The 71,360-nt window shown below is 47.6% G+C and overlaps 2 protein-coding genes, 1 long non-coding RNA gene and 1 pseudogene across 4 annotated transcripts in view; 3 read left to right on the top strand and 1 right to left on the bottom strand.

Annotated features, from left to right (window-relative positions):
• The window catches only part of LOC140455099 (uncharacterized), a 13,126-nt gene extending 5,928 nt beyond the window's left edge, over positions 1–7,198 (top strand). Inside the window, exons 4-7 of the mRNA XM_072549762.1 lie at positions 1,924–1,976; positions 3,370–3,394; positions 4,793–4,853; positions 7,017–7,198. Coding sequence (XP_072405863.1) covers positions 1,924–1,976; positions 3,370–3,394; positions 4,793–4,853; positions 7,017–7,115 — 238 coding nt within the window. The 3' untranslated portion in view covers positions 7,116–7,198. The remainder of the gene's footprint in view (positions 1–1,923; positions 1,977–3,369; positions 3,395–4,792; positions 4,854–7,016) is intronic.
• Positions 7,199–24,159: 16,961 nt separating this feature from the next.
• LOC140455229 (uncharacterized) lies at positions 24,160–61,080 on the top strand. Of its 2 annotated transcripts, none has more exons than XR_011952801.1 (2): positions 24,160–24,268; positions 60,611–61,080. It is a non-coding gene; the product is annotated as an uncharacterized lncRNA (long non-coding RNA). The 2 variants fall into 2 exon arrangements; XR_011952800.1 differs by lacking the exon at positions 24,160–24,268 and adding an exon at positions 58,330–58,355.
• On the bottom strand, positions 39,726–49,586 carry LOC140454993 (lymphotoxin-beta-like). The gene is made up of 4 exons (XM_072549668.1): positions 49,292–49,586; positions 44,708–44,744; positions 42,701–42,769; positions 39,726–40,165 (listed from the first exon to the last, which is right to left on the bottom strand). Exons 1-4 carry the CDS (start codon positions 49,442–49,444, stop codon positions 39,729–39,731), a joined length of 696 nt encoding a protein of 231 aa, XP_072405769.1. The 5' UTR covers positions 49,445–49,586; the 3' UTR covers positions 39,726–39,728.
• An 8,326-nt stretch (positions 61,081–69,406) lies between the features above and the next one.
• Positions 69,407–69,560, top strand: LOC140455816 (U1 spliceosomal RNA; annotated as a pseudogene).
• The last annotated feature ends 1,800 nt before the right edge of the window (positions 69,561–71,360 follow it).

Raw genomic sequence — 71,360 nt, 5'->3', positions numbered from 1 at the left:
TATCTCGGTTTTTTTTATAAGACAAATCTCCATAAAACACCATACACTCACCCTACCCACTTGTTGTCACATAATTACAAAGCAAATAAGATTTTTAAAAGTCTTGAAATTGATCCCTTATCTGATCATGCTGTAAAGTTGTCACTGATCTCTCTCTCTCTCTCTCTCTCTCAGCTACAGTGTATAATTCTGCAATGTGACCTCCTGAGGGTTACTGTAAAAACAGCTCTGCTTGCTGGCCTCTGCAGCACTTTGCAGTTCTTCAGTCTCTGACCTTAGCATGTTGTTGCTTTCATGAAACTCTCTCCCATTCTCCATTTCTTTCTGGTTTGTTAAAAGTATTGCTATTTGTTTGTTTTAGTTGCCATAAACTTCAATCCTACTGTAAGATGATGTCAGGGCCCATAGTCTTAGCAGGTTCTGGTGCCTCCAACTCATTCTTGATCAAATGTTCTTTGAATTGGCTGAAGACGAACCATGCGTTCAGCTCTGCCTCATTGAGGGGGATGTTCATGGAGCCTCCTTTTTCTAGTGAATTGTTTGATTTGTTCCACACTGGATGCAGTAGAACTGCAGAAATTAGATCTGATCTGTGGGTTAGAAAATTGATTAGTGCTCTCGCTGCTTCCAAGGTTTTGACTTTCTGAACCTGGTGAAACGACCAACAGGACTATCACCACCTCTGTATGCTGTGCTGCTCCTGGACTGCACACCTGCGCTCTCCATTAAACTACAGTTGATCCCCTGACTGGATGGTAAAGGTTGAGTGGGGGATATGCCAGGCCATGAGGCTACAGATCGTGCTGGAGTGCAATTCTACTGGTGTTGGCCCCCAGCACCTCATGGATACCCAATCTCAAGTTGCAGATCTGTTTGAAGTCTCTCCCATTAGCACAGTGGTAGTGCTACACAATGCGGACGTTATTCTCAATGTGAAGGTAGACTTTGCCTCCAAGGATTGTGCAACAGTCTCTGTAATGATACTGTAATGGAGAGGTGTCTGTAGCTGGCAGGTTGGTAGAGGTCGTCAGGTATGTTTTTCCCTTTTTGGTTCCCTCCCGATCTGCTGCAGACCTAGTCTAGCAGCTAGTCCTTTAGGACCTGACCAGCTCGATCAGTGGTACTGCTGCTGAACTACTTCTGGTGGTGGACATTGAAACCCCCCCACCCTCTTTGCTTCCTCCAAGGGAGTACAGCTTGATCAGCTGGAGGTTTCCTTGCTTGGGATTAACCTGACGTTATGAGGACCAGGGTCAATGCTGAATACTCCCAGGGCAGCTCCCTCCTGACTCTGTACACCACCTCTGCTGGGTTTGTCCTGATAGGACAGAACATCATCAGCTATAGTGGTGTCTGGATGCTTTGCGTAAGCTGTGATATTGGCTGCTGCCTTTTTTGGTTTTGTTTTTAGGTAGCTTATTGTCCTTGCGGCACCAGCCTCCAGTAGGTGAAGAAGATTCTGTGGTTTTGACTCTTTTGGGGGGGGGGGGGGGTCTTTGTCTGTCTGTCTGTCTGTCCCTCCCTCCCTGAATGGACGTCTAATGAATCAGATGGGTTTTTACAACAGCTTCAGTTCTTAAACTTTCAATTCCAGATTTTATTAAATTGAAATCCCTCTTCTAGGGTGAAGCTTGAACCCAGGGCATTGCTTGTCTGTTATTCCAGTAACAGTCCCACTACCACTTCCATACATCCCCCACAAAATCTTTATTAAATCCTCTCTGGTAACAAACCTATCCTATTATACACTCCCTTTTTTCCCCCAAGAGGACTAATAAGGATACGGAGCAAACAGGACGTGGTAAATGTTGTAATGTCAGTGGAATTTCCAAGTCAAAATAACTTCTCATTCTGGTCAACTTGGTACATAACTGGTACTTAACATTCCTAGAGTTGCCTCTAACTTTATGTCCTCCTCTCCAGAAATCAAGTGAAGAACTCTGCAATGCAGACTTCCCCTTCCCAAGAACATTCAGGTAATTGCTTCCATTGGGTGAAGCAGGAGAAAGTCCTGCTTTTGGAACAAAATACAAGATGAGCCTGCCCGGAGGTTGCATGTGGGTGAATAATTGCTTTTAACACTGCGTTAATGTTTCGCCGAGTCTGTTGTTTCTTAAAGTAATCTCCTTTCCAAGAACTTTCCTACCTGCGATCTCGGTAACTCTTCTGAAATTCAGTCTGCTATTCCTGCATTTAAAGGGGCAGTATGGTGACCAATGTTAAATTCCAGTGTTAACTTGATCAAATTGAGTAGCTCAAGTGCTTAGTGGAGTTATTTTGCAACTTGCTGACTCTCATTTGAGAGAGAAAGCACATTGGGTTGGTATGATTTTTAATGTGTTAAAGAGCAGTGATTTTAAAAACTTCCAAATATCTATGCTGCTTCTCCCAAAAAGAGTAGCTATGAAGGGCTACAATTCAGGTCTGACCTGAGAATTAGATTGATACACAGCCTGATTCCTGATAATCCAGTCCTAGCCCTATGAACAGGTCAGAATCTCTGGGTCTTGTTCTGAGGGATTTGCATCTGGGGTGATTCCACTCTAAGCTTCCCTCAGCTGTAGAGCTGTACTCCCATTATGACAGTTCGAACTGAGCCCAGGACTATCAAAGGGAGGCAAAATTCCCCCTCCCTATTACCCTCTAACCTTTTAAAGGTCCTGCCAGTCCCTTTGACAGTTGCTGGTAAAGGGTAAGCAGGGTGCTAATGGGTGAAAAGCTATCAGATTGCAAGGTGATCAATGCAGTATCTGTATTGGGGATGGGGAGGGGAAAGTTTCCTGAGTAAGCTGGTTGGGTGAGTGGATTGGTGTGTTCCCTCCAACTGGAAGCGATGGAGTGTTCCTGGGATGTGCTGTCAGCTGAATACTCTGGAGTCAGGCAGGCACGTGTATAGATTCTGTAGAACCTTCCAGTATCTATTTTTGAGTAGAGACTTTAGAAGGCTCCAGGCAGCTGACCTGCCCAGTAGAGTTTTCCCAAGCAATTTCACTCCATGGAGCATGATGGGAATTTCACAAGCTCCCCACACAACTAAAATTCCAGTCTTTCACTATCTTGGGCTTTACCAAGACCGTGTTCTGTCCTTCACTTGTAAAGTGGGAAATACCATAGTCTGTTTCTTCAAAGCTAATGGTTTTGATAAAAGTTCTCATGAATTCAGACTTTCAACCTATTTTGGGATTCAGAATCTTGGTTGACCCATGCTCTGGGTCAGATCCTGCTGCTGAATCAGCCCAATTTCTCTCTCTCCTCAATCACCTCCCCACCCTGTGCAGTAAGAACTAGGTGATCAGAGTGGGGGACATCAGCTCAACAGAAAAAACTGGCCAACTGAGTTGACTGAATTTTTTCTTTTTACTTTTATAGGTTGTTACTTCCCTTCCTACAGCAGGTAATTCTGACCTAAGATTCCATTACTAGATGTTTTAATGAAGGTACCATTTTCTGGCATTTGACTAAGTCACAGGGATACTGTCATTGTCTTAGTCTGTGTAAAATGATTGTTAATTGTCTGGGTGTACAGCATTGTTTTCCAATAAACATCCAGTAACCATTTTTTCTGCCTCTATGGACCTGCCTCTCCCTTTAGACTATTCAGAAAAGGTGGTATAGGCAAGGTGCTGGGTTTGGGGCCCACTCCCTACAGAGACAGGATCACGTTTCTTACCAAAGAACCAGGGAAGACTAGTGCTTTCAACTGAGGATCACCACCTCTCTGGTCAGGGGAGAGACCGAAAAGGAGACACCCTTCATGGTAATCTCAGCCAGTGTAGGAATTAAACCTGGCTTTGTACCAAACTGGTCAAAGAGACACTTGAACAGGCACTGTGTTGGGAGATGGATACCTGTGATGTGGTCCTCTGTAAATCTGTTGTCTGAAAACATCCATGAACTATTTCTCTTCCTTCAACCTCCTGCTAGGTGGATGATGGTCCCATTCAAACCTCTATAGTCTAGCCATTGTTTAAATCTCACCATTCCAAGTTAAACTTCTGTATGGATTTCAAATTTAAATGTTGAAAGGCCTTGGTGTATAAAAACATCCAGGAAGAGTTCCAACATTGTCTTGTGGTTAGTCTGCTGTCCATCCAGAGTCACTCACTGTGCTGTAATATCAACCTTGTAACTATTTTTAAACAGGTAAAACACCAAACCCATGGCGTTGATCTGGCTTGCCAGAACTGCACACCTCTGTGCTGCATGTACCTGCCCCCACCCCCACACCCCATCATTTAACTTACAACACAAATGTCTATTTTCAAAGGACGCCCAATTCCATGCTTCCAGAGGAGGCTCTGGTTTACTGTGGGTTTACTGACTGGGCATTTTCTGCTGCTTGGTCAGTGTGCCGGGTCAATGCACTTGACCTTGTGCTGGCCTGGCTCATTAATCCATAAGCTGTACTACTAAAAAAAAATCTCTTACTGATGCCTGGTGTTATATGAAAACTGCAGTCATGTTATCTTTTCTCTACCGCCACCCCCCCCCTTCTGTTTTTTGACTTTCTAGTTTTCCTCCAAATGTGGTGATTCTTAGCAGGAATTAGATTTTTGTTTATCTAAGTGATCTTGCACAATCCAACCCTGCTACAAGGCACTGCAGTGACCTGTTAGAACACAGGCCATTCATCCCGTAAGGTTGTTCCACTTGATTAATCAAGTAATCTAATGACAACTCTGTAGACCTGCCTCTGGCTCATTTGGCTAGGTTATGGAATGTAACTGCTTAATGAAGATGTCGAGGAAGCTACATGTGTTAACGTGCTCTCCTCTTGCATCTGTGATTCCAGGTCAAAGCGAACAACATTCAGCCGATACTCTCCACAGGAGGATAAGGGCTACGCAACAAAGGTGACCACCGTCCTGGAAGAATTTGGGTTGGGAACTCCTGACTTGTAGACAGCCCCAAGTGTGCTTGCTAGTGCACAGCAAGCTTCCCATTAGGCTATAACCCCCACTGCCCCTTATTTTGGGGGTTACTTCTGTGGTGGCCTCTCTGCAATATCCACTCAAGGATGCTCAACTGAGGTCTGCTGCCTCTCCCTAAATGCTGAATGGAGATAAGAGTAGAGAAACTTCCATTAATCTCTTCTGCTTGCACCTGCCAACCAGGGAAGATAAAGGTTGGGCTCTTTGCCAGTGGGACACTTGATCTTGCTCTAACCTGTTTAGGAATGTATGGCCCACCTCCTGGGCCAGGAGACTCTGGTTCAAGCTTTTCCTCCTCCAGAGGGAGGGACACTACCACTGTGTGCCACAAGAGCCTTCATGGGACCAAGTTGCTCATTTTGAGAAGTCTCTTTTGAAAGTGGGTACTTCACTCTTGAGATACAAAGCAGCGATTTGTATGCACCCAGAAAATGATGTCTAATTGTCTGAGAATGGCTTTGAAGTTTAGTCTAGACACCATCCATCTCCATTCGGTTGCCTTAATATGCAAGTGAGACTTAAATTTAGTAACTGATCTTTTTAGATGATAGTAACTGAGGATTTTAAATTCACATGCCCATTTAAGTTAGCCATGGTTTTTTTTAAAGAAGCCCCTGTTAAATGATGTTTTTCATTCTGTTTTAGACTCTCTTCCTAGAAAGCCTGACTGTTGACAATCATTGAGATGGAATTGAAATACTGTTTGTTGAGAGTATTATCTCTCCATGCTTCAGGCTCACTGCCTTTATTCCTGAGGAAGGGCTTTGCCCGAAATGTCGATTTCGCTGCTCGTTGGATGCTGCCTGAACTGCTGTGTTCTTCCAGCACCACTAATCCAGTAGTTAACAATCATGGTCAATATTCCTGACACTATCTGGGTGTGGGTCGAAGTGAGATGAGAAGCATTGGGTGTAGTCTAGTTTTGATTTTGGCAAGGGCTTTCATTATGACAGGGGCACTATTTTACTAGTGAATTCATTGAAGAAGGTCACTATTTTTAAGCTAGTTCTGGCCCCCTATTGACCCATTGTTCTATGGGACTGACTTTAACTCCATTCTACACTACCATTTGAAACTCTGGTGATTTTTGGGTGAAGGAATTTGTAATACTCTTTTCATACAGTATGGAAAGAAGCCCTTTAGTCCAAATCCTACTTTCCATTACTTGCTCACAGACTTGTAGCATCTTACACTTCAAATGCTTGTAGCTTAAAGTTGAAATTGGTAGTCCCCAGACTTCCCTCTATTGGATAAAGGGTGAGTATTTGGCCTGGGTTCAAGTCCCACCTTGCTCCAGAGAAGTTGGTAATCTCCTGGTATTATCACAACTTGTAATGCCCTGGACACCAGAGTTCCAACTACCATGGCAGGATTTGAATTAAAACAAACAAATCCAGAATTGAGTCCAATGATCACAAAACTATTACTAAGATGGGATTTTCCCATCAAAACTGTCCTTTTGGGAAAGAAATCTGCTATCCTTGCTTAATCTGACCTCTGACTCCAGACCCACAGCCATGTGACTGACCTCTATAACAAAGGATGGGCAAAAATACTGGCCTAACCAGTGACCCACCCTTCCCATGAACACAAAAGACAAACTGTCTGGCTTGATTTTTAACTAACACTTTTTTTTAAAACTAGTTTGTACTGAGTGCTACTTTTTAAATAGCATTGAGGGTTTCCAGGTGGTCAGTTTTCATGAAATGTGAAACCAGCAAGGAAAGTTATTTAGCATTAAATACAAAATCCAAACATTCTCAACGGGGACACTAGTTACTATCTGTCCACTATTTCTCCGGAGTCTCGTCTCTTCCAGATGGCTGTGTAGCCGTTCAGATTTTTAATGTTGCCCCTCAAACATGCTCTAGTTAGCAACTGGCTGTCTGTTTCTCAGGAATCTAGCTCCTGAGTCAGCAGACGTTGCCTATTAAGTGGCTTTTTAAGCTTGCAGTGCTAATTGGAAATCTGTAACCTGTTGGTAATCCTGAGGGGTGAGGGCAGTGGAAAGCTACCCAATGTAGTGCACTGACTGCTGACCACGGTTTGTTTTTAATCTCTATCATTTGAATTGTGTGTTTCCAGGTGGAGAAACTGTTGCTGAAAATCGCTAATGGTGATATGACTGTGGACCAAGCTTTTAGGTCAGGGAGACCAAAGGTGCTACACTCTCCCAAGTGCTGAGGCTTAGTTGCTGCTTGGTCTCTGGAAAATGTTTTTTGTTTTTAAATGAGCAATTCTTGACCTTGAGTGCAAGAGTTACTACATGGTGGATTAAATAAAGGCATTCTCTTACATTTGTGCTGAGCATGTGACCTTGTTTTTTTTATTGTCTACCAGCTGAGGATACTGTGCAGGTGAGTCCTCCTGAACCCCTGCCTTTACTTGGAGCCCTCTACACTAGGGAGACAAGCTGCCGACTTGCGGAACGTTTCAGGGAACACCTCTGGGACGCCTGCACCAACCAACCCAACCACCCCGTGGCTCAACACTTTAACTCCCCCTCCCACTCTGCCAAGGGCATGCAGGTCCTTGGCCACCTCCATCGCCAGACCCTGACCCTGGAGGAAGAGCGCCTCATCTTCTGCCTAGGAACCCTCCAACCGCACGGGATGAATGCAGATTTTTCCAGCTTCCTCATTTCCGCTTTCCCCTCCTCTTTCTCCCCCACCCCCCCTCCTCCTCACCACCCTCATCCCTGAAGAAGGGCTTATGCCCAAAATGTCAATTCTCCTCGGATGCTGCCTGGCCTGCTGTATTTTTCCAGCACCATGTTTTTCAATTCTGGTCTCCAGCATCTTCAAACCTCACTTTCCTTTCTCCCCCTAGCCCTCTGCAACCATGGAGACTTTAGAATTCTTTACAGTATTCTACTATAGTAGCTCAGCCATTTGGCCCAATTGATCTTTGCTTGCATTTTTGCCCCATGTAAATATCCTCCAATATCCTCATTTAAGATTCTCTGAAATGTTTGTTTGTGGCTTTCCTCCCACAGTCCAAAGATGTGCAGTGTTGATGGATTGGTGATGGAAAATTCAGGGGCATGCATAGGAAGGGGAGTCTCGTTGGTTCTCTGTTGGACTCAATGGGCCTAATGACCTGCTCCAAGGGGGTTTTTGGTTTTTTCCAGGAGGTGGGAATCACTGGCCAGGCCAGCATCTCTTGCCTGGTTTTTCCTTGAGTTTGCTGAGCTGCCCTCAACAGCTGGAGTGTTTTGGCAATGGGGTTGCATATGACTAGTGGTAGCTTTCCAAGTTGGTGGTGAGAGGGCAGCTTGCAGATGGTGCTCTTTCCCTAGAACAGCCTTTTTTTTAAACAGGGGCAAGGTTAGGGAGATGCTATAAGATGAATCTTGTTTGCTGGAAGATACATTGAAATATTTGAAAGCATATGCCAATAGACTTTGGTTGCTTCCTGGCTGTTATCAGATGTTTGAACATCTCTTGCAGCTTCTCTGTGGCTGTAACTGCATTAGGTTCCATTACCCTGAGGTATGTTTATGATTTGCATGGACACTGCACCACAGTGCTTTTTCACCATCTCTGGTTCACATTGCTTTAATCTGCTTCATTGTTGTATCTGTTTATCCATGGATGTGCTCCTGCCCTTGTGTTTGAGAAGATGTTTCCATTCCTTATGGAACTATGGGCTATATCTTGCCACCTCAACCAGGCAATACACATTAATGAATATTGCTACCTTTTTTTTTTGCTTCAAGCTGATATTTCAGGCTGTGGTTGGGCTTTGAGGCACACGACTGGGGAAGCTGGAGATGCTCAGTGAGATCATCTCAAAGTTTGAGAAGATTTGTAGCTCGGGTGCTCATTGTTGTGGTTCTGTTCACTGAGCTGGGAATTTGTGTTGCAGACGTTTTGTCCCCTGTCTAGGTGACATCCTCAGTGCTTGGGAGCCTCCTGTGAAGTGCTTCTGTGATGTTTCCTCCGGCATTTATACTGGTTTGTATCTGTCGCTTCCGGTTGTCAGTTCCAGGTGTCCACTGCAGTGGTCAGTATATTGGATCCAATATAATGTGCTTGTTGTTTGAATCTGTGGATGAGTGCCATGCCTCTAGGAATTCCCTGGCTGTTCTGTTTGGCTTGTCCTGTAATAGTAGTGTTGTCCCAGTTGAACTCATGTTGCTTGTCATCTGTGTGTGTGGCTACTAAGGACGGCTGGTCGTGTTTCGTGGCTAGTTGGTGTTCATGGATACGGATCGTTAGCTGTCTTCCTGTTTGTCCTATGTAATGTTTTGTGCAGTAGTGTACAAAATCCCATGCAAGGACTGTACAAAACACTACATAGGACAAACAGGAAGACAGCTAACGATCCACACCCATGAACACCAACTAGCCATGAAATGACATGACCAGCTATCCTTATGTTGCTTGTCATCTGTGTGGCTACTGAGTTCAACTGGGACAACACTACTATAGGATAAACCAAACAGAACAGCCAGGGAATTCCTAGAGGCATGGCACTCATCCACAGATTCAATCAACAAGCACATTGACCTGGACCCAATATACCAGCCACTGCAATGGACAACTGGAACTGACAACCAGAAGCTGCAGATTCAAACCACTACAAATGCCAGAGGGAGCCTCCTGTGAAGCTTCCAAGTACTGAGGGTGTCACCTAGACAGGGGCCGAAATGTCTGCAACACAAATTCCCAGCTCGGCGAACAGAACTATAATGAGGTCATGTTAATTTGGTTTAAGTAGCTAATACTCAACACTCCTTTCCAGGCTGTGTGAGACAGTAATGGGCCTGATCTTCCCTACACTACTGTGGGAATTGAACGCCTCTGTTAGACTGATACAGCATTGTTGAGTTGCATACACTAAAGAGGTGCAGATGTAGACCATTTGTCACCTTGAATCTGCTTGAGCCTTAAGATTTTAACTCTTTTGGTTGTTTTGAATTCTACACTTTCCCAACTATCTTTTTAAAACCTATGATTTTTCTGTCTAGCAGCAATCTATGACCCAATTGAGTGACTTTCACAGTTGACCAATCATGGGTGGGGGTGGGGTCTTAAATAGCTCCGTATTGTTCAGGCCATTTCGTCCTTTCCATATTGAAATTGTTCAGGACTCTACGAAGTCTCAGTGGCAGCATAACCAAGCTTTTGAAAAAAAAACTTTCATTGGATTTTAGAACTCTATTTTCTCCCTATAGCTACTGCTAGTCCTGCTGAGTTTCTTCAGTATCTGTTGAACCAATCCTTCCCAGGGCAAACCACTTGTAAACTTTCTCTAATGGGTTTGTTTCCTTCCTTTTTAAATGAGACTAAAGCTGCCCACTCTATTACAATGTGGTCTCACCGCCACATCCCAATGGAACTTGCTCATAAAACAAGAGAACTGTGGACACTGGCAGTGTGAAACTAAGGCAGAAACTCAGCAGGTCTGTTTGCATCTGTGGAGAGAAACCAGTTAGGATGAGTCTAGTGACCCTTCACTGTGACATTTTATAAAGTATAACATCCCATTAGCTGTGTTGTGGAAGGACATCCTGGCATTGGAGCATGTCCAGTGCAGATTCACGCAGATGATCCCTGGAATGGTAGGTCTAACATATGATGACCGACTCAGGATCCTGGGATTGTATTCATTGGAGTTTTGAAGGTTGTGGGGAGATTTAATAGAAACATACAAAATAATACGTGGCTTAGAAAAAGTGGCTGCTGGGGAGTTGTTGCCATTAGGTGGGGATACTAGGACCCGTGGGCACAGCCTTAGAGTTAGAGGGGGTCAATTTAGAATGGGAATGAGGTGACATTTCTCCAGCCAGAGAATAGGGGCCTGTGGAGTTCATTGCCATGGAGCGCAGAGGAGGCTGGGATTAAAATCAAGGCAGAGATTGAATTCTTAATCTTTAAAACATACAGGGAGAGTGCGGGTAAGTGGCATTGAAATGCCCATCAGCCATGATTAAATGGTGGAATGGTCTCAATGGGCCGAATGGCCTTACTTCTACTTCTATATCTTATGGTCCTATGTTGATTCTGAGGTGTACGTGTATATTGGCCCCTGCAGTGACACACCTATATTCCTAGCTGTCTTTGTCATCACTAATTAGCAAGGATTGGTTGAGGAAATATTCCATTTGCTGACAGTGTAACAGTAGCATTGTAACTCTCGGCAGCAGTGTCTGAGTGACTCCGAGACCGAAAGCTTTCTTCTCCTGCTGTGCTTCAGTCAGCCTGCACCTGACCAGCTGAGAAACAGTTGGGGCAGATTCTCGACTCCTTCATTTCAAAGCCATCTTAGCCTAGCCTGATTGACCAAACATTTTGCTAACTGCTTTTAACATCACCTTTTCAATAAGAATGGGAAAGTGGATGATTTTTCACCGGCCACTCTTTACTCACAGTATTGATAGCTTGAGGCTAGGAATTTGTCCCCACACAATGATGCCTTTTTATTGACTGCCTTACCACACACTATACCAACCGTTCCCCTCAGTGAGTCAACACTTCCCCCTGCGAATGCAGTCTGCTGCTTTGAATAACTTTGGTTTCAGTGAGGAGAGAGCTGCCAAACAAAGAACTGCAGGTGCTGAAATCAAAAGAGAAACTCAGCAGATCTGACGGCCTGTGTGGGAAGAAAGCAGCGTTGCTGTTTCGAGATGGTTGTCAGCTTTTTGTTCCTCTTCCTGCTCACTGCGTGATCTCACTCACTCAGAGACACACACACACAGTGTGTGTTTGGCCCACTGCTTTCAGAGCAGCAGGCTCTCACTCCGCCAAGGGATTGCGGTGCAGGCCCATGCCCTGGTTTCTCCACTTGGTTCCTATAGTGGAAGGCAGACCCACTCTCTCTCCATCGGTCACCCGTTCCAGTCAGCGACTGCTGCAGTTGAGGTGCTGCGAAAGCTCTGCGCTCTGCAGGCTGTTCCTCGTTCAGTTTTAACCAGAACAACATTTAACCTGCAAGGCGGAAACCACGGTTGTCACTTGGCCTTTATTCCGAACAACTGTTGACATTCATACAATACCAGCAACGTTTATTGTAAACGCATCTGTGATGGTAAACACTTGTAATCTAAGTCAAATCTTCATTCTAAGCTCATTGTTCTAACCTCCGCCCTTGACAATGTTAGGTCAAGCTTCCCATGATTCTTTGTGTTTTGGTATGTTAGCTTCTAAACGCACCCGAACAGTTCTGCAGCCCTAACCACTTTGCCCTGGATCTAGCCACCTCTCCTCAGTCATGGTACAATAGTGGCAAATAACAATTGTGTGCATAGCTTTTTTTCCTATATTTGCAAAAGGAAGGATGTGCCTTTTGATATTTTCCTGATCGACGTATTTAGGAACATAATATCCCACCTCTGGAGCAGTTTGGACATAAACCCAGGTTTCCTGGCTCAGAGGCAGGGACACTGCTACTGCACCACATGAACCCCATGTAAGTACACTCGATGTTTTTGATGAACCTGTTCAGGGATGGTATTCCCTACCTTTGAAGTAGATGGGACTTGAACCAAGGTCTCCTGGCTCAGAGCTGGGGACACTACCAAAAGAGTCCCTCAAGAATCTCCTTCATGCAGTAATAATTCATCCAGCAACTGCCCATGCTCAGCAGGCCAGGTGGTTTCCATGGAAGGCTTCATGGCCATCATCAAAATGGACCTCCCATTTCTGATTACCAACATCTGGAGTAAACGCTATCGCGTTTTTAAAAAAAGAAAACAAAATGAACTTAAGGTGACCTGCCAGATTGACCCAAGTATCCCGGAAACCTCAGTAAACAATGTGCCTGAGCTAAAGTGAGCAAGCCTTCACAATGACCGAAACCAGTGACTCAGATCTGTATCTCCTGTTTGTTTCACACGTCTCTAGAAGTTTCACACATTGGGATGAACATAGAACCCAGAAGATTACAGCACAGTACAGGCCCTTCACCCCTCGATGCTGCACCGACCTGTGGAACCAATCTGAAGCCCATTTAACCAACACTATTCCATATGTGTAGGTGACATATGGGTGGTACAGTGGCTCAGTGGTTAGCACTGCTGCCTCACAGCGTCAGAGACCCGGGTTCAATTCCCACATCAGGCAACTGTCTGTGCGGAGTTTGCACGTTCTCCCCGTGTCTGCGTGGGTTTCCTCCGGGTGCTCCGGTTCCCTCCCACAGTCCAAAGATGTGCAGGTTAGGTGAATCGGCCATGCAAAATTGCCCGTAGTGTTAGGTGGATTCGTCAGGGGTAAATATGGGAGGGGTGGGTTTCTCTTCGGAGGGTCAGTGTGGATTTGTTGGGCTGAAGGCCTTAAAGCTGGTGAGTCTATTACTGTTGCAGGCAGTGCGTCCCTGCTATTCTGAGTAAAGAAACTATCTCTGACATCTGTCCTATATCTATTACCCCTCCGTTTAAAGCTATGCCTCCTCGGCAAAAGGATCTTACTGTCCATTTTACCTAACCTTCTGATTATCTAATACGTCTCAATTAAGTAACCTCTCAACCTTTTTCTTGCCTCAAAATCCCTCAGCCTTTCCTCATAAGACCATCCCTCCATACCAGGCACCATCCTGGTAAATCTCCTCTGAACCCTTTCCAAAGCTTCCACATCCTTCCTATAATGTGGTGACCAGAACTGTATACCATTTTCCAAGTGCGAATGCACCAGAGTTTTGTACAGCTGCAGCATGACCTCATGGCTCCAAATCTCAATCCCTCAACCAATAAAAGCTAACACACCCTCTGCCTTCTTAACAACTCTATCAACCTGGGTGGCAAATTTCAAGGATCTATGTCTAGGGACACCGATATCTCTCTGCTTATCCACACCACCAAGAATCTTACCATTAGCCCAGTAGTTTTTATTCCTGTTGCTCCTTCCAAATTGAATCACCTCACACTTTTACGCATTAAACTCCATTTGCCACCTCTCAGCCCAGCTCTGCAGCTTATCAATGTCTCTCTGTAACCTGCAACATCCTTTGCCACTATCCACAACACCACCAATGTTAGTGTGCCCTCATCCTTCTGCGTCCTCATCCAGGTCATTTATAAAGATGACGAACAGCAGTGGACCCAACACCGACCCTTGCGGTACACCACTGGTAACTGGACTCCAGGATGAACATTTCCCATCAACCACCACCCTCTGTCTTCTTTCAGCTAGTCTGTTTCTGATCCAAACCACTAAATCACCCTCAATCCTATGCGTCTGTATTTTGTGCACCGTGAGGAACCTTATCAAATGCTTTACTGAAATTCATATACACCACATCAACCGCTTTACCCTCATCCCACCTGTTTGGTAATCAGCTCAAGGAACTCAATAAATTTTGCGAGTTCTATGATAAATCCCATCCGACCCAGAGGACTTATCGATTTTCCCACTTTCCGGAATTGCTAACACCTCTTTCTTGTGAAAGTCAATCCCATCCAGTCTAGTCACCTGTATCTCAATATTCTCCTCGACAACATTATCTTTTTCCAGTGTGAATAATGACGAAAAATATTCATTTTGCGCTTCCTCTATCTCCTCAGACTCTGTGCACAATTTCCCACTACTATCCTTGATTGGCCCTAATCTTTCTGTAGTCATTCTTTTATTCCTGATATATCTATAGGAAGCTTTCAGGTTTTCCTTGATCATACCTGCCAATGACTTCTCATGTCCCATCCTGGTTCTTCCTAGCTCTCTATTTAGGTCTTTCCTGGCTAACCTGTAACTCTCAAGTGCCATACCTGAGCCATCATATCTCATCCTAATGTAGGCCTTCTTCTTCCTCTTGACAAGAGATTCAAGTTCTTTAGTAAACCACTGCTCCTTCAGTTGACCACTTCCTCCCTGTCTGAAAGGTACATACATATGAAGGATACACAGTAGCTGACCTTTGAATAAGCTCCACATTTCAATCATAGATTCATAGAGATGCACAGCATGGAAGCAGACCCTTTGGTCCAACACCTCCATGCTGACCAGGTATCCTAACCTAATCTAGTCTTTTCTGAACCCTTTCAAGTTTCACAACATCCTTTCACTAGGAAGAAGACCAGAATTTGCAATATTCCAACAGTGGCCTAACCAACATACTGTACAGCTGCAACATGACCTCCCAACTCCTGTACTCAATACTCTGACCAATAAAGGAAAGCATACCAAACGCCTTCTTCAATATCCTATCTACCTGTGACTCCACTTTCAAGGAGCTATGAACCTGCACTCCAAGGTCTCTTTGTTCAGCAACACTCCCTAGGGCCTTACCATTCAGTGTATAAGTCCTGCTAAGATTTGCTTTCCCAAAATGCAGCACCTCGCATTTATCTAAATTAAACTCCATCTGCCACTTCTCAGCCCATTGGCCCATCTGATCAAGATCTTGTTGTAATCTGAGGTAACCATCTTCACTGTCCACTACACCTCCAATTTTGGTGTCATCTGCAAACTTACTAGTCGTGCCCAACCCCTACAGTTTCCTTCCCCATCCTGTGCATCCTAAATCTTGCCGAATCACATCATAATTACCTTTACCCCAGCAATAACTCTCGCCCTGCGTTGTATACCTATCCCTTTTATCGCTAAAGTAAACATCATAGAATTATAGTCACTATCACCAAAGCGCTCACTTACCTCCAAATTTAACACCTTGAGAACTTTATAAACTAAAGGACCTTTATAAACTTTAAGAGTTTAACAAACTTTGAAAACTTTATAAACTTTGGGAACTTTCTAAGCTTTGAGAACTATATAAACTTTGCAAATGTTGTATTCCTTGGGAACTTTATAACTTTGCTAGCTTCATAAATGTTGAGTACTTTATAAACTTTGGGAAATTTATAACCTTTGAAAACTTTAGAAACTTTGAGAACTTCAGAAACTTTATTAACTTTATTAATTTTAACCTGGGGAGCTTTACAAATCTTGGGAACTCTATAACCTCTATATTCAGTTTGATTAGAAACATTGAAGCCAGACACATCAATACACAACAGAGCAACATTTCAGGACATTATTGTTGTGGGCAGAAGTGAGAAAAGAACCAAAACAGGAATTATTGGAGAAACTCAGCAGGTCAGGCAGCATCTATGGAGGGAAAGCAGAGTTGACATTTCAGGTCTTCTCACTGAAGAGAGGATTAATAACAGTGGAACAGAAAGACTTGCTCTTTCTCCTTATTTTTGTTTCTCTCCTTTTCTCAAAAGATGACACCTTTTAAAAAGCAAATCTTAAAACCATTCATTCATCAAATGCTCCAAGATATCTACAGGTTTCACTCCTACCAAGGATACAAATCATTGACCATCGTCTCAGAATAAAAGCTAACACCTCAGGGGCTTGAAAGACTTTTAAAATGACCTTCATATAAATTATTCTTGATATTTATTTTTGTACTAGACCCTCTACACTTTTAACATTATACCTGTGTTTGTGTGTGTGTTTCTGTCACATTTTGTTGTTTTGGGGTTTGGAAAGTAAAAATATTCCTTTGAAGGCCTCTCATTGGTGTTTTAGCTTTGAACGAGCGCAGTTTCTTCGTATTGAAGTGTCAAATATAGCGACATGTAAAAACAACATTTCAATCTGTTCCGTCAACCCAGCTGATTCCAAACTCACCTGTTCTTCACGAGGGCTGTAGAGATTCAATTTGATCAACATTGTTCAGAATTGAAGAAAAATCAGGATTTTTAGAAATCGGGAGGGGCAGCAAGGAGAAAATCTCTGTTAGTGTTGGTGTGTTGGTGGGAGAAGGACATGACAAGATTTCATAAGGAACAGTGAGTGATACAGTGAAGGAAGAATGATTGTGTCTGAATGAGGTTTGAGCTGCTCTATAAGAAGGAGTGATGCAGTATGCAGCAGCACAAAGACCAGCCCAGTAAATCAAAAGCGATAGTAAACATTGGACCAAATGGAGCTAGAAGGCACAATGCGAAGTTGTTGGACTCTATTTGGACTACAGAAGTCCAAAAGCTAACAGGATGTTCAGCATGAAGTTCCAGTGAAGGTTCCCTGACTGCGCACTCTCTGTTTGATCTGCTCCGTGTTTCCAGCTTTCTTGTGCTAATCTCACCTGGTTTGGCCTTGGTCATTTTGTTGGATCTCTCTGCTCCCGGGGAGTATTGGGTTGTAGACATCTGTGCCCATGAAGCAGAGCCCAGCACCCAGCCCAACACTCTCATCGCGTGGAACAGAGGAGGCTGAGAAGTTAAAACTGGGCCAATTTTTTTCCTGTTTCAGCATTGATCGTGGATCGAAGCCCAGCCTCAGGGCTCTCAGGAGAAGCCAAAGGGAGAGAAATGGCCAGTGGGTTCCTGCTCTGTGCCCAGTAACAGGCTGGACAGGACTGAAGGCCAAAGCATCAGCTCTAGATGATCAGCATTGGGACCTCGAGCAAACTAGTCACATGATTAGGAATTTCGGGTGGGAGCACTGGGGGAAGAACAGACATCTCAATTGGCCGGGCATGTCTTGGACCATAACCAATGTGTTCACCCATTTGAAAGGCCCTTTACAGTGGTGAGCAGTGGGCTGCCAGCAGTATATTTTTTCACAATTTTCATTCACTTGATATTGGAGTCACTGGCTAGTTACTGCTTGTCCCTAACTGCCCTGGAAGTGATGATGATGGTCAACCATTGCCTTGAGCTGCTTCAGCCCATAGGAGTTAGATCTGGACTTCCAGGAGTTCAGCATTTAACCCAGCGACTGAGAAGGTGTGGCGATATACTTATGTCCGATGGTGAGTGGGTGCAGAGAGTGGTGTTCGCACTACCCTTACCAACTCAATGGTAGAGGAAGGAGGTTTGGAAGGTGCTTTCCAAGGAGACTTGGTAAGCTTCTGCAGTGCATCTTGTTGGTGGTGAAGGGGGTGAATGTTGAAGATGGTGGACGGGTGCCAAAGAAGTAGGCAGCTTTGAACTATGTGGCACCTTCAAGACTCAAGTGAATGGAGTGTCTTCCATCACACTGCTGACCTGTGCCTTGTAGATGGTGGATATGCTGTGGGGAGTTAGGAGGTGAGTTACTCACTGCAGGATTCCCAACCCCTGATCTACTGTTGAAGCCATTGTATTTAAATGGCAAGCCCAGTTCAGTTTCTGGTCAATGGTAACCCCCAGGATATTGATAGAATCTCAGGGTAGGGTGCCATCCATTGAAGACAGAGATGAGGAGGAATTTCTTCTCTCAGATGGGAGTGAATCTGTACAATGTTTTACTGCAGAGAGCTGTTGAGGCTGGATCATTGAGGATATTCAAGACTGAGTTGGGCAAACCTTTAATCCAAAAGGGAACCAAGAATAATGGGGAAAAGGGGAATTGAGCGTTATCAGGTCAGCCACAATCTCATTGAATGGGGGAGCAGACTGGATGGGCTGAATGATCGACTTCCAATTTTAGATCATATAGCCTGCATCTGGGTTGTGACCTGGGAAGGTATATAAATATCTGAGCGGGTGGAAAAGATTCCACTTCCATAGAATCCCTACCGTGTGGGAAAACAGACCATTCGGCCCAATGAGTCCACACCAACCCTCTGAAGAGCGTCCCACCCAGACCCAACCCCTTTCCTTACCCTGCACTTCCCCTGACTAATCTACCTAGCCTACACATCCCTGAACACTATGGGCAATTTAGCATGGCCAATCCACCTAACTTACACATCTTTGGACTACGGGAGGAAACCAGAGCATCCAGAGGAAACCCACACAGACACGGGGAGAATGCAAACTCCACATGCCTGAGAATAGAATCAAACCTGGGTCCTCTGAGATAGGAGTGCTAACCACTGAGCCAGTGTGCTGCACTGCACTTGCACAGTATTAGTCGATTCCCTACTGGATTGACTAGTAACTCCAAAAGACCTTTGTTACTCAGGAAACTTTGAGATTGAGGAGCATTAAATCCTTTGATAAACCAGGCTGGATAAACGGATGTGGGAGAAGGGGTGGGGAGGGGTGCAGGGTGAGGGGTGGGATGAGGGAGAGGGAGTTTGTAGAGTGTAAAAGCTGAGAGGGGGGGGCCGCTGATTTCCCTGGAAGATTTTGGCAAAAATGCAGATGGGCTTTCCCAGAGCAAGATGGAGAAGTGAAACACACAGGGAGCTGTGACAAAAAAATAACTGGCACGATCACAACAGAGCAGAGAAACTTCCTTACTCACACCAGGGTCCTGAGGAGGCAGTAAACAGCAGCACTCCCACGCATTCAGTCAGCAATAAATTTGAACAAATCTATTTTGGGGCTCTGCTGATTGTGATGAGTTGAGTGGGATGCTCACTGATATTGCTAGTCAGGCAATAATGCTCTTTCTCTTCCCCTAGCTTCTTCCTGTTCCTTCTCATTCTCCTTTACTGCAAACTCCTCCAGCCACCTGTGAATGAACTTGAAATATATATATATTATATATATATATGGCTAGACTTATTCTTCAATAATAGGAAAAGGTGCAGGCCGAGACTTTCAGGAAGTGGCCAGGAGGAAGTGGGTGTGTGGTTCTGAATCTAAACAGACCCCTGGCATCCAGACAGGTACATGAATTACATAACTGTGACCTCGCAAAGCCTTTGGGACGCGCAGAGGAGGAATTAACAGCAGGTCTGCCAGCAATGAGTGATGGGCGAAGTATTGTGCCAGGTGCCCAGTTGTGACTGGGCTTTAGCATCACCGCTCTTTCTGATTTATATCTGTGTGGACTCCAGAGGAAAACAGGCAGGGTTGTCATTGATGCCAAACTAGGGGAGGGGGTTGAAGAACGCAGAGCACCGGGAGGATGCCCAGGGCTATTGGGCTGCTTTGGGAGAGTGGGTAGGCTAGTGGGTAAATCACGTGGACTGTTATGTGTAGGAAGGGAAATGCCCCAACCGCCAAGGGGTGGATGCCCAAGAGGGTTGGCTCATCTGAGGCCCAGCCCAGCTGGGTGGCAGTCCTCAAATTCAAGATGTCAGGAGAGAGAGATGTCGGAACTGGCTTGTGTTACAGCCGGACCAGGAGAGGTTAAGGCAGAAGTGATACCCACTGACTCATGCCCAGGTGAGACGAATGTGTGTTCAAGCTGGCCAATGGCTCCTGATCTCCAACCAGCTGGGGTTGGTTTTGACACAGCCATCCCTCCCAAGACACTGCACAGAGGTGTTCACTAGTTCAACGTGACTCCCAGCCACAGGATGAAGCAGAAAGCCAGGGGCTGGCTCTGGGGAGGGGTGGGAGAGGGGGCTGTGGACTTTTACATTTCCAGCAACGTCTGAAGGAAGGGGGAGGTCCAGCACCCTGGAAACTCCCTGGGATCTGCCTGTGGGATGGAGTACAAGCTGATGCAGACTGGGAGCAGCGCAGAAATCTCGGAACGCTGCCAGGCTGAGGAGTAGGTTGAAGAGGGGCTGGGGCAAGATACAGCAAGGAACCAAGGTTTTAACAGACTGGGGTGAGTGTAAGGGGTCAGGAGGCACAGGGGAGAGGCACGGGTGTAACTGGGAGCGAGTGTGTGTCCCAGCGGCAGAGATTTGGCATGGTTTGTCAGGCCAAAGTTTGAGATGTGGTTTCGAAGCAAGGTTGTTCCTGGAGAAGTCAATTCCAAGACAGCTTCAGGGGTTGCTCTTTGAAGTGACATTAGTTGTCAGATTTTATTCTCCACATGATGTTTTGCCGAGCTCTGACACTCTCGGACTGAACCTTACACCATTTGGAGAGCTTTACGACATGAGGCTGTGTGAGAATTCTCACTGCGCCTTATAGACTCATTCCCTTGCACCTCCCCCGACACTGTGGCATTCCTCACACGTAATTCTAGTCCCACCTTACCACTGCCAGGTGAGGCGAATTAACCAGCATTCCCAGCATCGCTCCCATCATCCCAGGCCCATTGGCTGCCTGGCCAAGCCCTGTCAGTCTGGAGTTACCCCAGACATGACAGACGGGGCGGTGCTGGGGGGGGAGGTGGGGGGGAGGTGAGTGTTTGGACCGAGGCCTGGGGGTCCTTTCTGAGAGGCTGGTGCAGAGGAAGGATATTTTCCTCCACCCTCTGAACCAGCAGACACGGCCGTGAGACCAGACCCTGCCAGTCTGGGTCTGAGGCTGCTCCATAGGTCAGTGCCATCTTCGCCATCTCGAGGAGTCGCTGAGGGAAATCAGGGGCGACAGGGACAAGGCAGGTGAGGATTATCCCATCAGCCATGAATGGAGGAGCAGGTCCAATGGGCTGAATGGCCTCTTCCTGCTGACGGGGGCCATCCAGCGATGTGATGAGATAACAGTGGGCTTGGAGCAGGAGATGTGGCTGTTCATGCTTTCCTTTGCACTGTCCATTTTACGGGGACCTTTTAACAAGCTCCTCCTGCCTCCTCACTGAGGGCCGGCTGTGGCGTTGACTGGGTCATACTCTGTTACTGGATTAGTGGGGCTGGAAGAGCACAGCAGTTCAGGCAGCATCCAACGAGCAGCGAAATCGATGTTTCGGGCAAAAGCCCTTCATCAGGAATAAAGGCAGTGAGCCGGAAGCGTGGAGAGATAAGCTACAGGAGGGTGGGGGTGGGGAGAGAGTAGCAGAGAGTACAATGGGTGAGTGGGGGAGGGGATGAAGGTGATAGGTCAAGGAGGAGAGGGTGGAGTGGATAGGTGGAAAAGGAGATAGGCAGGTAGGACAAGTCCGGACAAGTCATGGGGACAGTTACTGAGCTGGAAGTTTGGAACGAGGGTGAGATGGGGAAAGGGGAAATGAGGAAACTGTTGAAGTCCACATTGATGCCCTGGGGTTGAAGTGTTCCGAGGCGGAAGATGAGGCGTTCTTCCTCCAGGCGTCTGGTGGTGAGGGAGTGGCGGTGAAGGAGGCCCAGGACCTCCATGTCCTCAGCAGAGTGGGAGGGGGAGTTGAAATGTTGGGCCACAGGGCGGTTTGGTTGATTGGTGCGGGTGTCCCGAAGATGTTCCCTAAAGCGCTCTGCGAGGAGGCGTCCAGTCTCCCCAATGTAGAGGAGACCGCATCGGGAGCAACGGATACAATAAATGATATTAGTGGATGTGCAAGTAAAACTTTGATGGATGTGGAAGGCTCCTTTAGGGCCTTGGATAGAGGTGAGGGAGGAGGTGTGGGCACAGGTTTTACAGTTCCTGCGGTGGCAGGGGAATGTGCCAGGATTGGAGGGTGGATTGTTTGGGGGCGTGGACCTGACCAGGTAGTCGCGGAGGGAACGGTCTTTGCGGAAGGCGGAAAGGGGTGGGGAGGGAAATATATCCCTGGTATTGGGGTCTGTTTGGAGGTGGCGGAAATGTCGGCGGATGATTTGGTTTATGCGAAAGTTGGTAGGGTGGAAGGTGAGCACCAGGGGCGTTCTGTCCTTGTTACGGTTGGAGGGGTGGGGTCTGAGGGCGGAGGTGCGGGATGTGGACGAGATGCGTTGGAGGGCATCTTTAACCACGTGGGAAGGGAATTGCGGTCTCTAAAGAAGGAGGCCATCTGGTGTGTTCTGTGGTGGAACTGGTCCTGCTGGGAGCAGATCTGGTGGAGGCGGAGGAATTGGGAATACGGGATGGCATTTTTGCAAGAGGTAGTGTGGGAAGAGGTGTAATCCAGGTAGCTGTGGGAGTCGGTGGGTTTGTAAAAAATGTCAGTGTCAAGTCGGTCGTCATTAATGGAGATGGAGAGGTCCAAGAAGGGGAGGGAGGTGTCAGAGATGGTCCAGGTAAATTTAAGGTCAGGGTGGAATGTGTTGGTGAAGTTGATGAATTGCTCAACCTCCTCGCGGGATCATGAGGTGGCGCCAATGCAGTCATCAATGTAGCGGAGGAAGAGGTGGGGAGTGGTGCCGGTGTAATTACGGAGGATCAACTGTTCAACATAGCCAACAAAGAGACAGGCATAGCTGGGGCCCATACGTGTGCCCATGGCTACCCTTTTGGTCTGGAGGAAGTGGGAGGATTCAAAGGAGAAATTGTTAAGGGTGAGGACCAGTTCGGCCAAACGAATGAGAGTGTCGGTGGAAGGGTACTGTTGGGGACGTCTGGAGAGGAAAAAATGGAGGGCTTGGAGGCCCTGGTCATGGCGAATGGAGGTGTAGAGGGATTGGATATCCATGGTGAAGATGAGGCGTTGGGGGCCGGGGAAATGGAAGTCTTGGAGGAGGTGGAGGGCGTGGGTGGTGTCTCGAACGTATGTGGGGAGTTCCTGGACTAGGGGGGATAGGACAGTGTCGAGGTAGGTAGAGATGAGTTCAGTGGGGCAGGAACATGCTGAGACAATGGGTCGGCCAGGGTGGTCAGGCTTGTAGATCTTGGGAAGGAGGTAGAACCGGGCAGTGCGGGGTTCCCAGACTATGAGGTTGGAAGCTGTGGGTGGGAGATCTCCTGAGGTGGTGAGGTTCTGTATGGTCTGGGAGATGATGGTTTGGTGATGGGGGGTGGGGTCATGATCGAGGGGGCAGTAGGAAGAGGTGTCCTCGAGTTGGCGTTTGGCTTCAGCGGTGTAGAGGTCAGTGCGCCAGACTACCACTGCGCCCCCTTTATCCACTGGCTTGATGGTGAGGTTGGGATTGGAGCAGAGGGATTGGAGGGCTGCGTGTTGTGAGGGTGAGAGGTTGGAGTGGGGGAGGGGGGACGACAGGTTGAGGCGGTTAATGTCCCGGCGGCAGTTGGAAATGAAGAGGTCGAGGGCAGGTAATAGGCCAGCGCGGGGTGTCCAGGTGGATGCAGTGTGTTGGAGGTGGGCGAAGGGGTCCTCGGAAGGTGGGCGGGAGTCCTGATTGTGAAAGTAAGCTCGGAGGCGGAGGCGACAGAAGAATTGTTCGACATCACGGCGTGTATTAAATTCATTGATGTATGGACGGAGGGGGATGAAGGTGAGTCCTTTGCTGAGGACTGATCGTTCGTCCTCAGTGAGGGGGAGGTCTGGGGGGATGGTGAAAACTCAGCAGGGCTGGGAGCTGGGATCTGGTGTGGGTGTGGAGCTGGGAGTGGGGGCGGAACCTGTAACTGGAGTGGGTGTGATGGTGGGGGGAATGGGGGTGGAGTCATGAGCAAGGGTAGTGTTCCCCTTGGGGTTCTGGGGGGTGGGGATAGTGACAGTGGGGTCTGTGGGGGGCGTGTCTGCAGAATGCAGGTGAGTGGCGCTGGTGGGGGCGGGAGTGGTGGTGATCATGGCAGTAGGGGTGGCGGAAGTCACTGAGCATGTGGCATCAGTGATGATGTGAGGGGAGGAAGTGATGTCAGGTGTGATGCATGAGGAATTGTGAGGGGTGGAAGTGGTTGTGGGAGTGGCCATGATGGGGGCGGAAGTGACATCATCAATCAGCGTGGGGGTGGCAGCTGCATCAGCCGCATGGCTAATGGTGGAATAGGTTCCGAGGCCAGGGGAATCTTCTGGAATGTTTGAGGAGCGCTGGTTATGGAGGTGGGTGGATAAAAGTTTGTTGTACTTAAAGTTTTTGATGTTTGAGATGGAATTGAAATACTGTTTGTTGAGAGTATGAATTCTCCTGAGGATGTAGGTCATACTCTGGTCTCTGAGCTGGAGATCTGAGGGTCCAGTTCCCACACCAGGAGCCAGAGCAGATAACTCCTAGTACGTGAGCAAAGGGGGATATTTCCATTTATATAACCCACGGATTGTCTCTCTTGTGCCTGCAAGTCTTGCAATTCGGATGAAACCTTAGCAGCCTGGAGTCACGACTCTCTCCAGCTGTCAGATCTTGCTGAGTGTTTCTGTACTTTGGTGCGTTGTGTTTTGAGGAATATGGGGATTATATTCCAGTAGGTGTTAAACATGCAGTTTGACACCCACCAGGTGAATTCCCAGCTAAAGCTTGTTCGAGATTAAAGAAAGAAGACAGACAATCATAAAGTACCAAAGAGGTCCTTCAGCCCATTGAATCTGCACCAGCAAAAGAAAACCAACACCAGATCTACACTCGAACCTGTTTCCCACATTAGACCCACAACGTTGAATGTTCTAACATTTAAAATGCTCATCCAAGTGCTTTTTAAAGGTTCGAGAGTGTGGTGCTAATCTTTAGCATCTGCAGTCCTCCCTTTCTCTTACTTTTCAAATATTTAAATATTAAATATTCCAGATTTCCACCACTCTCTGGGTGAAAAGAAAGTCCTCAAATCCCCTCGAAACCTGCTGCCCCTTGTTATCGATCCTTTGACTAAGGGGAACAGCTGTTTCCTATCCACCTTGTCTGTGCCCCTCATAATCTCTATCAGGTCTCCCCTCAACTTTCTCTGCCCCAAAGATAACAGCCCAAGCCCATGCAGATTGTCTGCATTCCTGAAATCCCAGGCTACACCCTGGTGGATTTGCCCTGCACCCCCTCCATGACAATCACACCCTTCCTACAGCATGGGGACTGGATGGGAACACATTACTCCAGCTGTGACCTAACCAAAACACTGAACAGCATCAATGTGCTCTTAAAATCTCTGCCTCTACCTTCTTAACCACTCTACTAACCTTTCCTGCCACCTTCAGAGATTTGTGACCCACATCCCAGATCTCTCTGTTCCTCTGAGCTTCCCAGTGTCCTGCCACCATTGAACACTCCATTCTCTTGTTACTTTGTTACTTTCTCCAAAGCATGGCATGGCAAAGGACTCCATGCTTCAAGAAATTAATATTTATTCCCCCTCCGACTGTGACAAATCGCAATTGCATCTGAGAATGGTCATGTGCTTGCTGCCCGCCATGTTGGGGTCTTAGTCGTCCTCGTTTGCCTGAAAACGTAAACTCTGTTGAGACAAAATGCTTGGCCTTCGGCCGTCTCCAGACTCGAGACTTCCATCAAACTTCACTGCCAAGTTCCACCCTCCCACTTTGCCTGAGGCCATGGTCACTCAGGGCTGACTAAACTCTTGCCTCCTTTCCAACATTTTGTACCTTTACCAGGACCCTGATCGAATCTCACTGATTCCCTGAGGAATCTCACTGTTGCCTACACCCTACACCCCATGTGCAAGTAAAGAGGTGAATCAGTGGAGTTCGGAAAGGGCTTTTGATGGGCCAACTTATAAACTAACAACTGCAAGCGCCATTTCCATCCATTTTGCGAGGGATTCTCTGTAATTGTATTGTTTCCTGGCCTGTCCCTTCACCACCACTTCTTATTCCACTTGTGATCAGCGGTGCTCACGGGAATCAGGTAGAAATTTTATCTGATGTGGAGAAGATTCATGAGTGATATCAGAAGTGAGGTAGGTGCAGTGAAGGGGAAACTGGGCTAGCAAATGAGGAAGTGGACGATAAAGAGTCACAATGAAAGATTTCAATGAGGGAAGCTCAGAGGGGTCCCGAGTTAATCATTGACACGTGCAAAGGCTGGTTGAACCTGTTTCTCTTAAAGGTCTCCCAGAAGGAATAGCTTAAACACGCTCATGTGCAATACAGTTATGGAGGCCTCTTGAAATTGGAGACGTTTGACAGGGTAGAAAGAGAGAGATGGTGCTTTCATTTGTGGAAGAGACTAATATAAGATGGTGACTAAGATATCCAGTTGGAAACTTGGGCAAAAGCCTTTTTCACAGAAGGGTGTTTACCCCATTCCTCCCCCCATACACGCACACCAACGATGCTGGGGAGATGGTGGGCAGGATAGAGAAGTACAGATTATCTAAGGAAAAGTGTACTAGTGAAAGGGCAGGCAGGTGAACAGAGGGGATGGGTTCGTAAGAAATGAAAGGAAATCAAGAACAAGAAATGAAGTACAGTCAGAAGGGGTGGACTGTATATCTTGCTTGAGGAACCACAGACGGGGAAAAAAAAGACCCTGATGGGAGCCATGTACAGGCCTCTTAATCATCATCAGGATGTGGGGACAGAAATAAATCAGGAGATAGAAAAGGCATGTAGGAAGGGCATTGTTACTCTTCATCATGACTCAAGGAGGCCTGCGATAAGGTGCCGCACAGGAGGCTGCGAAATAAGATAGGAGCCCAGGGTGGTAGGGCCATGGATAGCGAATTGGCTGACTGAGGGTGGGCACAAAGGGGTCTTTCTCAGGATGGCAGCTGGTGACTAGCAGAGTTCCACAGGAGTCCTTGTGAGAACCATAACTGTTCACATTACGTGTTCATCACCTGGATGAAAGAACGAAGGGTATTATTGCTGAGCTCACAGATGACACAGAGAGCAGTGAAGTGGCAGATAGTGTTGAGGAAGTGGGGAGGCTGCATTTAGACTTGGACAGCCTGGGAGAGTGGGCAAAGAAGTGGCAGATGGAATACAATTTGGGAAAGTGTGAGGCCATGCACTTTGGCAGGAAGAATGCAGGCATAGACTATCTTCCAAATGTGGAAATTTGAAGCACAAAGGAACTTGGGAGTCCTAATTCAGGATCCTCTTACCGTTAACATGCAGGTTCGTTTGGAAGTAAGGAAAGCCAGAGCAATGCTCGCAGAATCTAATGTAATCACTTCAAGAGGGTTAGACTACAAGGGCAAAGATGGCCAGTCGAGGTCGTATAAAGCTCCAGTCAGATCACGTTTGGAATGTTGAGAGCAGCTTTGGGCCCTAAATCAAAGGAAGGATGGGATTGGGTCAGAGGGAGTCTGGAGGGGGTTCACAAGAATGATCCCGGGAATGAAAGGCTTATCATTTTGAGATCTGGTTGAGGACACTGCGTCAGTACTCCTAAACTGGGGTTTAGAAGGATGAAGGGGGAATTTGATTGAAGCTGACAGAGTACTGAGAGGCCTGGATAGAATGGGTGGGGAGAAGATCCATCCACAAATGGGAAAAATCAGGACCCTGAGGGCACAGCCTCAGAGTGAAGGGGGGACCCTTTCGACTGAGATGGGGAGGAATTTCTTCAGCCGGAGGGTGGTGACTCTGTGGAACTCACTGGTGCAGAGGACTGTGGAGGTCAGGTCATTGAGTATATATAAGACAAGTTCCTGATTAATTAGGGGATCAAAGGTTACAGGGAGAAGGGTTAAGAAATACCTTCGCCGTGATTGAATGGCAGAGCACATTTGATGGGCCTTGTAGCCTAATTCCACTCCTTTATCTATGTCCATTATTGAATTCCTGTCTGGGATTTTGCTGAGCATCAGCTGCCTGGGCACTTTTCCTTCCTTAGCTTGATGGCCAGCTTGTACGAAGGGCCTCAGAATGTGTTGTGCTTCTGAAGAGCTAGTGAAGAATGTCAATCCGAGATGGATCGATGGTGAGTTGGAAATCTATGAGGGAGCTGGGAGGAAGCTGAGTAGAATGGTCAGTTTTGCCCATGTGATCATCGATAATTGTCACAGGGTCAGTACTAACCAATCCTCACTGGATCTTACTCTCTCTCTCTCCACCTGAGTCCAAAGTTTATGGGGTCAAGTCTCACACCAGGCACCGAGAGACAGAGTGCAGGCTGATGTTCCCAGTGTAATCCTGACGGTGTCTGGTGTGTAAAGTCTGGGTGCAGCATTGTCATTAGAGTTATGGAAAAGATACTAATTGCACATCTTTTGACCATTGGACAACCTCAGTGATCCTTGAGATTAAAGAGAGTTTTAGTCTCCATTCCAGGGAAGAATACCTTTGAAGCAATCACTAGGATTGCAGGAGGAAAGACTGGCCATAAGACCTGGCAGCAGAAGGAGGCCATTTGGCCCATTGACTCTGCTCCCCCATGCAATGGTAACCCCCCTGCTCCCCCCGGAGGCTCAATCATTGAGCAAGCTCAGGATAGAACTTGAACAGATTTCTGAATATTTAAGATTTCAAGTGATCTGTGGACAGTATGGAGAATGGTACTGAGGTCGAAGGAGATCATCCATGAGCTGGTTGAAAGGTAAGCTGTCTCAAGGGTGAGATGGCCATTTACTACACCTTTATTCAAGGGGGTTGGAATAGTTAAGGGTTAAGTGAAAGGTGTGTGTGTGTGGAGATGTGTGAGAGGTCATTCAACATAATACCGTTTGCTCAGAGCCATTGTGTGGTCTCAGTGGCTTCCGTCTATGTTTAGGAGGAAGCTGGAAGTGGGATCGGGGATTCAGGGGGATTTCCAGTCTCTTGGTTCTGCAATGAAGAAAGCCAGTGACTCTCCCATAATATAAATATATCCTGGGTATTTTTACAAGTTGTTTTAATGTGAAGTCCCCGGCGTACGGAGAAACTCAATATTTAACCACTGAGACGGGGACAAAAATAAACGCAGACATGATGAATCACAGACAAAACATTAAAGAGGTCGGGGGGGAGGATGTGTGTCTGTGTGTGGGTGTGTGTGTGAGAGAGAGACTATGTGTGTGTATGACTGTGTAAATACAGGCATGTGTGTGTGTGCGCACATGCATGCTTGTGTATGTGTGACTGTGTATATGCACGTGTGTGTGACAGATTTTGTGTGTGTGTGTAACTGTGTAAATGCATGTGTGTGTGTGACGGACTCTGTGTGTGTGTGTATGCATGTGTGTGTGTGTGTGTATATGCATGTGTGTGTGTGTGACAGACTCTGTGTGTGTGTATGTGCATGTGTGTGTGTGACAGACTGTGTGTGTGTGTGTGTGTGTGTGTGTGTGTGTGACAGACTCTGTGTGTGTATGCATGTGTGTGTGTGTGACAGACTGTGTGTGTGTATGCATGTGTGTGTGTGTGTGACAGACTGTGTGTGTGTGTGTGTGTGACAGACTCTGTGTGTGTGTGTGACAGACTCTGTGTGTGTGCGTGTGTGTGTGTGACAGACTCTGTGTGTGTGCATGTGTGTGTGTGACAGACTCTGTGTGTGTGTGTGTGTGTGTGTGTGTGTGTGTGACAGACTCTGTGTGTGTATATATGCGTGTGTGTGTGTGTGACAGACTCTGTGTGTGTGTATGTGTATGTGTGACAGACTCTGTGTGTATGCATGTGTGTGTGTGACAGACTCTGTGTGTGTGTGTGTGTGTGACAGACTCTGTGTGTGTGTGTGTGTGTGTGTATGTGTATGTGTGACAGACTCTGTGTGTGTATGTGTATGTGTGACAGACTCTGTGTGTGCATGTGTGTGTGTGACAGACTCTGTGTGTGTGTGCATGTGTGTGTGTGTGACGGACTCTGTGTGTGTGTGACAGACTCTGTGTGTGTGTATATGCATGTGTGTGTGTGACAGACTCTGTGTGTGTGTGCATGTGTGTGTGTGACAGACTCTGTGTGTGTGTGTATGCGTATGTGTGTGTGACAGACTCTGTGTGTGTGTGTATGCGTATGTGTGTGTGACAGACTCTGTGTGTGTATGTATGCGTATGTGTGTGACAGACTCTGTGTGTGTGTGCATGTGTGTGTGTGTGACAGACTCTGTGTGTGTGTATGTATGCGTATGTGTGTGTGACAGACTCTGTGTGTGTATGCATGTGTGTGTGTGACGGACTCTGTGTGTGTGCATGTGTGTGTGTGACGGACTCTGTGTGTGTATGCATGTGTGTGTGTGACAGACTCTGTGTGTGTGTGTATGCATGTGTGTGTGTGACAGACTCTGTGTGTGTATGTATGCGTATGTGTGTGTGACAGACTCTGTGTGTGTGTGTATGCGTATGTGTGTGTGACAGACTCTGTGTGTGTGTGCATGTCTGTGTGTGACGGACTCTGTGTGTGTATGTATGCGTATGTGTGTGTGACGGACTCTGTGTGTGTGTGCATGTGTGTGTGTGACGGACTCTGTGTGTGTGCATGTGTGTGTGTGACGGACTCTGTGTGTGTGTGTATGCGTATGTGTGTGTGACAGACTCTGTGTGTGTGTGTGACAGACTCTGCATGCATGTGCGTGTGTATGTGGGCATGTCCATTTGTACGTGTTTGTGGGGGTGTGCATATGTGTGTGTTTAGAGACATTAAAATGTATGATGAATTTATAAAACTTTAATTTGAGTTATAAGTGAGTGGCTGTTTGCCATTTCTTTCTATGAAGGTATGATTCATGCCTTTTGAATGCAGCACAGTTCCTCTTGTGGCCTTCAACGTGCCTGATACCTCGTCCTCACTGTGATTTTCCAGCATGTTGCAAACCATTCTGCAGGTTCCTTCTGAAGAAAGTGCTTTCAAACAGGAAACCACAATGTTAAAATGACCTCAGTTTCTAATCAATAAAAATACCACTGGGGGATGGATGAGGTGAACAATTTGGAGAACAACGTGGATTGAATACCTGTCACGACATGCAGACACACACTGTTCGGGTTGACACTGACTTGTTCCCACTCCGGTTGAAGGGTTAGGAAGTGACCTATAATTCCGGCAATCTCCGGACTCAGCCACATGCCAGGTCCAGGGGGTCAGATGGGTGGTATAGAGATTTGAACACTCTCCCCCAAGAACTGGACCTCACCTCTCCACCTTCCTGAAAAACAAGCTGTTTTTTGGTGCCTTCCCAGATGACCCTTTTCCCACCTCGGTCAGTCAGAAGCTCAGCGTGCCCCTGGAGTAGGCAGGGACACTGATCCTGAGAGCATTTCCGTTACCCTCCTGGGAAGGGAGCCCAATGCAGAGGGAGACAGAGTTCCAGCACAGCAGTTGCTTCCTGAGGCTGGAGTCAGGCGTATGATGGGCATGTCCTACCCAGGGGAGGGAAATGCGAGGAACTAAAGTGTCGACACTGGGCACATTGGCCTGGGAGAAGAAGCTGCTGGGTAATTGTCATCTTGGCCCTGGGTTTGGAGAGCACTGTTAAACTACACCCTCCCCAATCGCTGTTACTTCCCAAATTGGTGAGGAACTTCCTGCAGAGTCATAGAAGGCTATGGCACAGAAAATGGCCCTTCAGCCCATTGAGTCTGTACTGGTCAAAAGCAACCACCTGAGTATCCCAATTGGCCCTGTAGTCTTGTGTGCTGTGGCATTACAAGATCACTTCTGAAATGTGATGGGTGTTTCTGTCTCTAACACCCTTACTGGCAGGGAGTTCCCAATTCCCTCTGGGTGAAAACGTTTCTCCTCACATTTAGCGGGTGGCACGGTGGCACAGTGGTTAGCACTGCTGCCTCACAGCGCCAGAGACCCGGGTTCAATTCCCACCTCAGGCGACTGACTGTGCGGAGTTTGCACATTCTCCCCGTGTCTGCGTGGGTTTCCTCCGGGTGCTCCGGTTTCCTCCCACAGTCCAAAAATGTGCAAGTCAGGTGAATTGGCCATGCTAAATTGCCTGTAGTGTTAGGTGAAAGGGTAAATATAGAGGAATGGGTTTGGGTGGGTTGCACTTTGGCGTGGACTTGTTGAGCTGAAGGGCCTGTTTCCACACTACAAGTAATCTAATCTAACCCCCTGTAAACGTTCAGCCGCCTACCTTACATTTATGATCCTGATCATTGAGCCCTTCATGAAGGGAGAAAGTGTGTCCCTTTGACCTGGCTACACCCCTCATAACTTTGTACATCTCAATCATGTCCCCTTTTCAATCTCCTCTGCTACACGGAAAACATCCAATCCCTCGCTGTAACCGAAACTGTCCAGCCCAAGCCCTCTCCTGGTGAATCTCTTCCACACTCTCTCCAGGGTAATGTATGGATAAAGCTGCACAGGGGGTCTGCTGCTGCCTGATAATCCAGGACCTTATTCACAGGTTTAAGACCTTAGTCCTCAGATACCCTTTTTTCTCAGTCAGAGACATATAATCACATATCCCCTGATATAGGAATACACATGGGAACAGGAGTAGGCCATTCAGTCCATCAGACCTGCTCTGCAAAATTAGAGGTGCAGTGGACAGTGAAGAGGGTTACCTCAGATTACAACAGGATCTGGACCAGATCAGCCAATGGGCTGAGAAGTGGCAGATGGAGTTTAATTCAGATAAATGTGAGGTGCTGCATTTTGGGAAAGCAAATCTTAGCAGGACTTATACAGTTAATGGTAAGGTCCTAGGGAGTGTTGCTGAACAAAGAGACCTTGGAGTGCAGGTTCATAGCTCCTTGAAAATAGAGTCACAGGTAGATAGGATAGTGAAGAAGGTATTTGGATTCCTTTCCTTTATTGGTCAGAGTACTGAGTACAGGAGTTGGGAGGTCATGTTGCGGCTGTACAGGACATTGGTTAGGCCACTGTTGGAATATTGAGTGCAATTCTGGTCTCCTTCCTATCGAAGGATTTTGTGAAATTTGAAAGGGTTCAGAAAAGATTTACAAGGATGTTGCCAGGGTTGGAGGACTTGAGCTATAGGGAGAGGCTGAGGGGTGACCGATAGAAGTTTATAAAATCCTGAGAGGCATGGAGAGGATAAATAGACAAAGTCTTTTCCCTGGGGTGGGGGAGTCCAGAACTAGAGGGCATAGGTTTGGGGTGAGAGAGGAAAGATATAAAAGAGACCTAAGGGGTAACTTTTTCACACAGAGGGTGGTATGTGAATGGAATGAGTTGCAACATTTAAAAGGCATCTGGATGGGTATATGAATAGGAAGGGTTTTCAATAGACAATAGACAATAGGTGCAGGAGTAGGCCATTCTGCCCTTCGAGCCTGCACCACCATTCAATATGAACATGGCTGATTGGAGGTTTGGAGGGATATGGGCCAGGTGCTGGCAGGTGGGACTAGGCTGGGTTGGGATATCTGGTTGGCATGGACGGGTTGACTCAAAGGATCTGTTTCCACGCTGTACATCTCTATGATTCTATGACTAAGAACATGCCTGCTTTGTTGAAAAATGTGTTGCTGGAAAAGCGCAGCAGGTCAGGCAGCATCCAAGGAGCAGGAGAATCGACGTTTCGGGCATAAACCCTTCTTCAGCATGCCTGCTTTGTGGCTTAACTCCCGAGACCTGTCTTGGGCCCATACCGCTTGCTTAAGAGAAAACATTATCTCTCTCAGATTTAAACTTAACAATTGAATTCGCATTAACCCCTGTTTGAGGACAACACTGCTCTTTGCATGAAGCAGTATTTTCTAACATCTGTGCTGAATGGTCTGGCACTAATTCTGAGAATATGCCTTCTGCTGGAATCTTCAACCTGTGGAAATAATTAATGTTTATCTATTCTGTTCTTCACTGTTAGTGTCCTGAATAGCGCAATTAGATCATCCAGTATCTTTTAAATTCGAGAGAACAAAGGCTTAATTAGTCTAATCTTTCCGAGAAACTGAAATCCTGAAGGCTAGGTATCTTCCTTGTAAACCTGCCTTGAGCTGCCTCCAGGTCCATCCCTGCAGTACATACATGCTCACACAAGTAAAGACACACACATGCAAAGACATGTCCAGCGCACCAGCTTCTCCTCTCTCTGACACACATACAGCATTTTATCCTATCGCTAATGCTCATACATTCACAGGAAAGTAAAAAAGTCATGCACACATCGTGAAAATATAGTCCACGTACAAACACGCACAAGTTTAAAAACAAACACGTTTAAGTCTGTCAAACACGTGTGAACACAGAAAAGAGTGCACAGATACTCAGCGCGGTTACAGATACATTTCTGATCATGACCAAGTTTCACAGGGACACAAGAGATAAACAAATCTGAAAAGCTGTGGGTTCAAAACCCCAACTCCATGCAGTTTATGAGCAAAATTCGAGTTGAAGCTCCCAGTGCAGTGTTGAGGGAGTGCCACAATGTCAGATGTGCCTCTGGTAAATGCTGAAAATTCCAGCATTCCTGGCTCTAAGAAGATCTGGGCAATTCGGCAAATATTCATCTCAAGTCAGTCCCGTCAAAAGCACACTCAGCTATTGTCTTTGATTTCTCAGTGGTTTTTTTGTTCAGCCATTGAATATGGGGATCGCTGACTGGGCCCAGTATTTATTACCCATCCCTAGCTTCCCCTTGAGAAGGTGGGAGTGAGCTACCTTCTTGAACTGCTACAGTCCACGTGCTGCAGGTAGACCACAGAGTCATTAGGGTGGGAATTCCAACATTTTGACCCAGTGATGGTGAAGGAATGGTGATATATTTCCAAGTCAAGATAGTGAGTGGCTTGGAGGGGAAATTGCAGGGGGAGGTATCTCTCCATATATCTGCTGCCCTTGGCCTTCCTGCAGTAAGTGGTTGTGGGTATTGGAAGATACTTTCCGAGGAACTTTGGTGAATTCCTGCAGGGCATATTGTAGCTGATACACACTGCTGCTACTGAGCATCGGTGATAATCAGGTCGGTGTCACTGTCTCCGAGAGAGAGGGGAAGCACCATCACAGCAGTGGGTCTGTGGGGAGAGTGGGAAAGAAGCAAGAAGTTCACACTGGGTAGGATTCACAACATGGGCACAGACTATTCAGTCCAGCAGATCCATGTTCCACATCAGCAAGTGCAGTTAATGTCCAAGTCAAGTTTTAAATAATGGCAGAGACCAGTCATAAGGTTTTAGTCAGCTGTAAATCGGGGGGGGGGGGGGGGGGTAGAGACACACAGACACAGAGAGAGGAACAAAGTCTAACCACATACAAACCAAGTTTCAACAAAATTAACTTGTCAGTAAAGTGAACAAATTCAGAGTGATATGGTTAACATGTTGTGTCTATGATGATGTGTGGGCCAGCAATGCTGTGTGTAGGTTGGTCGATGTGTATGTTACTGTATATGGGTTTGTATTGTCAGTGTTCCTACATGTATGTGTCGTTATGTATTAGCCTGTGACTCAGTCCGTGTTAGTGTCTGTGTTTGTTCTGTGTGTACATCTTAATACTGTGCTGGATATCTGTGTACTTCAGTCGGTTCAAATATCTGCCTTTCGTGTGTGTATGGATTAACGTGCCTGTTGCTCTCTGAATTTCTGAGTGTTAGTGTCTCTGTGCACAGTGTGCTAGAATCACCCTGTGACAGTATTGCGAGTGAGTTGTGTATATATTGCTGTCTACGTTACTTATAGTATGTGGCTTAGAATGTCGTGTTTTAGTGCATTTGTGTTTGTTTGAATGTCTGTATATGTGTGCTTACGTCTGTATGCAAAACTGTGTGTGGTGCTTATATGTACATTAGAGTGTACATGCGTCAGTGTGCGTCGTGTCCACGTGTGCATGTAACAGATTAAAGATTGGTGCTGCATGGTTTAATCACGTTTACTGCAATGATTACAAGCCCATTTAATCTGAGGAAATTGCAATGAGAAAAACTTTTCTCTGTTCAGTTCTCATAGAGACTGACCTCAATTCAAGTGATGCACTAACCATCAGACTGAATTATTCACCCTTCAAAACTTCTTAAAGGCAGGGGACAGAAGAGAGGAGATTACTCTCTTATATGTCTACTACCTCATTCAGAATTTGGTTCATTTTGCTGACCAGTTAACTTTGTTGAATCTTGGTTTGTATGTCTCTCTCTCTCTCCCTCTGTGTCTCACCCTCCATCCTGACCATCTGGCTTCAAGCTGATTAAAACCTTGTGACTGGTGATCGTTGGGAAGATGATTGAGCACACAGTCTACAGAGAGTGAATGTTCTCACCTTAAGGGTGTCCCATTCTCAGCAACTGAAGGTGGGACTGGGTGGAAAGTTTAATCCTTTCTCTGCGTGCTGGATTTAATTGGTACAGAATGTGACAGGGAGGGAGTGATGTGATGTCCCTTCTCCTTCAGCAGCTTATTTTACCTTCTACCACAATACATGTATAATCTCCCACAACATAAAATAAAAACTGGATATTGGAGTATTGAAGATACAACCGAAATTTATTACAGCTAATTATTATGTACAAATTTTACATTCACAGGCACATCAGTTACAGTTACATGTTTCCAGTAGGGGGTCATGCATCAAGTGATCCTGGGGTAAAATGGAGCATAAGACTTACCCTCAGGTTACCCTGTATGATACAGTATGATACCATGAATATATCTATGATGGGAAGGGTATAGGATGGGATGGATAGATAGAAAGAAAAAGGAAGTAAACCTTTGCAATGATTTATTGAAAGATTAAAAATATTAATGGAATGATGGAACAAGCCAATCAATGGAAGTGACCACATTTGCACACCCTTCAACAGCCAGACATTGGATAACTCCCATTGGGCGAATTATTGACTATAAACTGAATTTCAATCGAGTTGATTATGTGCTGAGGCTATAACAGGCATTACTGCTTGTTCTGCACCACTGGTCATGCCAGAATTATCCTGGTTATGTTGGAGATGAGGAACTTGAACCAAAACTGGTGCCTCTGTTGAGGAGAGGATGAGTCAGGGTGTGGTATTGGTTCTATACACTGCCTGTTGAAATGAATGGTGAAGAGCATTGGATTAGAATAAGTATTCAATTTAGGAGTTTGCACATTCTCCCCGTGTCTGCGTGGGTTTCCTCCGGGTGCTCCGGTTTCCTCCCACAGTCCAAAAATGTGCAGGTCAGGTGAATTGGCCATGCTAAATTGCCCGTAGTGTTAGGTAAAGGGGTAAATGTAGGGCAATGGGTCTGGGTGGGTGGTGGGTCAGTGTGGACTTGTTGGGCCGAAGGGCCTGTTTCCACACTGTAAGTAATCCAATCTAATCTAATCAACATTGCATTCTCCACTGGGAGGGTTTAGGATCCTGGTGTGCAGTGGGAATCCCCATGGAATTGTGGTTGACTTCAGTATTTCCATAAGGCAATGCCAGGGAGTAGGCAGGATTTCCTTTGTTTTCCAGTAGATTTTCTTTTTGCAGTTATCATGAGTGTGTGAGACATTGTAGGTATGTGGCTATACAGTAACACGGTATGCCTGGGTCATAATCATTAACCCTGTCCATTCTCATACTGGCAGAGGTTACCGTGAGGGACTCTCAATCTCACTTCTCATCTAAGGCATGCTGACCCTCTGTTTAAACCACCACCAGTCATTTCTGAGGGATGCAGAAGAGTTAAACTGTGTCAAATAATGGTGAAAGGAGTCCCAAGCAATGTTTAAATGGCACTGGGTAATGGTTAAATGGCACTGAGTAATGTTAACCAGCACTGGATAATGTTAAACGGCACTGGATAATGTTAAACGGCACTGGATAATGTTAAACATCACTGGGTAACGTTATACAGCACTGGGTAATGTTAAACATCACTGGGTAATGTTAACCAGCACTGGGTAATGGTTAAACGGCACTGGGTAATGTTAAACATCACTGGGTAATGTTAACCAGCACTGGGTAATGGTTAAATGGCACTGGGTAATGTTAACCAGCACTGGGTAATGTTAAACATCACTGGGTAATGTTAACCAGCACTGGGTAATGGTTAAATGGCACTGGGTAATGTTAACCAGCACTGGGTAATGTTAACCAGCACTGGGTAACGTTAAACTGCACTGGGTAACGTTATACAGCACTGGGTAATGTTAAACGGCACTGGGTAATGTTAACCGGCACTGGGTAATGTTAAACGGCACTGGGTAATATTTAAGCTGCACCAAAGGTATGAAAAAATAATCAATTAATTAATCAAAAAGTTATTTTTTTTAAGATTACATCATTTGAAGCATGCGAAACAGCACTAAGTAATTAACCTGAGCTCTTGTTTTTGTAAGAGCTAAAACCAATGACAGTAAATATGGCCAGATCCAAACATACAAGTTGGGGGGGTGAAGGAAGCCACTCTGCCATTGAACATGAACTGCTGGAGAGATTGTTACACACTGTGTTGCCAACTGGATCGGCACTAAGTGCAGTCAGAGTGGCAGACTGCTGTTTGTGGAAGACACAGCAGGTACAGCACGGACACAGGGGCTTGTGCCAAATTGGTCAGCTTCACATGGTCCACCTGCCACCCTCCTGCACCTCACCCCATCAATATCTCGGTCTATTTCATTCACCCCGGGCTTTGTTTACCTTCCAGGTTCTAGAGCCCCAAGGGCACAGCCTCAGAGTGAAGGGATCATCAGAGTGAGATGAGAAGGAATTCCTTCAGCCAGAGGGTGGGGAATCTGTGGAACGCATTGCCACAGGGGGCTGTGGAGGCCGAGACATTGAGTGTTTTAAGACAAAGGTGGGTAGGTCTTTGATTGGGAAGGGGATTAAGGATGACAGGGAGAAGGCAGGAGAATGGGTTTGAGAAACATATCAGCCAATTTGGGGCAGACTCACTGGGCTGACTGGCCTACTTCTGCACCTTTGTCTTATGGTCTTACGTCTATCTCATAAATAGGGCGCCCCAATAGTTAGCACTGCTGCCTCATAGTGCCAGGGACCCAGGTTTGATTCTCCCTCTGTCTGCGTGGGTTTCCTCCGGGTGCTCCAGTTTTCTCCCACAACCCAAAGGTGTGCAGGGCAGGTGAATTGGCCAGGCTAAATTGCCCGTAGTGTCAGGTGCATTTGTCAGAGGTAAATGGATCTGGGTGGATTGGTCTTCAGAGGGTCGATCTGGACTTGTTGGGCTGAAGGGCCTGTTTCCACACCGTAAGGCAATCTAATCTGTAGGGGAATCTAATCTAAATATTACTTTGTTTTCCATCCTCATCACGTCCTGCCCTCATAGTTTCCACAGTCTGGGAGATGAAGTTTGTGCTGGGTCTACCATCGGATATATCTGTGACAATCCTGTATTTCTGCCTCCTGTACTGGTCACCAATCAGGGTTAGCAAGAATCTACAGTATAACCAATCAGGGTTATTAAGATCTACCATGTAACCAATCAGGGTTAATAGTACTCTGCAATGTAGCCAATAAGAGTTAACAAGGATCTACAGCATAAACATTGAGAGTTAAAAACAATCAACAGTCTAACCAACGGCATGAATCAGGATTCCCTTTAAATGGCAGGTTCCCTTGAACTTCCTGAGAATTAGCTGGATCTGACTGAGCTTCCTGAGAATTAGCTGGAGATTGTTTTAACAACGCCAGAGGCATTATAGAAAGGCAAGTTGTTGTAACAAAATAGATACAAGATATGTTAAAAAAATAAATTTGTAACTCATATCCCACTTACTAATCTCTGCCAAGCCCGCTCTGTCCCCTGCCCCCCCACCCTGGTCCCACCCCCTTCCCCCGGCCCTGGCCCCACCAGGGCCGACGTCAGATTTTGATGACACCGAAGAAAGTCTTTCCGTCCAGGTAGTCCACCAGATGGGGGTTGCTGACATTCACAAAGAGCTGGTGGTCCCTTTCCAGTTGCACCACTGCCCCCTGGCCCAGGGTGGTGTACCAGGTGCCCTTGTTATGGTTCTTACCACACACAGTCTCGGTGCCACTCAGCAGGAGCAGGGGCTCGGGGTAAGAGTCGTGTTTGCGGTACACCCGGTTGTACAGGGTCACTGGGTGGTTCTTACACTCACTGCCGCGGAAGCCCACCTGGCAGTAAACGTAGTACAGCCCACGCTTGGGAATGACCAGCGATCGGCCAAGGTAACGCACTGAGTCCCTGGTAAAGGCCAAACCCCTGACCGACTCCCACTCCAACGTGTGGTGAGAGTGAGCGTCGGAACTGTCCTTGAGAGACTGGTGATAGATTCCTGCAAAGAAGAGGGGAAACTAACATCAGACTAGCGAGGAATAAAGCTCAAGTCCCCAACAATCCACTGACACCCTGTGCATCTCCCCCTGTTGGTCTTTGCTGGTCTGATGGTAACATCAATAACCTCACAATCCACAGGTCTGGGCTCGTGTACAGGAGACTGTCTTCAAAGTCCTCATGACTGTTGGAGAAGGAAGTCAACTCCAATGTCTTAAAATAACTCTGGGACTGAAAAGCTTCCTCCTCAGTGATGACGACTTGATTGTTGTAAAAACTCAATCTGGCCCACTATCACACTTCAGGGGAGGAAATCTGCCATCCTTGCCTGGTTTGGCCTACATGTGCCTCTGTCTTTCCCCTTCCCACTCCATTTTAATTTAGATCTCTCTCTCTTTCCCTTTTGCTGTTGTTTCACCATTCCTCGTGGGCATGCTTGTAATATTGCTATTCATGGGTGGCACAGTGGCACAGTGGTTAGCACTGCTGCCTCACAGCCCCAGAGCCCTGGGTTCAATTCCCACCTCAGGCAACTGTCTGTGTGGAGTTTGCACATTCTCCCTGTGTCCGCGTGGGTTTCCACTGGATGCTCTGGTTTCCTCCAACAGTCCAAAAATGTGCAGGTTAGGTGAATTGGCCATGCTAAATTGCCTGTAGTGTTAGGTGAAGGGGTAAGTGTAGGGGAATGGGTATGAGTGGGTTGCTCTTTGGAGGGTCGGTGTGGACTTCTTGGGCCGAAGGGCCTGTTTCCACACTGTAAGTAATCTAATCTAATGAGTGACGTAGAAGTTCTTGGGGCCGTGGTATTGTCTCAGACGTGTGCCTGAATGAATTGTTTAAGAGCTGGGTATGTGTGCCTAGTGTCTACTGAGCCCCTTGAGGTTTTCAGAGAGAGGTGGGCACTGCAGGAGCTGGAGGGAATTATTTCCCTCTGCAACTCCACTTTAACTGAGTCCCGTCCCCCTTTACCGACGCTCCCCTATGTTTGACCTTGTTGCACTGACGGGTTGTGCTTGGGAATCATTCTTTTCATGAGAAAGACAGGTGACTTGTCAGCAATTTGATTAAAAAGACGGAATAAAGAAGAACGTACGGGTGATTTGGTGATGGTTTTATTTGTTTAGAAAAAGGGATGAGCTTTTGCACTTTAATCTCATTCCCTCCCTCTTTCCCTACCAACCCCTTTTGCTATTGTTTCACTGCCCTCAGTGGGCAGCACTGGCAACTGCTTCATTGACTTGGTGGGTAAAGATGACTTGGTGTTGGTTGTGCGTGAAGGGAAGAGAGGTGGGTTCCTCGGAGAACCCCTTTGTGCGTTTGTTCACAATCACAATTCGGAAGTGGCTGCCACCTCCCACAGGTCCGTCAGGTCTCCTTGGAAAGGGGGTAGGTGTCCATTGGCACCTGTTATGGAATAGCTGGGCTATCCCGTAATGTGTTAATGAGTGCCACATTATGTTAATTTGGTTCCCTCTTGGTTTCTCTCATTTGGCATTTGACAAATGATAAAGTACCCCCCCCCCTCCCCCCGTTGTTTTTTTTAATTTGAAACAAAAGAGTGTGTTTTTCCCGGATTGATGGTGTTGGGGGGGAGGTGGGGTGGTACTGGATAGGGAAAGGGTCCAGGAGGGAAAAGATGGAAACTTATGCTTCTGCAAAGCTATAGATTTGCAATAAAACTGTTGTGAATCTTAAAATTGCTCAATTCCCCAAATTCCACATCTGGATCTTAGCCTGTTAAGCATTCTATAGTTCCCTGCACAGGGTTCAGGACGCTGAGTGTGTGGAACATGATCTAGAGCTGGCTTAGGCTGTGGGAACTGGAGGGAAAGTCTTCGGGTTAAGGTCTGGTAGGGGACATTGGACCTGTTCAAGTTTGTACTGCCCACTATCTCATTGACCAGCGACTGTTCAGCTGAACATTTCATGGAGGAGCAGGGAGCTCTGGTGAAAGGGTAAAAGTGTTTTATCTGGCCAACACCATTCCTTTCACCAGAATTATTTCAATAAAACCACAAACGCCTTATGTAAGCAACATGAGCTTAGCCTGTGGCGCGCCCCCACCCTCTGTGTACCTCAACATTCCCTTTTTATTTGGTGAATATTGTCTCATTTCTGAGCTGGCTTCCCAAGCCCAACTTACAGCAAACTTGGAAAGTGAAACGCTGATCTCATTTGATCAAATCATTTTTAACGTGGAAGCAGACCCCCTTCCACTGTTGGCTGTTAATCCAAGCCCCTTGTTTCAAGAGGTACAGAGTATGTAGCTGAGGGGTATCTGCTGGACAGACCAAATAGTGGAATAATCATCTTAAATGCAGGGGTTTAAAGAGGAGGCCACTGCTCGGTGTCGGAGGTTTGCAGATATTTTTCTAATCAATCCTATTCAGAGATGCTGTGACACGCCTCTGGACTTGAGCCCAGGTCTCCTGTCTCAGAGGTAGGGACACTATCAATGTACCAGAAGAGTCCCTCAGGGATTTGCATTGGTTAAGTCACAATAACCGTCAGATTTTGAGTAAAACACAGTGATTACCAATCAAATGGGCAGCCGGCTTCTCGCTGTCACCCAGCTCCCAGTGTTCATCACTCTCGTGTATTCTCCCTGAAATGGAAGAAGTGTTATTGGTTAATGGGGGGAATCACACAGGCACCACTATCAGTAAGTATGGTCGACACCTTTCAGTGCCAAACATGCGCAATTAGCTTAAGTATAAATCATTTGACAGACATCAAGTGCTCCACTGAATGAGGACAGTCAGAAGCCTTTACAAGTCTGTAAACCAGTTTAAACAGTTATAGCACTACACGAGGAATTTAACAGGAACTCTTTGTTTTTTGTGTTCAGTTCTGATGCAGGGTCATATGGAAACAATAGCTCTCTCTCTCTCTCTCGCTCTCTCTCTCTCTCTGCCTCCTCCTCTCTCTCCCTCCCTCTCCCTCCTTCTCCCTCCCTCCCTCACTTCCCCACCACCCCCCCCCACCCCCATACACACAGTTGTTGACAGAGACACTTTTTTTCTGAACTTTCTGTTCTTCCTACAGAGGCTGAATACTCAAGAAAGACTGTTGAACATTTATTTTATTTTTGAGTTTTTTTAAAAGAAGGTCTTTATTTACCTTATATTTCTTTATTTTTCTACTTATTCTATGAAGCTCTGTAATGATTAACTTTTTAAAACTTTGTTTCTCTCTTTTATAACGTACCTAACTTTTTGTACCTGGGTCCCATTGTACCTAAGACGGCGCTGAGTGAGATGACATTAGACACCTCTCGCTGCACTCCTGTACCCCGGACTTGAGTACACGCGACAATAAATTCTAAACCTCATTCGTTTTTGTTTTCAAGACAGGTGCACACCTGTGATGAGGTCTATCATAAACTGTGAACTACTTGCTATGAAGTCAGCTTGTGGAAGTTTGTTTTTTCCTGTTTAGTTTGATGTGAACTGAGATTGCCCCATCACACTTCTACCTGTGACTACTGCAACATTTTCTTTAACCACCTTCAAACCAGTTCATATTAAAGCCTGGAGCTGGGGAGATGAAGTGAGGAGATTTTCTCAAGCTGTTCTAAATCATGAATGACTTTGGTAGTTTCTTCAAATTTACTCTCTCTCCAGTGGCAACTGATTGACAACCAGTCTGTAAAAAATTAAAACAATCAGCAAAAGACCCACAGGCGATATGAAGAGGTTTTCTGTTTATTCTTTTGTTCCAATGATTTGAAGTACCCTTGTCAGAAACATAGAATATGATCCCTACTGTTCAGAAACAGGCCACTTGGCTCATCACGTCCATACCAACTCCCAGGCCGCTTCCCTATCCCTGTAACCCCACATTTCCCCATGGCTAATCCACACATTTTTGAACACCACAGGGCAATTTAACATGGCCAATCCACCTAGCCTGCACATCTTCAGAGGAAACCCATGCAGACACAGGGAGACTGCGGAAACTCCACACAGATAATCGCCTGAAGCTGGAATCGAACCTGGGTCCCTAGTGCTGTGAAGCAGCAGGACTAACCACTGAGCCACCGTGCATAATTCCACAATGGGCCCTTGCTGAAGTTAGAGACAAGTTACAGAGATCTTTCACCCTGTATTCATCAGGAGCAATGCAGAAGCGCCAAATGCAAACTGATTGATGCTGCAGGAGAAAAGGGTGTTGATTGGTTAGCCAATCAATTCCGATTGGTTGAGGTGTTGCCACGGCGGAAGCACAGCAGAACTATAGGCTCTCCAAGCAGCTGGATAATTCTAAAGCGAAGCTAGAACACATACCTTTTGTGTGCACAGAAAATGACCCAGGTCAAAGTTTTACCTTTGGTCACTCAGTGTAGCAGGATTCCTTGGGAAACTGAAGGAACATCCAGTGTTCATTTCCCAAATCTGGGAGGGAATCGCATCTTGCCCATGCCCATGTTTGTGAGGGGCAATTCAATCTGGATCAGTACCAGCGCCCCACCCCCACCCCCATGAAATCAGCCAGTGATTCCCTCTTTCAGTCAGTATCAGACTCAAAGTAATGTAGCACTTACCCAAAAAACCTTTCCTCAGGGACACATTGTGGTGAAACTGTGGAGTGAAACAGAGAGATGTAATATTCCCCTTTCCCCTTTAGTCCATATTTAACGAAAACCCACATCAACTGTCAGATGGTCAGTACTGAGGGAGTGCCGCAGTGTCAGAGGGTCAGTACTGAGGGAGTGCCACACTGTCAGAGGGTCAGTACTTGAGGAAGTGCCGCACTGTCAGAGGGTCAGTACTTGAGGGAGTGCCGCACTGTCAGAATGTCAGTACTGAGGGAGAGCCGGACTGTCAGAGGGTCAGTGCTGAGGGAGTGCCGCAGTGTCAGAGGGTCAGTACTGAGGGAGTGCCGCAGTGTCAGAGGGTCAGTACTGAGGGAGTGCCGCACTGTCGGAGGGTCAGTACTGAGGAAGTGCCGCACTGTCAGAGGGTCAGTACTTGAGGGAGTGCCGCACTGTCAGAATGTCAGTACTGAGGGAGAGCCGGACTGTCAGAGGGTCAGTGCTGAGGGAGTGCCGCACTGTCAGAGGGTCAGTGCTGAGGGAGTGCCGCACTATCATAGGATCAGTGCTGAGGGAGTGCCGCACTGTCAGAGGGTCAGTACTGAGGGAGTGCTGCACTGTCAAGGGGTCAGTGCTGAGGAAATACCGCACTGTCAGAGGATCAGTACTGAAGGAGTGCCACACTGTCAGAGGGAAAGTACTGAGGGAGTGCTGCACTGTCAGAGGGTCAGTGCTGAGGGAGTGCCGCACTGTCAGAGGGTAAGTGCTGAGGAGGGAGTGCCGCACTATCAGAGGGTCAGTGCTGAGGGAGTGCTGCACTGTCAGGGGGTCAGTGCTGAGGGAGTGCTGCACTGTCAGAGGGTCAGTGCTGAGGGAGTGCTGCACTGTCAGAGGGTCAGTACTGAGGGAGTGCTGCACTGTCAGATGGTCAGTACTGAGGGAGTGCCACACTGTCAGAGGGTCAGTACTGAGGGAGTGCCGCACTATCATAGGATCAGTGCTGAGGGAGTGCCGCACTGTCAGAGGGTCAGTACTGAGGGAGTGCTGCACTGTCAAGGGGTCAGTGCTGAGGAAATACCGCACTGTCAGAGGATCAGTACTGAAGGAGTGCCACACTGTCAGAGGGAAAGTACTGAGGGAGTGCTGCACTGTCAGAGGGTCAGTGCTGAGGGAGTGCCGCACTGTCAGAGGGTCAGTGCTGAGGGAGTGCCGCACTGTCAGAGGGTCAGTATTGAGGGAGTGCCGCACTGTCAGAGGGTCAGTACTGAGGCAGTGCCGCACTGTCAGAGGATCAGTGCTGAGGGAGTGCTGCACTGTCAGAAGGATCAGTGCTGAAAGAGTGTTGCACTGTCAGAGGCTATGTGCTGAGGGAGTGCCGCACTGTCAGAGGGTAAGTGCTGAGGAGGGAGTGCCGCACTATCAGAGGGTCAGTGCTGAGGGAGTGCTGCACTGTCAGGGCTGAGGGAGTGCTGCACTGTCAGAGGGTCAGTGCTGAGGGAGTGCTGCACTGTCAGAGGGTCAGTACTGAGGGAGTGCTGCACTGTCAGAGGATCAGTGCTGAGGGAGTGTCGCACTGTCAGAGGGTCAGTACTGAGGGAGTGCCGCACTGTCACAGGGTCAGTACTGAGGGAGTGCCACACTGTCACAGGGTCAGTACTGAGGGAGTGCCACACTGTCACAGGGTCAGTACTGAGGGAGTGCCACACTGTCAGAGGGTGAGTGCTGAGGGAGTGCCACACTGTCAGAGGGTGAGTGCTGAGGGAGTGCCGCACTGTCAGAGGGTCAGTACTGAGGGACTGCTGCACTGTCAGAGGGTGAGTACTGAGGGAGTGCCGCACTGTCAGAGGGTCAGTACTGAGGGAGTGCCACACTGTCAGAGGGTCAGTGCTGAGGGAGTGCCACACTGTCAGAGGGTCAGTGCTGAGGGAGTGCCACACTGTCAGAGGGTCAGTGCTGAGGGAGTGCCACACTGTCAGAGGGTGAGTGCTGAGGGAGTGCCGCACTGTCACACCTGTCCTATTTCACATCTGTCGTTCCCCCATTACCCGTGATGGTGGTCTCTCGTCCTCATGGGATGTAATCCCATTGAAGTGTCTTTCGAAGAGCAGTAGACGAAACCCCTCACACCCAGATCAATATCTGTCCCTGATAGAATCATAGAGATGTACAACACGGAAATAGGCCCTTCGGTCCAACCCATCCATGCAGACCAAATACCCCAACCCAATCTCGTCCCACCTACCAGCACCTGGCCCATATCCCTCCAAACCCTTCCTATTCATATACCCATCCAGATGCCTCTTAAATGTTGTAACTGTACCAGCCTCCACCACCTCCTCTGGCAGCTCATTCCATACACATAACACCCTCTGCGTGAAAAAGTTGCACCTTAGGTCTCTTTTATATCTTTCTCCTCTCACCCTAAACCTATATCCTCTAGTTCGGGACTCCCTGACCCCAGGGAAAACACTTTGTCTGTTTACCCTATCCATGCCCCTCATGATTTTATAACCCACTGTAAGGTCACCCTTCAGCCTCCGACGCTCCAGGGAAAACAGCCCCAGCTTGTTCAGCCTCTCCCTACAGCTCAAACCCTCCAACCCTGGCAACATCCTTATAAATCTTTTCTGAACCCTTTCAAGTTTCACAACATCTTTCCGATAGGAAGGAGACCAGAATTGCATGCAATATTCCAACAGTGGCCTAACCAATGTCCTGTACAGCCGCAACATGACCTCCCAACTCCTGTACTCAATACTCTGACCAATAAAGGGAAGTATACAAACACCTTCTTCACTATCCTATCTACCTGTGACTCCACTTTCAAGGAGCTATGAACCTGCACTCCAAGGTCTCTTTGTTCAGCAACACTCCCTAGGACCTTACCATTAACTGTATAAATCTTGAGAAGATCTGCTGTCCCAAAGTGCAGCACCTCACATTTATCTGAATTGAACTCCACCTACCACTCCTCAGTCCATTGACCGATCTGATCAAGTTCCCGTGGTACTCTGAGGTAACCCTCTTCACTGTCCACTACACCTCCAATTTTGGTGTCATCTGCAAACTTACTAACTGTACCTCTTATGCTCGCATTCAAATCATTTATGTAAATGACAAAAAGTAGAGGGCCCAGCACCGATCCTTATGGCACTCCCCTGGTCACAGGCCTCCAGTCTGAAAAACAACCCTCCACCACCTTCTACCTTCTACCTTTAAGCCAGTTCTGTATCCAAATGGCTAGTTCTCCCTGTATTCCATGAGATCTAACCTTGCTAACCAGTCTCCCGTGGGGAACCTTGTCGAACGCCTTACTGAAGTCCATATAGATCACATCACTGCTCTGCCCTCATCAATCTTCTTTGTTACTTCTTCAAATAAACTCAATCAAGTTTGAGAGACATGATTTCCCATGCACAATGCCATGTTGACTATCCCTATTCAGTCCTTGCCTTTCCAAATACATGTACACACCGTCCCTCATGATTCCCTCCAACAACCTGCCCACCACCGAGGTCAGGCTCACTGCTCCATAGTTCCCTGCCTTGTCCTTACCACCCTTCTTAAACAGTGGCACCACGTTAGCCAACCTCCAGACTTCCGCCACCTCACCTGGGACTGTCAACTGTAAGGTTACCCCTAAGCCTCTGACGTTCCAAGGAAAACAGCCCCAGCCTGTTCAGCATCTCCCTGTAGGTCAAACCCTCCAACCCCAGCAACATCCTTGTAAATCTTTTCTGAACATTTTAAAGTTTCACATCATCCTTCCTATAGCAGGGAGACCAGAATTGAATGCAATATTCCAGTCGTGGCTGAACAGACTGTACAGACACAATGTGATCTCCCAACTCCAATACTCAATGCACTGACCAATAAAGGCAATCGAATGGCTCAAACTCCGCTTTCTCAGTGAGAGCACTGTGTTTAGTTCTGTCTGTCCCTTTGATGAACCTGGTTCACTCTGGGAGGGAAAGTGTTTAAGAGGGGCATTGCAATGGCAGCCCACAAGGAGGGGCTTCTTAAACATTCATTCATGGGGATGTGGGCATCGCTGGCTGGGATCAGCTCTCCGGGTTCTCAAGTACACCCTCTTCGGGGTCTCCCTCCCCCCGGGTCCCCCTCCTGATCCTCCCCATTTTACATTACCACCCCCTCCTCCCCCAAAGGCTGAGCTCCCACAGGTGAGTGATGGAGGACATTAAGTCCCTTAAGTGGTGACTGGGATCTTCTCAAGGTCATCCCCGGCTGGTGATGGGGTCCTTGCAGCCATCCTGGTTCCCCATCCCCCTCCCCCTCCTTCCTCTCCAAGGGTACTGAGGCCAATGGGATGCTCCACATGCTGACCACTCAGGGACCAAGCTTCCCAATTGGCCTCAGTGCCATTCCCAGGATTTCCCGAGAGATTCCTTTGCCCTGACTCCGAGCGGCAGCAATTTATAACGAGGAAAGCTCTGGTGTAAACGGGGCAATGTCAAAACATCAAATGACCTTCCTCTGAACAACAAGGAAGAGCTACATTTGTGTAGCGCCTCCATCAGCGGCAGGCTCGGTGACGTGTTTCCCTCCCTTCCCCCCCGTCCCCCGCTCTCTCACCTGCTCGGGCTGCTCTGGCTCGGCTCCACATCGGATGTAGATGACGAGCAGGGCTGTGGTGGGCACTGACAGCCCCAGGCTCAGGAAGACGGTGCCGAGTACAGGGACCAGGCGGCCGCCAGCTCCGTCCGCTCCCTTCTCCAAGTCAGGCATGGGGCTGGGGGAGCTCTCCTGGGCTGTGGGTGTGGGGAGGACTGTCTGCTCTGAGTGTCTCACTCCCTCTGGTAGGAGCAGCTGAGCAGGGCTGGGGGCTGCCCTCTCTCCCTCTGTGTGTGAGACTGTGCTGTGATCTCTCTCTCTCTCACACACACTCACACACACCCCCACACCCAGACAGACACAGAGACTGTGAACTCCTGGAGCTCTCCGGCTCTCAGTCTGTTTCCTAATTCTCAGCTTTTACATCGCCGCCCACAGCTACTCTCGCCAATCAGCCTTTTCTGACTTTTCTTCCTGGGTTTCAGTTTCAGCCTCCCTCTTCCTTTAGCGTTTCCTTTCTTTCCCTGATACCCCTCTCTCTCTCTGACACTCCCCATTTCGCCCCCCCACTCTCGCCCCTGACAATCTGTGGGGTAAATCATTTGGCCCTTTCAGACCCAGGTAAGCCAGGCAGCTTTGTGTAAAACTTGCCCCCACATTTCCTCCTGTTAAATGTGTCCCTGAAACATGACCATCTCTGGTTATATGATAGTATGGAGGCCATTCAGCCCACCGCACATGTTTTTTTAACAATGATCAGTTCGGACTACATTCACCAGAGTTTCAAAGATCAAATGGGGATTTCGTAGAAATAGAGTCATAGAGATGTCCAGCATGGAAACAGACCCTTCGGTCCAACCTGTCCATGCTGACCAGATATCCCAACCCAATCTAGTCCCACCTGCCAGCACTGGGCCCATATCCCTCCAAACCCTTCCTATTCATATATCCATCTCAATGCCTTTTAAATGTTGTAATTGTACCAGCCTCCATTACTTCCTCTGGCAGCTCACTCCATACAGTCACCGCCCTCTACTGTACATGAAAACATTACCTCTTAGATCCCTTTTAAATATTACCCCTCTCACCTTAAACCTATGCCCTCTAGTTCTGGACTCCCCCAACCTAGGGAAAAGACCTTGACTATTTACTCTATCCATACCCCTCATGATTTTATAGACCGTTATAAGGTCACCCCTCAGCCTCCGACACTCCAGGGAAAACAGCCCTAGCCTATTTAGTGTCTCCCTATAGCTCAAATCCTCCAACCTTGGCAACGTCCTTGTAAATCTTTTTTGAACCCTTTCAAGTTTAACAACATCCTCCCAATAGGAGGGAGAGCAGAACTGCATACAGTATTCCAAAAGTGGCCTCGCCAATGACCTGTACAGCCTCAACATGACCTCCTAACTCCATTACTCAATGCACTATCCAATAAAGGAAAGCATACCAAATGCCTTCTTCGCTAAATATCTACCTGCAACTCCATGTTCAAGGAACTGTAAACCTGCACTCCAAGGTCCCTTCCCCCAAGTGTATAACTCCTTCCCTGATTTGCCTTTCCAAAATGCAGCTCCTCACATTTGTCTAAATTAAACTCCATCTGCCACTCCACAGTCAATTGAACCATCTGATCAAGATCCCATTGTACTCTGAGGCAACATTTGTCACTGTCCATTACACCTCCCATTTTAGGGTCATCTGCAAACTTACTAACATTCCTCCTATGTTCACATCCAAATCATTTACATAAATGATGAAAACCAGTGGACCTAGCACTGATCCTTGTGGCACAGCACTGGTCACATGCCTCGAATCTGAAAAACAACCGTCTCCAATCACCCTCTGTTTTCTACCTTTTAGCCAGGTCAAAATCCAAATGGCTAGTTCTCCCTGTATGCCATGTGATCTCACCTTGCTAACCAGTCAACCATGAGAAACCTTGATGAACGCCTTCCTGAAGTCCATTGAGATCATGTCCACTGCTCTGCCCTCATCAATCCTCTTCGTTACTTCTTCAAAACTCAAACAAGTTCATGAGACATGATTTCCAATGCTCAAAGCAATGTTGACTATCCCTAATCAATCCTTGTCTTTCCAAATACAAATGAATCCTGTCATAGAGATGTATAGCATGGAAACAGACCCTTCAGTCCAACCTGTCCATGCCGACCAGATATCCCAACCCAATCTAGTCTCACCTGCCAGCACCCGGCCCATATCCCTCCAGAACCTTCCTATTCACACACCCATCCAAATGCCTTTTAAATGCTGTAATTGTACCAGCCTCCACCACATCCTCTGGCAGCTCATTCCACACACGTATCATCCTCTGTGTGAAAAAGTTGCCCATAACGTCCCTTTTATATTTTTCCCCTCTCACCCTTAACCTATGCTCTCTAATTCTGGACTCTCCCACCCCAGGGAAAAGACTTTGTCTATTTATCCAATCCATTGCCCCTCATGATTTAGTAAACCTCTATAAGGTCACCCCTCAGCCTCCGACGATCCAGAGAAAAGAGCCCTAGCCTGTTCAACCTCTCCCTCTTGCCCAAAACTCCAATCCTGGCAACATCCTTGTAAATCTTTTCTGAACCCTTTCAAGTTTCACAACATCTTTCTGACAGGAAGGAGACTCGAATTGCACACAATATTCTAACAATGGCCAAATCAATGTCCTGTACAGCCGCAACATGACCTCCGAACTTCTGTACTCAATGTTCTGACCAATAAAGGCCCTCAGGAATTCCCCCAATAACTTGCTCAGCACTGACATCGGGTTCATTGGTCTGTATTTCCCTGGGTTTTCCTTAACACCATTCTTAAACAGTGACACCATGTTCGCCAACCTCCAGTCCTCCGGCGCCTCACTTGTGGCTATTGCCGATCCAAATATCTCAGCAAGGGGCCCAGCAATCACTTGCCTAGCTTCCCACAGAGTTCTCAGTTACACCTGATTAGGTCCCAGGGATTTATCCACCTTCATGCATTTTAAGACATCCCACACTTCCTCCTCCGTAATATGGACATTTTTCAAGATGTCACCATCTGTTTTACCATATTCTATATCTTCCATGTTCTTCTCCGCAGTAAACACTGATGCAAACTTTTCATTTATTATAACCCCCAACTCCAGCGGTTCCATACATAGGCTGCCTGACTGATCTTTTAGGGCCTTATTCTCCTGAGTTTCCCTTTTGTCCTTATTGTATTTGTAAAATCCCTTTGGATTCTCCTTAACCCTAGTTACAAAGTTATCTCATGTCCCCTTTTTGCCCTCCTGATTTCCTTCTTAATTATACTCCGACTGACTTATAATCGACTAAGAATTCACTCAATCCCTGCTGTCTTTACCTGACATATGCTTCCTTCTTATTCCTGACCAGAACCTCAATTTCTCGAGTCATCCAGCATTCCCTACCAGCCTGACTGGAACATACTTTCTCTGGATTCTCACATCTCATTTTTGAAGGCTTCCCATTTTCCAGCCGTCCCTTTATCGTGAACATCTGCTCCCAATCAACTTTTGAAAGGTCTTGCCTAATACCATCAAAATTGGCCTTCCTGTAATTTAGAACTTTAACTTTTAGATCGAGTCTACTCTTTCCCATCACTATTTTAAAACAAATAGAATTATGGTCGCTGGCCCCAAAGTGCTCCACCACTGACACCTCAGTCACTTGCCCTGCCTTATTTCCCAGGAGTGGGTCAAGTTTTGCACCTTCTCTGGTAGGTACATCCACATACTGAATCAGATCATTTTCTCGTATACACTGAGGACTGAGAAGAGGGGAAATGCCTTCACACAGAGAATGGGGAGGCTGTGGAATTCACGACCACTGGAAGTGGCTGAGGCCAAAACATTGCAGGAGAACTAGCCATTTGGATACAGAACTGGCTCGAAGGTAGAAGACAAGGAGAGGCAGTGTGATGGAGTTTAATTTAGATAAATGCGAGGTGCTGCAATTTGGGAGAGAAATCAGAGCAGGATTGATATACTTCATGGTAAGGTCCTGAGAAGTGTTGCTGAACAAAGAGACCTTAGAGTGTAGGCTCATAGCTCCTTGAAAGTAGAGTCGCAGGTGTATAGGATAGTGAAGAAGGCAGTTAGTTTGCTTTCATTTGTTGGTCAGAGCATTGAGTATAGGAGTTGGGAGGTCATGTTGCTGCTGTACAGGACATTGGTTCAGCCATTTTGGAATATTTCATGCAATTCTGGTCTCCTTCCTATTGAAGGATGTTGTGAAACTTGAAAGGGTTCAGAAAAGATTTGTAAGGATATTGCCATGGTTGGGAGGTTTGAGCTCTAGGGAGAGGCTGAATAAGCTGGGGCTGTTTTTCCTGGAGCGTCGGAGTCTGAGGGGTGATGTTATAGAGGTTTACAAAATCATGAGGGGCATGGATAGGATAAATAGACAGACTGTTTTCTCTTTATTGGGGGAGTCCAGAACTAGAGGGAGGAGGTTTAGGGGGAGTGGGGAAAGATATAAAAGGGACATAAGGGGCAATATTTTTACACAGAGGGTTTTTTTCTGGATTAGATTAGATTACTTACAGTGTGGAAACAGGCCCTTCGGCCCAACAAGTCCACACCGCCCCGCCGAAGCGCAACCCACCCATACCCCTACATCTACCCCTTACCTAACACTACAGGCAATTTAGCATGGCCAATTCACCTGTCCTGCACATCTTTGGACTGTGGGAGGAAACCGGAGCAAACCCACGCAGACACGGGGAGAATGTGCAAGCTCCACACAGTCGCCTGAGGCGGGAATTGAACCCAGGTCTCTGGCGCTGTGAGGCAGCAGTACTAACCACTGTGCCACCGTGCCGCCCACATGATATGTGTATGGAATGAGCTGCCAGAGGAAGCAGTGGAGGCTACTGCAATTCGAACATTTAAAAGGCATCTGGATGGATATATGAATAGGAAGGGTTTAGAGGGATAAGGGCCAAGTGCTGGCAAATGGGACTAGATTAGGTTCGGATATCCGGTCAGCATGGTTGAGTTGGACTGAAGGTTCTGTTTCTGTGCTGTACATCTCTCTGACTCTGTGATTCTAAGGAGTTAGATATAATTCTTAGGGCTCATGGGATAATAAGACCTTAAGGTATAGGAGCAGAATTAGGCCATTCAACCCATTGTGTCTGCTCCACCTTTCGATCACAGCTGAGACATTTCTGAGCCGGAAAAAGTGTTGCTGGAAAAGCGCAGCAGGTCAGGCAGCAGGAGCAGGAGAATCGACGTTTCGGGCATAAGCCCTTCAGGAAGCAATCCCTTCCTGAAGAAGGGCTCTTGCCTGAAATGTCGATTCTCCTGCTCCTCGGATGCTGCCTGACCTGCTGCGCTTTTCCAGCAACACATTTTTCAGCTCTGAACTTCAGCATCTGCAGTCCTCACTTTCTCCTGATACATTTCTGAACCTCATTCTCCTGCTTTCTCCCGTAACCTTTGATCCCCATTACTAATCAAGAATTTATCTCCCTCAATGACTTGGTCCCCACAGCCTTCTGAGGCAATGAGTTCCCCAGAGCCACCACTCTGTGGTTGAAGAAATTCCCCCTAATCAGTGCTAAAGGGTCATCTCTTAGTGCTGTGCCCTTGAGTCCTCGTCTCTCCTGCTCAGAGATACATCTTCACTGAGATCAGTTCAGAATCTTAAACTGCATCTGGATCAAAGGGTATGGGGAAGATCTGGGAACAGGAGACTGAGTTGGATGAGCAGCCATGATCATATTGAATGGTGGAGCAGGCTGAAAGGGCCAAATGGCCTACTCCTATTTTGTTTCTGTTTCTCTTAAGATCATGACTGTTCTGATTCTATCCTCTCATCCATGTCCCTGTCTACCCACGATAACCTTCCACTCCCTCGCTGAACAAGAATCAATCAGCCTTTGCCTTCACACCATTGAAGGGCTCTGCTTCCAGCTGTTTTTTCAAGGAGAGATTTCCAAAGGTTCACATCCCTCTGAGAGGAAACATTTCATCTCAACTCTGATTCAAATGGATGACTCTGATTTTTATTGAGTGACTCCTAGTTCTAGATTCTCCCACAAGTGGAAACATCAATCCCACACCCAACCTTTGAAGGTGCTTTAGGATCTTTCAATCAACTCATCTCTTTTCTTCTACCCTCCCGTGGCTACAAACCTAGTCTGCTCAATGTTTCTTCAGACGATAATCCACTCATTCCAGCTATTAGTCTGGTAGACCTTCTGTGAACCATTCCAATGCATTTACATCCTTCAGCACAGGGATCAATACTATAGATAATACTCCAGATGTAGCCTCATAAACACGCTCTACAAGGTAGCCCTACTCTTAAACCCCAAAACTGACCCTAACAACAAAGGCTAAAATTCTGCTCCTTGCTGAAGCTGGATGCTAACTCTCTCCAATTCATGCACATGTCCTCTCAGACTCCTCAATGCTGTACTTTATTGGAGCCTCGGCCTATTTAAACAACAGTCTGCTTTCTGATTCTGCCCCAGCCAGGCCCTGAGTTGTCCTGCACTCACTGGTCCCTGTCATTCCAGCATTTCGATCAAACTCATTCCCTCTCACTGCTGTAGTTGAGCAAAGACTTGATCACCCGTTCATATCCAACGGATCAATAGATTCATTGATCAAGTAGCAGATAGGACCATTCAGCCCATCAAGTCTGACCCCCACTTTCATATCAAATCATAGACTATTTCGGTCCAGAAAGAGGCTATTTGACCCATCATGTCTGTCCTGGCCCCTGAAAGAGTGACCCAGCTTGTCCCATTCTTGATCTTGTCTCTAAATCCATCCCTTTAAGCTCGATTTCCAGATTTCATGAAACCTCCTATTGATTCTGCCTTCACCACTCCCTGAAGCAGCACATTCCAAATCCGAACAACTCTCTGGGGAAAGAAGTTTCCCCCATCTCACTCCAAACTTTCTTGATGACAATCTTGAAATTGTGGGGCTCTACTTACTGACACACCAACGAGTGAAAACAGATTATCTGTCTTCCCCCTGTCAAAATTGCTGATAATTTTGAACATCTGAATGAGGTCCTCTCTTCATCTTCACTGTTCCAAAGAGAAGGAGCCCAATCTCTCTAATCTTTCCTCATGTCTAAAATCCCTCATGCCTGGTATCATTCTCATCAATCTCCTTTGCACTCCCTCCAAGGTTTTAACAGCCTTCCCGAAGTAAGGTGTCCAGAATTGAATTGAACACAATACCCCAACGTGGTTTGACCAATGTTTTGTAGAGGTGTAGCATCACATCCTTGCTTCAATACTCCATGCCTGTGTCTATAAACCCAAGAATCCCATAATAATAATATGGGTTCTTAAGAACTGTTTCGACTTGCCTGGCCACCTTCAGAGAACCATGTACGTAAACCCCTCAGTCCCCTGCTCCTGTACTCCCCTCAGAGTTGTACCATTAAGCCTGTATTGTCTCTCCATGTTTCTTCAACCAAAATACATGACCTCACATTTCCCTGCATTGGAATTCACCGCCCGCGAGCGCCCCCTCTCGGCCCCGCCCTGCCTGTGAGGGGGGCAGATTGCTTTCCCTAAAGGGCAGCACTGACACTAATTGGGGGGGCGGGGGATAGTGAGGGGGCTTTCCAACATTGGGCCACTTTAATGGGAATCACTTTCCATTCCAGACTGAGACATTGCATTGAAGTTCTAACAGGCACCGTGATGGATTGGGACCCGTGTCCATCCGGGAATTCTTGGTCTAGTGAGGTTCCCACTGCACCGCCATCTCCCCATGACAGGGGCACAGGAACAGGAATAGGCCATTCGGCCCCTTGGGTCTGTTCTACCATTCAATGAGATCATGGCTGAGCTTGTCCCAGGTCCATGTTCCTGACTTTAGCCCGAATCCTGTAACATCTTTGACCCAAAAACTGCATCTCTTTCAGATTTAAAATGAACAATTTATCCAACAGGAGGAGATCACGTGGCTTTAGGTGTTGGGGCGGGGAGAGATAATACATTGTGATAGACAGGATGGAGCAGTTGGGAAGGATAAACTTTACGGACCAGCAGCTGTTTCCTGTCCTGTTCCAGACTCAGATGGACTTTCATAAAAACCGAAAGAACTGGGAATGGTGGAAATCGGAACGAAAACAGAAAGTGTTGGAAAATGCTCAGCAGGTCTGACAGCATCCGGGAAATTCTCCAGTCTCCTCCCACAATCCAAAGAGATGCCGCCAGACCTGCTGAGCTTTTCCAGCAATTTCTGTTCTCATCGAGTTTGTCTGATGTCCTTTTGGGGTAACAGTGCAGATACTAAACTTCTCTGCCACGATGCAGGGTCAATGTGCCAAAAGGTTCGACCTCAAGAGGACAGCAAGAGGGAAACCTGCAGGAAAAAACTCAGGAGAAAGACAACTACTTTCAGATGGTCCATTGTTTGGGAATATCGCTCGGATTCGCGGGAGGAGCCTGCACACTGCAGTGGGAATGGTGCGAGAGACCAACAGTTGGGTTAATCCCACAATCCAATGGGGGAGGCTGCACTGGAACGGATCCTTCCACCACATCACAAATCCTCCCCTTTCTGGTTGTTACTTTTCTCACCTTTCCCCGTCTGTGTCATATTTCAAATCAGATCTATTTTTCACCTTTTCACAATTTGGCAAAAGGCCACAGATCTGCAAAGTTATCTCTGTTCAAAGATGCTACTTGATCTGCTGAGCAATTGTAAACCTTTTCTGATTTTATTTCGATGTTGAGTATCTGCAATATTTTACTTTTGGGCTATGATCACTCATGAATGATACTTGCCTGCAGTACCGGTGACTGCCAGCTGATGGCAATCCTACACCACGAATGTCATCGCGTTTCGAAATTACAGTGATGTCTGTGACCTGCACCTTCGTCCTTGAGGATTTCCTGCACTCTGTCTGTGATGTCTTTAACCCTGGCACCAGGAAGGCAACACACCATCCTTAAGTCCTGCCTGCTGCCACAAAAACCCCAGTCAGTTCCTCTCACTATGGAGTCCCCTCTGACCACGGATCTGTGCGATATCTGACTCTTCCACTCTGCCTCCACGCCAACTTTTGATTGACAGATCTTTTCCCTCGGGTGGGTGAGTCCAGACCGAGAGGGCATACGTTCAGGGTGAGAAGTGAAAGATCTGAAAGGGAACTAAGGGACAACTTTTTCACGCAGAGTGTGGTACGTGTATGGAATGAGCTGCCAGAGGAAGTGGTGGAGGCTGGTACAATTACAGCATTGAAAAGGAACCTGGATGGGTATATGAATAGGAAAGGTTTGGAGGGATATGGCCAAGTGCTGGCTAATGGGCGAGATTAGGTTAGGATATCTGGTCGGCATGGATGGGTTTGACTGAAGGGTCTGTTTCCATGCTGTATATCTCCATGACTCTATGACCAGAGCTTTATAGAGCCTCAGAAGTACATCTCTGCTTTTATATTCAAGTCCTAGTTGATTAATGAGGGAAGGGACATAGATGTCATGTACATGTACTTTGGTAAGGCATTTGATAGGGTCCCCTATGGTAAACTGATGGAGAAGGTGAAGTCGCACGGGGTCCAGGCTGTTCTAGCTAGATGGATAGAGAACAGGTTGGGCAACAGCAGACACAGAGTATTAGTGGAGGGGAGCTTCTCAAAATGGAGACCTGTGACCAATGGTGTCCCACAGGGATCCGTGCTGGGATCACTGTTACTTGTGATGTACATAAATCATTTGCAGGAACGTGTGGGTTGCTTCATGGGAAAGTTTGCAGATGAAACTTTGATTGGTGGAGTAGCAGATAGTGAAGGGGTCTGTCAGAGAATACCGCAGAATACAGACAGATTGGTGAGTTGGGCAGAGAAATGGCAGATGGTGTTCACTCCGGACAAATGCGAGGTGATGGATCTTGGAAGATCAAATTCCAGAGAGAACTATGGAATAAATGGAAAAGTCCTGGGGAAAATTGATGTACAGAGAGATCTTGGTGTTCAGGTGCATTGTTCCCTGAAGGTGGCAACGTACATCAGTAGAGTGGTCAAAAAGGCATACAGCATGCTTTCCTTCATCAGACGGGGTATTGAGTACAAGAGTTGGCAGGTCATGTTACAGTTGTTTCAGACTTTGGTTCAGCCACATTAGGAATTCTACATTCTGGTCCCAACATTCCCGAAAGAATGTGGACCATGGCTAACTATGAAGAGAGGTTTAAATGGATTAGGATTATTTTCATTGAAAAGATAGAGGTTGAGGAGGGCCCTGATTGAGGCCTAAAAAACCATGAGAAGTAGACACAGGATGGACAGCAAGAAGCTTTTCCCCCGAGCGGAGGATTCAATCACTCGGGGTCACATGTTCAAAGTGAGAGGGGCAAAGTTTAGGGGAGATATGTGGAAAGTTCATCAGGCAGACAGTTGGGGGTTCCTGGAACACATTATTAGTGGAGGTGGTAGGGGCTAGAAAAACAACGTCATTGAAGATGTATCCAGGTCGATACATGTATGGGGAGGGAACAAAACAACACAGAGCTTTTGAAAATAGGTGGCAGGTTTAAACAGAGAAGCTGAATCGACAGAGGCTTAGAGAGCTGAAGGTCCTGTTCGAGTAAATTTCTTTGTTATTTATTTGTCTCAAAGTAAATGCCGACATTGCATTTGCCTTCAAAACTACTGACTCAACCTACAAGTTTGACCTTGAGAGAATGCTGGACTAGAACTCCCAAGTCTCTTTGCACTTCAGGTTTTCAAATGTTCTCCCCATTTAGAAATAGTCTATGCTTCAACTCTTCTTTGGGAGCAGGAAGAACAGCCTGAACTTCAGTTTGACCCGCTATGATCGGTGTAATAGAGACCTCTTTATCATATTCTGTAAATGCAATCTTGTGGGTGACACGGTGGTGCAGTAGTTAGCACTGCTGCCTCACAGCGCCAGAGATCCCGGTTCAGTTCCTGCCTCATGTGACTGTCTGTGTGGAGTTTTCACATTCTCCCCGTGTCTGCGTGGGTTTCCTCCGGGTGCTCCGGTTTCCTCCCACAGTCCAAAGATGTGCAGGTTAGGTGAATTGGCCATGCTAGATTGCCCCCAGTGTTAGGTGAAGGGGTAAATGTAGGGGAATGGGTCTGGGTGGGTTGCTCTTCAGAGGGTCGGTGTGGACTTGTTGGGCCGAAGGGCCTGTGTTAATACTGTAAATAATTTAATCTAAGAGATGCCTTTTGTTTGTTGATTAGAGTAAAACTCCAATATGTAATAGTTTCTTTGATCTGCTCCTGTACCCTGCACTTGTGAGAAAACACATCTCTGGAAAGACATTTCTATGAATAAAGTATAAATTTTAAAACTAAAAGAAATCTTGTGCTCTCAAAGCAGATTGCGAACCTCCCACAACCCCGAGGGCAGTCTCATAACACAGCAATACCAAAGCCCCACAAAGATCAGGTCAGATGGAGAGACACCACCAAGGACATTGCTCCCAGGACAGGAACAATGGAAGCCCCTTACTGTTTCAGAAGAGACATTCTCACCAACCTGCAAAGAGCTGGAATCTCCTGATCCCATTGATACTGTCAGGATGTTGCATTGTATCGAGATTCAGGACATTCATCCGATAACTGTTTTTCAATTATCATCATTGTAACTAGATTACTCCATTTCCAGATGCATTGTATCTTTCCCCATTTTCATTCATCTTTTTGTACAAGATTCCTATAAAACCTGGCTTCATCCTCAGCTCGAGAAAGGGAACCCTTGATCTCCCTGTACAGACTGTCAGTTCTGTGTCAGACTCGTCAGTTTCTCTTCCAACGATATCGCTTGTAATAAACAGCTTGTCAGTTTCACCCGATCTGGTTTGTGTGCTCTCTGCCTTATTGGGCTAATTTCTCCCACAGGGTCAGTATGGCCATGTTGGGGCCGAAAGGCCTGTTTCCACACTCTAGGGAATCTAATCTAATCAGATATCTATCTTGTGTTTCAACGATCATAAGCACATCTCATTGATAAAACACGTTCTGTTATTAGTGTAAGTAAGCAAGTCCCGTAAATCAAAGCCATGTGGAAATGTTTACATTGGAATCACAGGCGACTGTTTTTCAAAGCAACAAAGGGTGTTGAAAACGTGGAATGTTCAGCCAGAGAAGATGGTGCTCTCAGTTTAAGCTCACATCCAAACAATGTTGAGAAATCTTTGCTTGTACCTGGCACCTTTAATCTTAATCACTTGGACTAAATAGCTTGTCAGTTTCACCCGATCTGGTTGTGTGCTATCTGCTTTATTGGGTAATTTCTCTGCAGTTCCGTGCTCAGCAGCCTGAAGGAAGAAGATGGCTCGATAACGTCATCTCAGGCTGACGTCATGAGGATCAGTAAATCCTTCTATGCCAGTCTGTATGACGCGAAGCCGACCGACAGCGCGGCCTCCCAGTCGTTCCTGCCCTCTATCACAGAGGTCTTAGACGACAGAAAACAGGACAGGCTGGACCAGCCGCTATCTCTGGACGAGCTGACCAAAGCCCTTGAGTCCTTCGAAAAGATTAAAACTCCCGGAACTGACGGCTTACAGATCGAGCTCTATCCCGCTCTGTGAGACTTGATCGGCCAGGACCTGCTGGAGGTGTATGTCAGTATGCTTCAGGCAGGTACCATGAGTGAATCCATGAGGAAAGGCATCATCACCCTCATCTACAAGCGGAAGGGAGAGAGGGAGGAACTCAAAAATTGGAGACCTATTTCACTGTTGAATGCGGATTACAAAGTTCTGTCAAAGGTCATCGCCAACCGGGTCAGGTCTGCCCTAGGGTCGGTGATTCACCCTGACCAAACCTGTGATGTACTGGGTAGGAAGATCGCTGAGGGTCTCGCACTCCTCAGGGATACGATCGCCTACGTGCAGGACCAAGGGTTAGACATCTGCCTGATCAGCCTGGACCAGGAGAAAGCCTTTGACAGGATATCACACAGGAATAGGAGAGATGTTCTCTCAAAAATGGGCTTTGGGGAGGGAATCTGCAATTGGATCAGACTGCTCTACACCAACATTGTCAGCGCAGTCTCAATCAATGGGTGGGAATCAGATAGCTTCCCAGTCAGATCTGGAGTCAGGCAGTGCTGCCCTCTCTCTCCTGCCTTGTTTGTGTGCTGCATAGAGCCATTTGCCGAGTCCATCAGGAAGGATGCGAGCCTGAGAGGGGTGAGTATTCCTGGCAACGGGGGCCTGCAGGTTAAGGCCTCCCTGTACATGGAAGAAGTCGCTGTTTTCTACTCGGATCCGCTGTCCGTGCGCAGGCTCATGTGCATATGTGACCAGTTCGACCGGGCCTCGGGGGCCAAGGTAAACCGAGGCAAGAGCGAGGCCATGCTCTTTGGGAACTGGACCGACCAATCCTCGATCCCCTTCATCATCAGGGCCGACCGCCTGAAGGTGCTGGGTATTTGGTTCGGAGTGGCTGGGGCATGCGCCAAGTCTTGGGAGGAGCGTATCAGCAAAGTGAGGCAGAAACTGGGCAGATGGAAGCTACGGTCTCTCTCCATCATGGGAACAAAACCAGGTTATCAGGTGGGAGGCACTGTCATTGCTGTTATACGTGGCACAGGTCTGGCCTATTCCCAGAACCTGTGCCACTGCAGTCACCCGGGCCATCTTCCAGTTTATATGGAGATCAAAGATGGACTGGGTCTGAAGGGACTCGCTGTATAAAGATCTGGGCAACGGGGAAAAAAATACACCCAATGCCACCCTCACCCTGATGGCCACCTTTGTGTGTGGCTGCATCAAGCTGTGCGTGGATCCCCGGTACGCAAACACCAAGTGTCACTATGTACTGAGGTTCTACCTGTCCCCGGTGTTGCGAAGGATGGGCCTGGCCTCGCTGCCGCGGAACGCTCCGAGTAGTTGGACCGTTCCGTATCACCTGTCCATCGTGGAGAAGTTTATGAAGAAAAACACCTTTGACCACAAGTCCATCAGGAAGTGGTCAGCACGTAGTGTCCTTGATACCCTTCGGGAAAAGGAGAGGGCAGATCCTATCGAGCGGTTCCCTGAGCAGACTGTCAAAGCCATTTGGCAGAATGCCTCATCGCCAGAACTTTCCAACAAGCACCAAGACATGGCTTGGCTGGTGGTGAGAAGGGCTCTGCCGCCTGTGAGATCCTTTATGCACGCCCGGACTCTCTGCCGCACCGCACGCTGCCCTCAAATCGGCTGCGGGGGGGCGAGACTGTCACACACCTCCTTCTGGAATGTGCCGATGCAGACGAAGTCTGGAGAGGAATGCAGTGGGGTTTGTTGAGGTTTGCCCCGAGCAGCGCCGTGACGCGGGACTCCGTGCTCTACGGCCTGTTCCCCGGGACTCACACCAAGACAAACATTAACTGCGCCTGGAGGATCATCAACTTGGTGAAGGACGCTCTCTGGGCGGTCCGAAACCTGTTGATCTTCCAGCTGAAGGAGTTGACCCCGACTGAGTGTTGCAGACTGGCACATTCCAAGGTCCAGGACTACGTGTTGAGGGACACGCTGAAGTTTGGGGCAGCTGCAGCCAAGGCGCGGAGGGGAAAGACCACCATGTACCATCTGCCTGCCTAAAGAAGAACAGGGGGCCCATGCAGTCATTGGGCTCTGCTGGTGCCTCAGCTAAATATGTAATGGCACAGAGCTGTATATATGAATGATTACTCTGTCTCTGTCTACCAAGAAATGGAATATTTACGGATGTATGGCAGGACTAATTGTACAGATCATCAAAATATTTTATGAATAAAGTATATTTTTGAAATTAAAAAAAAGTTTGTCAATATTAGTCGACAGCTCCTTTGTCTCTGAACAGGGTAAGCGAACCTGACATTTTAAATATAGCCCAATTCGAAGCTGGCGGCCAGTCCTGTCCCAGCCAGTCAGAACAGAGAAAGGCTGGATTGGAAAGCCCTGCTAGATTATGTTCAGGCTCTTAGCAGGAGCATTAGTGTTACACACACCCAGGTCAGAGGTTGGAGCAAAACCTTGCCAGGGTGGGATGGATCTTTGAGAATGCTGGCGGCCTTTCCTTGACAGTGGGTCTGGTAGATGGATTCTACAGATGGGAGGTTGGCCTTTGTGATTGTCCGGCGGAGTTCACCACACTCTGTAACTGTCTCCGATCTTGAATGGTACATGCCATACCAGGTGGTGATACATTCAGACAGAATGCTCTCGATGGTGCACCAATAAAAGATGGCAAGGGTATTTTCCGTCATGCCCAATTCCCTCAGCTGCCTGAGAAGGAAGAGACATTGTTGGGCCTTTGTAACCAGTGCATTCATATGAAGTGTCCAAGAAAACTTGTTGTGGATGACCACTCCCAGGAGCTTGACACTCTCCACTCGTACCACCTCTGTGCTGATAATGTGTAGGGGGGGGAGGCATGAGTAACATCCCACCGAAAGTCAATAATGAGTTCCTTGGTTTTGCCGGCATTGAGAGCTAGGTTGTTCTCAGGGCACCATTTTTCAAGGTCTTCCACCTCCCCATCTGTGACCAATTTTGTCGCCAACTGAGATTCAATCGACTGTGGTGATGTGATCAGCAAATATGTAAATGGCATTACTCTGGTATTTGGTGATGCAGCCATGGGTATACAGTGAGTACAGTAGGGGACTGAGTACGCACCCCTGGGGGGATCCAGTGTTGAATGTTGGTGAAGATGAAATATTGTCCCCAGTCTTCACTGATTGTGGCCTGTGGATCAGGAAACTGAGGATCCAGTTGCAGAGAGTGGGGCTCAGTCTGAGATCACTAAGTTTAGTAATCAGTCTCGAGGGAATAATAGTGTTGAAGGCTGAACTGTAGTCAATGAGCAGGACTCTTACATAGCTGTTCTTGGTGTCAAGATGTTCGAGGGAGGAGTGAAGGGCAAGTGATGTGGCACCTGACGTGGATCTGTTGGTCCAATAGGCAAATCAGAGTGGGTCAAAGAGTAGTGGGGAGGCTGGTGTTGACTAATGCAATGACCAGCCTTTCAAAGCATTTCCTGACCACCAAGGTTCGGGCCACAGGGCAGTAGTCATTGAGACATGCTGCACGAGCCTTCTTAGGCACAGGGATGATGTTGGCCCTCTTGAAGCAGGCAGTGAGAGTGGCTGGCTGCAGGGAGAGCTGGAAGATGTCGGCCTGGTACTCCATCTGGTCCCATCGCTCTCTTTGGATTCACACGAAGGAAAACTGATCTGACCTCTGATGCAGTGACTGTTGGGATAGGTTCATTAGGACTGGTCAGAATAGGTGTTACCTCTCCACCGAAATTCTGCTCAAAGCGAGCATAGATGGTGTTGAGACGATCTGGGAGGGATATGTCATCGTCTGCTATCTTGTCCCTTTTTAAAGAAAATACAGCTCTTTTGGGATTCTGAAAACAGCATTGGCCAATTGAATGGCCTGCTGGGAAAACTGGATAACTGAGGTTGGATCAGGCCAGACCAACAGGTATGCACACCTGTTACCCTGATTGATGATATGGAATAGGTTTTAATAGGACAGTGGGAACTGTGGTATGAAGGCAGGAAGCTTGCAGCATTCACTTGGATCAAGTCAGACAGATATACAGGCCATTCAACTTGATTGATTGGATCGGTGTTGACAGGACAATGCTGCAAGGTTTCGGGTGGAACAGTAGATCTGAGTTTCAGTCGAACTGCTATTGAGACAGTTCGACTCCTCGGGTCCGCTCAGTCAATAGGGAAATTACAATATCCAATGCTGTCTTTTGTAACAGTCTTCCCGAGATAGAATGTCAATTAACATCAAGTAACTAATTTATGCTAATTACATTCTTACACCAAACAGCACTCGGAGGTGACCCAGATAACTAGTTCAAAGCCCAGTCTTGATGAAGGGTTAGACCCAAAATATTGTCTTCTCCACCTCCTGATGCTGCGTGGCTTGCTGTGTTCTTCCAGCCTCCTGTGAAATAAAACAACTCCGATCAGACGGGTTCCCTCACACACTCCAGAGAGAACATTAGCACCAAGAATCAGAAACCTTGGGAGCAGGAAGAACAGCCTGATCTTCAGTTTGTCCCACTATAATCAGGGTAGTATAAACCTCTTTATCACCCTCTGAAAATGCAATCTTGCACAAATAAGAGATGCCTTGTCCGAGGCTGGATTTGAACCAGGGTCTCTGGTGCTGTGAGGCAGCCGTGCTAACCACTGAGCCACCATATATGTGTAAAGACATTTTAATGAACAAAGGATAATTTTAAAAATTAAAAATTATCTTGCGTTCTCAAAGACAGAGGGCACAGGCATTAAAGAACTGTAAAGTTGCTCTGGAAATGAGAAGGACAGGTGGGTTTTATAGAGGCCCTACATGGGAGTAGCACGGCGGCTCAGTGGTTAGCACCGCTGCCTCACAGCACCAGGGCCACAGGTTTGATTCCAGCCTCGGGCGACTGTGCGTAGTTTGCACATTCTCCCCATGTCTGTGTGGGTTTCCTCCCACAGTCCAAAGGTGTGCAGGTTAAGTGAGTTAGCCGTGCTAAAATCGCCTGAAGTATTGGGTGCATCAGAGGGGAAATGGTTCTGGGTTGATTACTGTTCCAAGGCTCTGTGTGGACTTGTTGGGCTGAAGGGCCTGTTTCCACACTGTCGGGAATCTAATCTTGTACTTCAACCATAATAACCACGTGTCATTATTAGTATCAGTAAGCAAGCAAATCAAAGACACATATGAAAATAATATTTACATTTGAATCACAGGAGACTGTTTTTCGAAACAACAGAGGGTGTTGAAAACGTGGAATGTACATCCAGAAAAGGTGGTGCTCTCAGTTTAATGTCACATCCAAAGAGCGTTGAGAAATATTTACTTGTTCCTGTCACCTTTAATTTTAACGGTGACGTCTCCTGAAGGAATTGATTTGCATGGTGGAACACAGAGGGGGGAAGATTGCAAAGCTGCAGTTTCACAAAAGAAGATTTGTTCAATTTGTAGGGATTAGGAAAAAGCGATTTCAAAATATCCTTTAAGTTTCACCAGCAAAGCTTAAAAATTGCTTTTATTCGCGTTCACCTCACATTGTAAACAGTGTTTGGTAACAGAGAGCTTCAAGAACATGAGCGATTTCTGGCGATTTGTTTTGGTGAAAGAGGAGTCAGTCTGAAGTGGGCGGGGAAGGGGCGGAGCGTCTTTGTTTCAGGACGAAATGCAAATTAGCGCAGCTTCTCAGGGCGCCCAGTGAGTGTCATATTCAGTGAAACATGAGCCTTTCCGGATGTTCCGTGATCCAGGTCAGAAATTGCGCTGTTTCACAGACAGGGAACCAAAGAGAGGTGTATTTCCGATTTTCGAACACGCAGTTAGTATGAGTGTGAGAGGTATGGGCTGTTGTTGGGTTTGAGCGAGTGAGAATATTGAGCATACTTACCTGGCAGGGGAGATACCATGATCACCAAGGTGGTTCTCCCAGGACGATCAATGGGTGGGAATCAGATAGCTTCCCTGTAAGATCTGGAGTCAGGCAGGGATGCCCCCTCTCACCCGCCTTGTTTGTGTGTTGCATAGAGCCATTTGCCGAATCCATCAGGAAGGATGCGAGCCTGAGAGGGGTGACTATTCCTGGCAGCGGGGGCCTGCAGGTTAAGGCCTCCCTGTACATGGATGACGTCGCTGTTTTCTGCTCGGATCCGCTGTCCGTGCACAGACTCGTGTGCATCTGCGACCAGTTCGAACGGGCCTCGGGGGCCAAGGTAAACCGAGGCAAGAGCGAGGCCATGCTCTTCGGGAACTGGGCCGACCAATCCTCTATCCCCTTCACCGTCAGGACTGACCACCTGAAGGTGCTGGGTATTTGGTTCGGGGGGGCTGGGGCGTGCGCCAAGACCTGGGAGGAGCGGATCAGAAAGATGAGACAGAAACTAGGCAGATGGGGGCAACGGTCGCTCTCCATCGCGGGAAAAAACCTGGTCATCAGGTGTGAGGTCCTCTCAGTATTGCTATATGTGGCACAGGTCTGGCCTATCCCCAGGACCTGTGCCGCCGCAGTCACCCGGGCCATCTTCCAATTCATTTGGAGATCAAAGATGGACCGGGTCCGAAGAGACTCAATGTACAAAGACCGGTGCAATGGGGGAAAAAACACGCCCAATGCCACCCTCACCCTGATGGCCACCTTTGTGTGTGGCTGCATCAAGCTGTGCGTGGATCCCCGGTACGCAAACACCAAGTGTCACTACGTACTGAGGTTCTACCTGTCCCCGGTGTTGCGAAGGATGGGCCTGGCCTCGCTGCCGCGGAACGCTCCGAGTAGTTGGACCGTTCCGTATCACCTGTCCTTCGTGGAGAAATTTATGAGGAAAAACACCTTTGACCACAAGTCCATCAGGAAGTGGTCAGCACGTAGCGTCCTTGAGACCCTTCGGGAAAAGGAGAGGGCGGATCCTGTCGAGCGGTTCCCTGAGCAGACTGTCAAAGCCATTTGGCAGAATGCCTCATCGCCAGAACTTTCCAACAAGCACCAAGACGTGGCTTGGCTGGTGGTGAGAAGGGCTCTGCCTGTGAGATCCTTTATGCACGCCCGGACTCTCTGCCGCACCGCACGCTGCCCTCGAAGTGGCTGCGGGGGGGACGAGACTGTCACACACCTCCTTCTGGAATGTGCCTATGCAGAGGAAGTCTGGAGAGGAATGCAGTGGTGCTTGTCGAGGTTCGTCCCGAGCAGCGCCGTGACGCGGGACTCCGTGCTCTACGGCCTGTTCCCCGGGACTCACACCGAGACGAACATTAACTGCGCCTGGAGGATCATCAACTCGGTGAAGGACGCTCTCTGGGCGGTCCGAAACCTGTTGATCTTCCAGCTGAAGGAGTTGACCCCGACCGAGTGTTGCAGACTGGCACATTCCAAGGTCCAAGACTACGTGTTGAGGGACGCGCTGAAGCTTGGGGCAGCTGCCGCCAAGGCGCGGTGGGGAAAGACCACCGTGTAAGATCGGCCTGCCGAAAGAAGAACAGGGGGCCCATACAGACGTTTTTTTGGGCTCTGCTGATGCCTCAGCCAAATATATGTATATATACAAGATTGAAAAAATGCACAGGATTGTAAAGGACAAGAATAAAGTCGAATCTGTGTTTGTAAATATGGACATATGTATGGCATGATCCAATGTACAGACCATCAAATCATTTATGAATAAAGTATATTTTTGAAATTAAAAAAAAAAAAAAAGGTTCTCCCAGGACGAGGCTATCCCATTGCACTTCGGGTGTGCTGACGCCTGCGATGTCCCCAAATGCGGGATACTCGACTGCAAAATTTGTGGTAGTGGGGGACTGCGTTCGCGCTCTCCCCTGATTTACAAACAAAAAGCAGATCTATCAGTAGATGAGGCTCACTTGTGCTTCATACGGCTCCCTATATCCCGCGTGTTGCGGCCTTGCAGCAGCGGACGTGTACTGCCTGCAGGATTTCCCTGAGGCAGGCTACTTCGATGTGACCTTCAGAAGCGTGAAGCAGTGCGAACAGCTCCTGAAGGTCTTCAAGGAGAAGGAAGGGGAGCCGCTGTTTTCCATCTTGTCAGCGACCCCATTGTGTGTGCTTCCTGCACAGAGGAATCGGGTTGTTACAATCCATATGTACAACCCCTACGTTCCAGCAGCTGATGTCCTGACCTTCCTGGGAAGGTACGTCCAAGTTGAGGGAGAAGCCAAGCGGCAGGTCAGGGTAACTCTGAGGGCCGATGACAGTGGGAACATCCTCCACCCACCCTCGAGCTTCGCAATCGGAGGGAGCAGAGGCTACATGACATATGCAGGGCAGCCCAAAGTGTGCCGAACCTGCGGGAAGTCGGGACACGTGGCGGTGGATTGCAAAGTGACCATCTGCAGGAACTGCAAACAGGAGGGTCACTTGACAAAGGACTGTCGGGAGGAAAAGAGCTGCAACCTGTGCGGAGAGGCGGGCCACATGTACAAGGCCTGCCCAAGACGAGGAGCCGCCACCTACGCACAGATGGCCGGAGGTGGCAACACGAGCCGCGGACCAACAAAGTCTAACGAGGTACCGCGAATCAGCAAAGGAACGGTACCTGGAGGCACCCAGAAGGAAGGGAAAGTTGTAGAGGAGCAGGCGGCAGACAGCGGGGAGATGCAGCAGCCGACCCAAGCTCCTGCAAGACAGACGGAGGAAATGGAAGAGGAGGGATCAAAGGAGGCAGAGCAGTGGATTATCGTTAAAAACAGGAAAAGGAAACCTCTCGAGGGCCCCAAAGCCACCAAGCGAAGGGGGAAGAGACACCTCCAAGAGGAGGATACAGGCAGCTCCTCCGAGGGTGAGGACGGGCGCAAGAAGGGTCGCCTCCGGAGGAAGAGGCAGAGCGCCGTGGGGAGAAAGGAGGGCAACACCGCCCAAGAAGGAAAAGACGATCCCTCTGAGGGGATGGGTGAAGGCCTCCCCCTACCCGGTGAGAACCAAGGGGTACCCACCGGCCCACAGCTCCAGGGAACTGGGAGCAGCGTCCCAGTGACAGCCCTGCTGTCAGATGGAGAACGGGGCGATGAGGACCCTGGGTCCGACACGATGACACCAGAGCGGGGAAATGACTCCAGCGTGGAGCCGGACAACTACCTCAGCCCTGGGAAGGTCCAGCAGTTTGCTGTCACCACGGGGATGCACGCAGCTACCCCACTGGAGCAAGACCAGAAGAAAATGGACACTGGTAACCCCGCAAACTGTTAAAATGGGGTTTAAAATTGCCAGCGTAAATGTACGTAGCATTAAAGCGGCTACGCGATGTGTTTCAACGCTGGCCTTCCTGGCCAACGTCAAAGCCGATGTCCTGTTTCTGCAGGAGTGTGGGATACCGCACCTCAGCAGTTACAGGAGATGGTCGAGCTTGTGGGCCCACGGGCCGTCAGTGTGGTCGGGGGGCAACGATAGCCGCGCCTCCGGCCTGGGTATCCTGTTGCGGGGAGGCAACTTCACCATCTCCGAGGTTAAGGAGGTGGTGGGCGGGCGCCTCCTCGTCGCGGATGTTAAATACAGAAACGCTCCCGTGAGACTAATCAACGTGTACGCCCCAGTGGGTAAGAGTGAACGGTTGGCCGTCCTGCAACAGCTTCCACTGCTGCTGGCTACGTCCAGGCCGGTCATTC

This window comes from Chiloscyllium punctatum, chromosome 30 (assembly GCF_047496795.1).
Source record: "Chiloscyllium punctatum isolate Juve2018m chromosome 30, sChiPun1.3, whole genome shotgun sequence".
Classification (NCBI taxonomy): Eukaryota; Metazoa; Chordata; class Chondrichthyes; order Orectolobiformes; family Hemiscylliidae; genus Chiloscyllium; species Chiloscyllium punctatum.
This window is presented reverse-complemented; position numbering and strand designations above follow the sequence as displayed.

What these genes read in the sequence shown, in the direction of transcription:
- LOC140454993 (XM_072549668.1), bottom strand. Translation starts at nt 49,444, where the DNA reads ATGCCTGACTTGGAGAAGGGAGCGGACGGAGCTGGCGGCCGCCTGGTC. An exon ending in AGCCAGAGCAGCCCGAGCAG is followed by an intron (nt 44,745 to 49,291) that starts GTGAGAGAGCGG and finishes TTCACTCCACAG; the next exon opens with TTTCACCACAATGTGTCCCT. An exon ending in GCCGGCTGCCCATTTGATTG is followed by an intron (nt 40,166 to 42,700) that starts GTAATCACTGTG and finishes TCTTCTTTGCAG; the next exon opens with GAATCTATCACCAGTCTCTC.